This window comes from Adiantum capillus-veneris, chromosome 21 (genome assembly GCF_014529385.1).
Source record: "Adiantum capillus-veneris isolate H3 chromosome 21, ASM1452938v2, whole genome shotgun sequence".
NCBI classification, from domain to species: Eukaryota; Viridiplantae; Streptophyta; class Polypodiopsida; order Polypodiales; family Pteridaceae; genus Adiantum; species Adiantum capillus-veneris.
In genome coordinates this window covers 35,680,367-35,752,455 of record NC_140951.1, presented here as the reverse complement: position 1 = coordinate 35,752,455, position 72,089 = coordinate 35,680,367, and positions in this window count along the sequence as shown.

The following is a 72,089-nucleotide window of genomic DNA, read 5'->3' as shown; positions in this document are numbered from 1 at the left end:
TTCCCATCTTGTGCTTTGTACAGAAGAACGCTTGGAGGATATGTGTAGTAATCTGTAAGTTGATCTTTGTACAACATGTCTATTTCATTGTCGATGTCTTTTCTGTGCCTCATGTATATTGATCCCAGACAGTCTTCCATCAAATCTGGATGTGGGTGGAGTGTATTTTTGGCCATTCCCACCTCCGCATATTGACTTGTCTGAGTTTCTTCCGTATCTTTCTTTGTCTTGATGTACAAATTCCAATTTACATCCTCATAGCATGGCAATCCTCTGTAATGACCAATTAAATAGATCCAAATTTGCTCTCTGGTAACTTCTATGGCTGTACTTGGAGCTTCGTCTCTGCTAGGCTGACTCCTGTTAGATTCCATTGCGTCCGTCTTGACTCCTTGTTGAGTTGGTGTCTCTGTGTCAGTATTTTTCTCTTGATCTCCTCTGCTTTTGTGGATGACTTTAGTTCTTGAGCTTTTTGGATTGGTCTTTGCCTATACTCTTGAATTTCCTGGCTTAATTGCCTGCCAAAGCCGAAATTAACTTGTCTGGATGCTTACCTTGCCTAGAGTTTTGTAGCAGGCCTCAATCTTTCTAGAGCACTGTGATAAGTTATGCCACTTACCACTATACTGCAACGACTGGCCCCTTCGTAGCAATTCTTGGGTTGTACTAACCTCTGTTTCTTTTGCACCCAATCTGCAAAAATCTATTAGCCAGACAACCATTCTCACAATGATTACTCAGTTTTTGATTGACTGTTGATAGCCACACTTGTGCCTTGAGCTCGGAGATGACTCTCAAGTTTACTTTTAACTGAACTAGACTCAAGCTAGCACACAAGAATTTGTGCACTAATTACACTGAATTGCTAGCTAGAACCTTGTTTTAAAGTTCTCCAAAACTTGCGACCGTTGTTGCAAAATCATGGGTTCTTGTGTATGGTCTTACTGCTACCAAATTTCGTCACTGAACTTACAATTTTACACTAGGCCCCGGTTTGATTTTACACCGTTCCACGGGTGACCAATGGTTTTCCCAATCTATAATTTCAATTTGCTAGAATTAGCAGGCCTTACTAATCAATTAGAAGGCCTAAAACCGAATCCGATTCCAATTTTCAGCTTTCCGATGATGAAAAGCTCACATGCACTCGTGTAGCTCTAGGTCAACTTAAGCGGACAAATTCAGTGCCTGGGTTGAGTCTAAGCGGTGGCCTAATTGCCAAATTTCTATCGTGTACCTTGATTTGGCTCTGCTCAGAGGCTTGCAAGAGTGTCCACTTATGAATGCCAATTAGATCTGGACTGAGGGATCTAGAAGTCGAGACCAAGTCTAGAACTAGATAAGGCTATTGATTTCATCAATAATTAACTCACTAGGCCTTCTTGTAGGCACTCAATGTCTTTGGTCTACTGTCGTCAATGTGAATCTCAATACTCAACAATGTGTGACTGTGTGGTCAGCTATAGGAGTTCTCCTACAAGGTCGGTGCTCCTTGCCGTAAACGCGTATAAGGATTGCCGCGAGGTGTATGAAGTGTAGGGCCAACATGCGTAGGCGGTCAATGCAGGGCCATGATCAGCACATAGAATGTGGAGCCACCAGGCGTGTAAAGCCTGGCTCGGTTACAAGTGATAGCGTATAAGGTCTTGCAACAGTCAAGGCATATAAGGTCTTGCAGTGAAGGCGTATAAGTTCTTTGCCGCGATAGCGTATAATGACGGGCACGATCAGTGCATATAAGGACTATTACAGCGAGCGTGTATAAAGACTTGCTCAGTGGCGTATAAAGCTTGCGCTATAGCCGGAGCGTATAAAGAGTTGGCGTGAAGATCTTGCCGTCTGGGCGTAGGGCGTACAAGGAATCTCGCTATCAAGGCGTATAAAGCCTGCCAGTGGTCAACAAGGCGTATAAAGTCCGGTGTCAGCGCGTATAGAGTCTTGCTCAAAGGTGCGTATAATGAGTTGTAGCAGCAGCGTATAACAACGGGTGTGGCAAGGCGTATAAAGCTGCCCTCCAGGCGCGTACAAAGACTTGGTCACTGCTGCAGGTGCGTAAAGTGGCCCGAGTTCAGTGCCGCTGGCGTATAATGACTTGGGCGTTGCTCGCATATAAAGAGCTGCCCTCCAGTGCGTATAAGGATTGCAGCCTCGCAATAAAATCTTGCCCTGCTAGCGCATACAAAGTCTCGCTGCGATGTAGGGCCGGTGATGGCGTGTAGGAAGTGAAGGCGCAGATGGCGGCTATGATTGCGCAACGGCAAAGGGATTAAAGGTGATTTTTTTTACTTTTTTAATTTTTAACTAATTTTAAGCAAATTTTAGGCAAATAACTAGCAAAAATTGCCAAAAAAATTACCGAAAATTAGCCAAAATATTCCTAAAAATTTCCAAAATTACCGAAATTACCGAAAATTACCGAAAATTAGCCAAAATTACCGAAAATTTCCAAAATTACCGAAAATTAGCCAAAATATTCCAACAATTTTTTTCACTTCTTGAGCTGCATAATCATGCAAACACATGCATCAAATCATCAATTCATAATCCGGCATTGCATCAAATAGAATTCACGGACACTTAAAAATAGCGTTTTTTTCCCAGAATCAACCCAAAAATTAGTGCAAAAATTAGAAGCTTCTGCACATCAATGGGATACATTCTAATCAGCATTTTCACATCAACAAATCTTCAATCAATCACAATCGATCAACCGCAAACACACTCTTTGCATCAAATTCTACACATAGTGCATACACATCAAATCTTGCCCAATTTTCGGCAGCATAACATCACTATTTTGGCAATCGAAAATCCATAACCATGAAACACTAAAACCATAACCCAACAATGGTTTTACATCAGCAATTTGGCATCAAAATTTCTACCAATTTTCATCAATTTGTGTGCAACACTAGCACCGCTGTCTACACATAGACGGCCATAAACCTGCACATAAATTTTGCACCAAATGTGTGCACATAATCTTCACAAAAACCTGCAAATTTCAGCGATTAGAATGCTCAAATGCACTCACTTTGCACATCAAAATGCGTCGAATTCCTAGCTCCAATTCACGATTACACCTTTGTGTGTGTGTGTGTGTGTAGGCAACCGCACCACCGTTTTACCTACAAACACAAGTCATAAAAATCAATGTGTAGCATCAATTTGCACAAAATTAAACACACCATTGCAATGGGCATACATCCAATTGATGATTAGAATCAACTCCCATCAAAATACCCAATTATTTTTTTTTGTGGAAATTAGTGAAAATTAGTAACTAATTGGTGAATTTTGGCTACTCCTTGCGATCAATTGAAATGCAATTAGAGTGTGTGCACCACATAAGAGTGTTGTCCACACTTCTAATTAGATTTCCACTTGTGTGTAACACAAAAAACAACAACTAATTTATGAGAAATTAGTGATCGAAATTAGCAAAAATTAGTGATTAGTCAATGATTTCGGCCACTCATTGCGCGCATTTGGAGCGTAATTAGAGTGTGTGGACTGCATTAGAATGTTGTCAACACCCCCAATTAGCTTTCTACTTGTGTGTAGCACAAAAAACAACAACTAATCTATGAGAAATTAACCCCAAAGTTAGTGAAAATTAGCAAAAATTAGTGAATTCGAGAGGTGAAATTAGTGATGAAAATCAATGTGTGGGGATTGTTTTGTGTAATGCAAGCCTCAATCTTCCAAATCTAAGTCACACACTTACTAATTTGCCTCCAATTAACAACACACATAACCCAAAAATCAAGAAATTAGTGAGGAATTAAGAGGGATTAACCTCCTCTGATCACTCCAATGGCACCTCTAGCTTAGGCATTCGTCCCCGGCAAGCGGCGCCAATGTTGGGGTACGCCATAGTATAGTGGATTGCACCAACATAATTTGTCAAACCGAGAAGTGTATGACCCGGCTAGGGCATGGAAACAAACAATAGACGCTTGTGCGTTCCATGTAGAGGATTAGGATGAGAAATCTAACTAATTAGAGAGCTAATGACAAAAAGAACTACGAGCTATCACACTACTTCTCTACCATTCGGTCTAATCTCACACACACAAGAGATTAATCATGCTCATAGCTCACTAATCAATCACTAACCTTTCACTAATCAAGCACATACACGCGCATAAACAAGCATAGCCAAGCCACACACGGACACACACGGACTACACCGATCTACACACACATGAGCATGCTTAACAAGAGAGGGAACTTGATTAAAAGAGAGTAATTAACACACGAAATCAGCCCCTTGAATCATGTAATAATTAAGCACGGATTACATCAATGCGTAGGTGAGAGAGAAGGGGTTAGAGTTTAGCTAGTGCCGACGCCGAATACGCCAAGGCATGCGTGTAGAGAACTTGACTCCATAGCCATCTCCTTCTTCACAACTCCATAGCCCAGAGCTTGCTCTATTCAAAGTAGATCTCTTAGTTGTGACTTTTAAAAAGTGCCCTTCACATTGGTGCATTTGACATATATACTTCCTAGGATTTTTAGAAATGGCCGGGCGCCCAAATGGTCAGACTCACTTATTTGATGTCTACACTGCCTAGGCTTCTATGATTAGCACCAATATTACCAGTTGGAAATCCCGTAGAGCCCAATACATAATTACAATCCGCTCTTGCGGCTTTTTGACGGGAAATGACATAACACAAAAGTGGTCGTCGTTGATGACCGTAACTCCTTCTGTTGCATCCGATCCTTCTCTTCTCCGCATCTTCCAATGATCTTCACTTCATCTACATCTTTAGCATCACATCCACATCCTGACATCACCGTCACTTACTAAAAGCAGTAAATATGGCATAGATCTCTATGGTAAAGTGCCATTAATCATCGTAGGTTAACAGGATGTCCCACTATTGAAATCATGAAAGCCTAACCTCCTTTACCTTTGTATCCCCTAGCCCCAAAACACCCACATATGCAGCCATTTGTAATGCCTCCTTCTCATGCAACCCATTCTTGAGTAGAACTGCAATAACTGCGTGTCTCTTTGCCTAGTCACTCAAACAGCGAGTGACGAGGTCCCCAGTCTATTGACCTCAAGGTGAAAAAAGATCTTATATTCCCCACTGTCAGTAAAGGTAGATCGGGATCTCTTGGTGGCACACCCGATAGTCAAATTGCACACACATGATATGTACAATGCAATAAAGGTAGAAGTCGTGGCCGCAACCCAAGGTGTAGAAACATACGTCATCAAACAAACATTAGGAAGAGAATGGCGTCAAACCTTTAGTATTGAGAAAGTAATTGACGGTCGACTTTTGAATTCAAACAAGAAAAACGGCTAGTTTATTTGAATTCAAAGTTTTCCCCCAAAATGGAGTTTTAAAATCTAGCCGGTAAAACCATATCATGTAGCATATCTATGAAAAGAGCTCGACAAGTAGATTGCAATTCTATAATCTCCGCTCAAATTGGAGATCACATGTGGGAGTTATTGAAGGCCACAGATCATACAATTTTTGACCTCCTTTTTGGGGGGAAAGTGCATTCTTTGACCACTCTTACACATCTCTTACACACCCACCATTCTTGCACACATGTCATAAACCTACTCGTCAAAATGTTAATCACCTCCATAAGCTTATGGAAAATAAAGAGGTCATCCTACCCTCCATCCTCTTGCTAATATCTATGCTAATGCAATAGGGTATAAGCATGTTACCGTGCCATGATTTTTATGCTAGTTAGCATGTGCCAATAAGCACAAATTATTAGCATAAGGACAATATTTAAATTGAGTGGGGCACAATCATGCAAGGTTGAGTGGTGGGACATTCATTAAAACTTTGAATCTTTTACATTCTCGGCAAACAGTTTCAGTGTGGATGTTATACAATTGAACTGTAGTCATGAAGCAAGCAGGGAAAGCGGGGAGTGGGGGCTACATGCAAGAGATGTGGGGGCTCTGTTGAAGCAACCATCAGTCTCTACTCAGTAGATTTCAAGGGAGGTAAAGATCTCGGACTACCAACCCAAGAACTTCGATGACTCATCCAACCATCCACCAACCAAGAAACACAGCACGACCAAATCTACTACTGCTCCTCCACTCGCAAAAGTGTGAAGCTATCTGAATCCTAGGTATCGCCAATGTCATAATTCATGCATGCAGGCAAAGGAAGGAACAAATCTCTCTCTCTCTCTCTCTCTCTCTCTCTCTCTCTCTCTCTCTCTCTCTCTCTCTCTCTCTCTCTCTCTCTCTCTCTCTCTCTCTCTCTCTCTCTCTCTCTCTCTCTCTCTCTCTCTCTCTCTCTCTCTCTTCTACGTCTGTGTGTGTGTGTTTCTCAAATCCACAAATCTGCATATACTTGAAAGACAAACTGTGAGTGAGTGGCACCCTCTTCTACCTAGAGCTCTGAAACAATTGCTAGGTCTGCAAAGTTATATCTATAGGGAAGGAGGATATGTCGGATAGCCTCCTCAATACTCAATCTCTCGACCACTCAATGAGGATGTCCCAGTATTGAAATCATTGAAGCCTAACCTCCTCTGCCTCTGTATCCCTTGGCCCCAGAACACCCACGGACTCAGCGATTTGTAATGCCTCCTTCTCATGCAGCCCATCCTCGAGCAAAACTGCAATAACTGCCTATCATAAAAACTAATATCTAGCCAACCCAAATGATTTTCTCATATTAAACTCATCATTTAATGTGGGAGAATAAATGGGAACAAGGGTTAGAATATAGGTATGTGCTTTAGATGCATCTCAACACGTGATCAAAGTTAATGGGTCCAAACGAGAGATGGTCTATCAAACAACAATGCTAGTGGAGCTTAAAGACCCTAGGGTTAGCTTCATTAAAGACCTCCAAAGGTTAGTGTCAAAAAGTCCTTTGACCTTAGGTAAGCTAGAGTTGAGCTTGAGGTGGGAACCCGGCCCAAGCTTGAGGTGCTTGTCATGCTTGATGACTAAGATGCTTGAGGTGCTTGTTGTGCTTGCCAACCAGGGAGCTTGAGGTTCTTGTGGGAACACTACCCAGGCTTGAGGTGCTTTGACATGCTTGCCGCTAAGGTTCTTGGGGCTAAGGTGTCCAAAACGTCAAGTCACATCCCTACAAGAGAGGGGGTGAGCCCTAAATCTAGGGGGATGAGAAATAACACACACACCCTCACAAAAGGCAAGATTGGTACAAAGAAAGAAAAAGGGACACTTGTCAATCTCCTCCTCGTGTTGCCTTGTGCCTAAAGCCTATTGGTTGGCCTCCCAAGGGGTCCAATGATAAATTAGCTAATGTAATTAATTGTTTTTCCATTTATCAAGTCCTCTCTCTCAAAGGAGAAAGGGGGACATTTGTTCCAAGACTAGCATGCTTGCTTGATATGCCTCTTACTTGTGATTGGCTAGGCGTGGAGGGGTCCAATGAGGTTCAAGCATGAGCTACAAGGGGGGATGACAAAGGAATCTAGGGCCATGCTTGGGGGGTATACTCTCCCACACACACACACTCATTGTGTGAAGTGCAAAGTGCAAGAGCTCCATCTCCTTCACCAAGCAAGTAGAGAAGTTGAGACCCTACACCAACACTCTTGGCTATGGAATGCAAATCCAACCAAGAGTCATGCTTCAATGCTTAATCTTTCCATCTTCTCCATCTTCATTACTATGCTATCATGTATGCTAGCAAGAAGAGTGATGATAAGTGAGGAACTAATTCTTTCTCCTATGAAATGTTTCTTCTTCCTCTTCCCTACCCTCATTCCCCGCTAGCTCTCTCCACCTTCAAAGGTGTTTGAGGCCTTGGGACTGAGGTTTGGGATAGTTAATGTTTTCCACAAAGTTTATGTTATGCTCATGATGCAAAAAGCTTTCCATTTTCATTGCATCACCTAAGTCACAAGGAACACAAAGATTGTATTGTACCAAGTCTCTCTTGATGGGAGAAACTTTAATACAAATGCCTATTGAAGGGGGGACCCCGGCTCCACATAAATCCCGTCCTCAACTGTTGTCATGTTCTCTAAACTCTCTCTCTTCCAAAAGTATTGTTCATGCCGTTAACTAAATGCTATGTTGCTACCATCAATTAAGTTCACCGTCTATGCTGACGAAGTAATTTCACAAAAGTATTATCTCTAATTTCCGCTACTCTCAAAGTTAATAGGTCATTTCCATTACATTGGTATCATAGCGTTTGGTTTCTCTTTTCTTGCTGAAGAAGAGAGGTCCTTAAGTAGCTTGTAAATGGTTCATTTTGTTAATTATATTAGGGTAAGTGGGACTGGGATGTATTATCGGTTTTGTTGAGCCCACTATGTGGCATATGGTGCACACCTCGAGAGCTTTGGACTTAATAATGGGGTGTTTTTAGACTTGATACGGCTTTACCATTATTGAGCCATAAGAAGTCCAAAAGGAGCTAGCCCTCAACAATTCTGCAATATTAGACCCACTCCACTACTCTCTATAATTAACCACTTCAAGCCGTGGGTGTAGATACTTAAGAGCTGATTTTCAAAGGCTAAGAGGAGTAGCAACTAAGTTTTTGAATTGCCAAAGCATACTCTAAGTAAACACATAAGTATAATTAGCATGGCTGAAGACTGTAGAATGAACATTGATAACTTTGATTTTTCACACGAAGGTGCTAATGATGATGCCCCCATGTTTGTCAATTATCTTGTTACTAGGCTTCAACAAGATATGGGCAACCCTAATTTGCAAGCCGAAGTTACTCTCAACAACTTTGCACTTATGGGATTACCCTACCTCTCCAAGAGGAGAGATAGCTTAGGAGGCCTCTTGAGGAGACTCCAAAAGAAGACTCTCTCCCATCATACGAGAGGAGGAATCCCAAGAGCAAGAAATTAATGAAACTTTAAGTTCTTCTAAAAATGTGGCTCCACAAAGACAACAGTCTAGACAGTCACCAACTCCTCCCGAGAGGAAAAGATCAACACATAGTACTTCTCCTCTTCATTACAGAAGGAAAGAGAGGAAACAAAGGAAGAAAAGGGCAAGAAAGAGGTCAACCTATTCTCCTTCTTCTTCACCTTCCTCCTTTTCTGACGAAAGTTATTATGGCTTTGGTGCCACCGACAAAGTATTGGCCTTCATCCGGCAATTTGATGCCGCCTTTGGAGATGAGGGCTTCACGGAGTCCTCCAAGCTACACCATGTAGCTATAGCACTTCACAAAGTTCTCGAAGCTACACCATGTAGGTATGCACTTCCAAAAATCGGCTCGCCAATGGTGTGCTAGCCTTCGTGGCAATGGCAAAGCCCCAAAGACATGGAAAACTCTACAAGTTTCCATCATGAAGCAATTCCTTGCAAGCAATGCAAAGGAAAAAAGTTATTATCAAATGGTGCAGTTTGAAGCTTCTGTCTCATGAGTCCATCCACAAGTATCTAGACAAGTTTTGGGATTTACATCTCAAGACTACTATCTTCCAAAAGATAGACTTTGCAGAGAAAAAGCAACAGTTTTGTGCGGCATTATCTGAAGAGATGGTCGAGTATGTCAACTCTCAACGGCATGGTTCTATCACCGAAGTTATCCACCACACCATGGTTGTTTTGCACATTAACTTCCAACAAGGGGCTAGACGGACTGTCAAGCCCGTGGAAAATAAAGACAAAAGTGATGCCAAGGGGAAAAGGAATGCCCAAAATTCTTCCCAAGGCAATTCCAATAACAACAACAAGTGATGCCAAGGGGAAAAGGAATGCCCAAAATTCTTCCCAAGGCAATTCCAATAACAACAACAACAATCGGTCCAAGGAGAAGGGAGTTTACAAAGGTAAAAACAAACTCTCTCTTGAAGAGCTTGAAGCTTTTTGCAAGGACCATAAGTGTTTTAAGTGTGGGGAGCAAGTACATGTCTATCAGTCTTGCCCCAAGAAAAATGCTCGCAACGAGACTCCTAGGGCTTCCACCATCGAAGCTCCAAAAGAGGATGCTCAAAGGTGCACCTCTCTCCTATGCTTGGGCAAAGGTAAGAGAGCATGTGCCTTCATCTTGTTTGACCCTGTATCTACTCACAACTTCATATCAACAGAGTTGTCCACCAAGTTGGGCATTCAAGCTTTTGAGATGGGAGATGTTGTAACGGCCAACACTTCTTTCAAGGGACAGCGAGCCTCCATTACTCCATTGATTGCGAAGTTGAGGCTCCATGTCCAAAGCTATGTCAACAAAGGAATTTTTCATCTCTCCTCTCCAACATGAGGATGCTATCCTTGGGGCACCATGGTTCAACCGCATGGCTACCAACATGAAGTTCTTTGAAAGGAGAATCTACTTAACCTAGAGGCGAAAGAACATGTATATAGATGCTAGTGAGTTTGTTCATACTATACCACTTGTAAATTCACCTACTTTTGATAAGTCAATGAAGAGCTCAGTTTCTTCGTACATGATTTTTGTCAAAGATTCCCTAAAAGGTCCTAATGTTTCATCAAATGTAAATGGTAGGAATCAAGAAGAGTTAGACTTGTCTAATTTTTTAAAAGTATTCCAAGATGTGTTCATCGATGATATCCCTATGACTTACCTCCAAAATCAGGGGATGATGATCATCGAACTGAGCTCCTACCAAGAAGCTCACCACCTAACAAGCCTCCTTATCGAGTTTCCCAAACTCAACAAGAGGAAATCATGAGGCAAGTGCAAGAATTTGTAGACAAAGGGATGGTGAGGCCTAGCTCCTCTCCCTTTTTTTCTCCACTCCTTTTAGTGCAAAAGAAAGATGGTACATACCGTATGTGTGTGGACTATTGAGCACTAAACCATATCACTATCAAAAACAAATTTCACGTGCCTCAGGTAGAAGATCTGTTTGATAAGCTACAAGGCTCTACCTACTTCAGTAGGATTGACCTTAAAAGTGGCTATCATCAAATAAGGATAGTGGATGAAAATATTCTAAAGACGGGGTTTCGTACAATGTTTGGCTTTTATGAGTATCTAGTCATGCCTTTTGGATTGACTAATGCACCAGCCATGTTCAATCGTTAATAAAGAAAAAATTTAGACCCTACCAAAAATTCACTGGTGTGTTCTTTGATGATATCATCATCTACTCCAAGTCTTTGGAGGTACACAAGCAACATCTCCGAGTGATTTTTCAAGCATTGAGGGAGAACAAGCTTTTTCTCAACCAAAAGAAAAGTGAATTTTTCCTTCAAGAGATTCAACACTTAGGTTATATTATCTGTCAAGATGGTATCCGCATGGATCCATCGAAGCTAGAGGTAATGAAAGCATGGCATAATCCAAGGAATCTATATGAGTTAAGAAGCTTTATTGGTATGAGTGCATACTATAGACGCTTCATAGAAAAATTTTCTCAAATAGCAAGGCCATTACATGACTTAACAAAGAAGAACGTTAAGTATTCATGGACTGCTAAAGAGAAAAATGCTTTTGACAAGCTCAAAGAGAAGCTACCTCCCAACCAGTCCTCATGCTTTCAGATCTCTCAAAGCCATTTGAGGTCCAATGTGATGCTTGTGGTGATTGCCTTGGAGCAGTCTTGATTCAAGAAGGGCATGCCATAGCATATGAGAGCCAAAGGCTCAATATGGATGAACGAGTCTTAGGCATTTATGAGAAAGAGATTTTAGTTGTTCTACATGCCCTAGACACATGGAAGCACTATTTGTTGGGGACTCCATTCATTTTACGAACAAACAATCAAAGTCTAAAGTACTCCATGACACAAACAAAGCTTTCCAACAAACAAATGAGGTGGGAAAATTTTCTTTTGCAATTTAATTTTCATATTGCTCACATTGTTGGTCAGCACTCACATTGTTGGTCAGCACAATCAAGTGGCTGATGCACTTTTGTGACGACGAAAAGTTAATGCGGTATCTATAGCTACTCACACTCATCTATCTTCTATGATAGATGAGTATGCTACTGACCTTGACTTTAGAGACATAATGCCAGCCCTTGCTTTGAGAAAGAAAGAGGAACCATTCACCTTGTAGGATGGTTATCTTCTCCACGAAAATAGGCTATATGCTACCCATTCCCTTCGTGAGAAAGTTATGTATGAATCCCATGCTCCTCCCTATGCCGGGCATAGAGGAATTCAACCTACTCTTTGAGGAGTAGAAATGTACTTCTATTGGCCTACCATGAAACTGTACATACAAGAGTATATTTCAAAATGTGTAGTATGCCAAAAGACTAAGTATGATAGAGGTGTTACGAGACTGGGCACCCTCCTGTTGTAGTGGTTAGCTACAATTGGGATAGCTGGCGTAATGGTTAATTATGTGCTGTCTATTTATTTTTCTAATTGAGTTGATGATGATGATTTTGTAGAGTGGAATGCGGAGAGTTGATGAAGAGGCAGCGGAAATTGCTCTTAGCCATTTTATATTTGCACAGTGTTTTAGAATCTCATTTCAATAAGCCACTATGCTGTGTAAATAATTGTAGTGGGAACTCCCCTTATGGGTCATGCAAGAACTAATGAGCTTCACTCATTTACAAAAGTGAAGTGATTGTAAAAAGAGGGGCCTCAATTTTTGGCACCTTAAACTCACAAATAATATATTAAATACCAACTCCACAAGAGAGGTGCCGTGGAGTTTGGGGCTAGATTTAAGTGTTTCTCTTGCAGATTCCCTTCTCTACTCTCTTATGCTATATTCTATTTGTTGTGTACTCTCTAATCAAGTCTCCATCCCTTACAATTCTCTTACATACTCCTAAAAGCTTGTCTATGTCAATTCTATGTTCTGTGTGTGTGTGTGTGTGTGTGATAGTCTAGGTGTGTGTGTGTGTGTGTGTGCTTGGAAATTGGGAAAAGAAGTAGACAAGTTGATGGTGATGTTTGTGAGCATGGTATCAAATCAAAGGTTTCATTTCATGAGGAGTGATTATGTGAACATGGCGGCTCGATTAACAACCGAGAAGCTCATGTTAAGGAGCTCAAGAGACATGGCAAGCTATTCTCAAAACAAGCGCAAAGACGTGCCAATCAAAGAGAGTAATAGTATTTTTCAAATTGTTGGATTTTTGTGTTATTCTCTTGTTTATTTATTGCTTTTCCTTCCTTCATCATGTGCTGCAATTGACCATGTCACTTGAGATTGAAGTATAGCTGAATTGAGGGTCTCAACCGAATTTAACTTTGGATTTTGCAACAAAAATAGGGTAAACATAGTTAAAATATAGGCTATTTTACAAAAAATTTGTTTAAGAATTGGTTAAAGAGGGGATTAAAGCATGACCTATGAGTTTGCCTTTGTGCAAGTTAAGTGGATAATTCTCCGACAGAGACGACTCATGATGCTCCTCGTAAGTTGAGCATGTATCTGTGAGAAAGAGACAATGAGGGAGAGAGAGGTTTTGATGGCATCATGTGCAAGCTCCCTATACATAAACATAAGTGCAAAAGAGGGAGAATGCTTAAGAAAAAGGAGTGTGGGCACTACGCATATTTAGTTGGATACAGGTTCAACCTCCAGATAAGTATCCAATTTACTATGGTTTACACTCTTTTCAAAAATCCAAATGCCAAGTTATTGACGTGTGATTAAATTGTATCATTAATTTACTAGTTATGTGCTAGCTTAAATTCAAAGATACAAAGATGTCTATATAATGCAATAGAGCAAGTGTTCCATAATGGTATTTAATTATTTTCTTCAAAAAGTGCATATGTTACCAAATCTCTTGAATTGTTTACATCCAGACATTGGGCTTCTTAGGCCTATAAGGTACTAAATTTGTGGTGAAGTTTTCTTTTCAGATATTCAACCTTGTGGCACATAAAGTGGACAGGAGGATTGTTAAAATTCCTTCACCTCATGCTTGGATACTCACTATATTTTGGGTCATGGTGTAATGCTCAAACAGATTTAAACCAGATGTCTAACCTTGAAATGTAATTTAATAGTATAATTTCCCTTCACATTGGCACATTTGCAATGCTTTCCACATTAGTCTTTTAAGACCTTTCAGACGACCCTTACCTACACACCACATTTATGAAGACCCACCTTCACTTGTAGACCAAGAAGAACAACTCATCCTTGACACAATAGTTGATCACGAGGCCACCACTACACGCACTGGCATGGTTTATAACCATTAACTTTTTACTTTCAAGGGCCACCCTAGAGAGGATGACAAATGGATACCGGAAAAGTTTTTTCACAACTTCCCCGACCTTCTTCACAGTTTCCATCCCTCACGGTCCAGTTGATTTCTCTATTGAGCAACTGAGGACAGTTGCTATCCCTAGTGGAAGGGATGTTACTTACGAGACTGGGCACCCTCATGTTGTAGTGGTTAGCTACAATTGGGATAATTGGTGTAATTGTTAATCGTGTGCTATCTATTTATTTTTCTAATTGAGTTGATGATGATGATTTTGTAGAGTGGAATGCGGGGAGTTGATGAAGAGGCGCCAGCAATTACTCTTGGCCATTTTATATTTGCATAGTATTTTAGAATCTCATTTCAATAAGCCATTATGGCTGTGTAAATAATTGTAGTGGGAACTCCCCTTATGGGTCATGCAAGAACTAATGAGCTTCACTCATTTACAAAAGTGAAGTGGTTGTAAAAAGAGGGGCCTCAATTTTTGGCACCTTAAACTCACAAATAATATATTAAATACCAACTCCACAAGAGAGGTGCCATGGAGTTTGGGGCTAGATTTAGGCGTTTCTCTTGCAGATTCCCTTCTCTACTCTCTTCTGTTATGTTCTATTTGCTATGTACTCTCTAATCAAGTCTCCATCCCTTACAATTCTCTTACAAGCTTGTCTATGTCAATTCTATGTTCTGTGTGTGTGTGTGTGTGTGTGTGTGTGTGTGTGTGTGTGTGTGTGTGTGTGTGTGTGTGTGTGTGTGTGTGTGTGTGTCATAGTTTAGGTGTGTGTGTGTGTGTGTGTGTGTGTGTGTGTGTGTGTGTGTGTGTGTGTGTGTGTGTGTGTGTGTGTGTGTGTGTGTGTGTGCGCTTGGAAATTGAGAAAAGAAGTGGACAGGTTGATGGTGATGTTTGTGAGCATGGTTGAATAATTTAAGCAACCGATCTCCCCCTCTTCTCCCAACAAGAGGGGAGCAACCTGGATTACTCTAGCCATTGCCTATCCCAAATTCACCATGGAAGAGTATATCCAAGGATTTCATCTTTGGATTACCCAAGTCTATCCATGGGAATACGGGAATATGGAAAATAGTTAACAGGTTTAGCAAACAACCACACTTCATTCATGTCAAAAAGACTATTAAGGCACACCAAATGGCAACTCTCTTCATATCTCAGATTTTCAAACACCACAGATTACCAACATCCATCGTGTCAAATAGAGACCCTAGAATAACTAGTAATTTATGGAAAGATCTCTTTGAAAATTTAGGAACAAGATTGAATTTCTCTTTGGCCTATCACCAATGAACGGATGTGCCAAAGAGAGATAGCCAATCTTACGATACTCAATCTACTAAAGACTTATGTTACCAAAGTAGATCAACACTCACAATGGGAAAAGTACTTACCTCTTATAGAGTATGCTTACAATAATACTATGCATACTTCTACTGGAAAAGCACCTTTTGAAATAATTGAGGGAAGACCTAAAAGTCCCTTGCTATTTGAAGTACATGGGAAGATCTTCACTGCTGATGAGTATAGCCGTGACCTATAAGAATCTTTTCAAAAGATTAAGGAGGCTATATCCATCTCTCAACAAAGGCAAAAAGCTTCTGCTGACAAGAATGGAAGGGCCTTAACATTCAAAGAAAATGATTGGATCTTACTTAAGTTTCCTAAAGCTCGATTGAGGCAAACGATAGGTAAAAATCCTACGGGCCATCAAAAGTATTATGCTAAGCTAGCAAAAAGATACTATGGTCCCTTCCAAATCTTGAAGCCCATCAATGAGATGGCTTATCAACTCAAGTTGCCCAACCATTGGCTCATACACAATGCTTTTCATGTGAGCCTACTTAAGCCCTAAAATGGAGAACCACCAAGTGAACCAATTATTGAAGACCCTCCCGAAATCAAAGACCAAGAAGAGGTGCTACAACCCAAAGCTATCCTTAGGCATGAAGACAAGGTACTACGACATGGTAAGATTATTCGGGGGTATCTTATTAAGTTCAAAAATTATCCTTTTGAAGATGCTAGATGGATGGAAGGAAAACAACTTAAGGATAGTATGAACCTTGTCAATGCTTACAATGCTACATTAGAGTAAGCAGATGTACATTTTTTTTAAAATGACCCATGTTTTTGTCTTATAAGACTAGTTCTCTTTTTATTGTGCACAAATTTGTTGGAATTAGGGTTGCTGAGAGAAATGCACACAGCTTGGAGAAGACAAAGGAAGCTCAAGGCACACAATAGAGAGTGTGTTACTTAGTGTGCAATGGAAAGATAGACATTCCTAGAGTGATGGGCGTATATATAATGCATGGGGGGGAAAACCTCCTAAAGAGGGAAAAAATGCTCCGGCGGTCCTAGCGTGTTCACACTAGGATGTGGTAGTGATGTGTTCACACACATCACTACCACATGTATATGGTAACAAATCCCCTCTAAAGTGATGTGGTGAATGAGAGCTGGCCCATGAGTAAAGGGAAGTGCCATGCCCTGAGGACATGATCATTCCACAAAGGGGAGTAAGCCCAAAGCTTTGCGGAAAGCTTCAAGATTCTCACGAGACAATGCCTTTGTGAAAAGATCTGCAAGGCTGTCATGTGTTGGCACATAAGCCGAGCTGATCTCTCCTGCTGAGAGCCTCTCCCTGACATAGTGGTAATGCACCTCAATGTGCTTTGTGTGAGCATGAAAAATTGGGTTCCTCGCAATTGCCAATGCGCTCTGACTGTCAATGTAGATAGTGTTGGTAGTGTCCTATCCAACACCCTAATCTGCCATAAGGCGTCTGAGCCATACACACTCAATCGTAGCTATGAAGACTGGCCTGTACTCAACCTCACAAAAAAAGTGGCCACATTAGGTTGCTTCTTGCTCAACCATGATATACATGAACTGCCAAGCATGAAACAAAAACCACTTGTGGACACTCTCGTGTCAAAACAACCAGCCCAATCTGAGTTTGAAAACGCATGTAAGTCTGGCGGCAATGATCCTCCCTTGGGATAAAACAAGCCAAGATGTAAAGTGCCACTAAGGTAGCGGAAAATCCTCTTGACATCCTGCCAAAGCTTAGACCGTGGGCTACGCATAAATTTGCTAACTTGTGCGATTGCAAACTAAATATCCGGCCTCGTGTTGCATACATAAATGAGGCATCCAATAGCAGTTTGGTAAAGAGTGACATCAGCAAGATCGCCAGAATCATGTAGACTCAATTTCAAACCTATTTCCATAGGAGTGGCAATAGATTTGCAATTTTCAAGTCCAAAATTACATAGCACTGACTCTATGTAACATTTCTGACACAAGGCAATACCACCACCACGCGCACTGCTTAAACTCTATACCCAAGTAATGAATGAACAGTCCCAAATCTTTCATCTTGAAAGTAGCATTCAAATTAGTCTTGAATTCAGCAATATGTCTCTCATTTGGTCCATTTATCAGCAAATTGTCTACATAAAGAACCACAATGAGAAGTACATCACCCTCACGTTTTACATACAATATGCTTTATGTTGGACTATTACAAAAGCCTTGTTTGACCAAATGAGTGTCAGCTTTCTCATACCAAGCACGAGGACATTACATCAACCCATACAAAATCTTCTTACATTTGCACACTTCGTCCTCTTGTCCTTTCTTGACAAAACCGCAAGGGTGTGTTACATAAACTTCCTCAAATATGTCACCATTCAAGAAAGCAGTAACAATGTCTGATTGATGTACATCCCAACCAAAATGAGCTGCCAATGCACATAGAAAATACACAGTAGTCATACGACAAGTAGGAGAAAAAGTCTCTTCATAATCTATGCCTTTTTGCTGTGCATAACCCTTTGCAACAAGTCAAGCCTCATGGCAATCAATTGCACCATCCGGCTTGCGTTTCAACCTGTAAACCCACTTCGTACCAATGGCCTTTTTGCTAGGAGGCAAATCACATAAAGTCCATGTGTCATTTTCTACAAGTGCATCATATTTTGATTGCATGGCAGCCATCCAATTTTTTGAATTTTGTGCTTCATCAAAAGACAGAGGTCTCAACATCATGTAAGCTAGACACAGCCAAAGCCTAACAATATAATGCATAAGATGCATGGCAAGAGCTTGAACGAGTATGACTGGACAAAGGTGCATCCAATTTAGTGTCACGCAATGTATGCACCAGCAATTTTGGCATACCTCCAGCCTGCTCATTTTCAGCCCTTTCCTCATCAAGTACATCATGTACATCTGCATCAGTATAATAGGCTGATCTATAACATTTTTTGAAACCCCCATAGGCTGTACATTTTCCTCATTGGAATTTACATTCGTATTTCCACCACTGAAAGAGGAAACAAAGTGTCATAAATGTCCTGTGAGCTTACATTACTCTCTCTAGTACATGACAGCAAGGGCTGAACAGAATCTTCCACAAACACTACATCCCATGAAACCAGAATACGCTTTGTTTGCGGATGATACAACCTGTAACCTTTGCTTTCAGCACTATATCCATCAAAAATACATTTGACAACCTTATCATCATATTTTCTACGCTGTGTTTGTGGCACCAAAGCATATGCCAAAAAGCCAAAAACACGCATGTGCTCAATAGAAGGCTTTCTATCATGCCATGTTTCATATGGAGTAATAGACTGCAAAGCTTTTGTAGGACACCTGTTTAGTACATAAGTGGCACACATGATGGCCTCAAGCCAAAAAGAATGTGGCAAAGCTTGACTTTGGACCATACATCATGCCATTTTCATAAGTGACCTGTTTTTTCTCTCAGCAACACCATTTTGTTGAGGTGTATAAGGCACTGTACATTGGTGTTTTATCCCAGGACTAGCCAGAAATGTATTGAATTCATGAGACACATACTGCCCCCCTCGATCGGAACGGAGGGTGCCCATAGGGGTGCCCATAGTACGTTTCGAGACATTTTGAGCCATAGCCAGAAATTGTTTGAAGCACATAAAAACTTCGGACTTTGCTTTAAGCAGAAATACCCATGCATACCTGGAGTAATCATCAATGAAAGTCATGAAGTAAAGGTAATTGCCCAAGGACGGAGTTTGCATGGGCCCACAAACATCACAATGCACAAGCTGCAACCTGCATGTGGCCCTAATTGAACCATCCCTTGGAAACTTCAAACGCTATATCTTACCCAAAATACAGCCTTCAAAAACATGTTTGATAGGTGCTTCAAGAGGCGGCAAAGAAGCAACCATAACAGATTTCTGCAAACGCAGCAAACTGGCAAAATTCAGATGACCACAACGTGCATGCCAAAGTTTTGCATCTGAAATAGCCCTTGAATCTGCAACTGCATTTGCAAACTTTTTTCCACACTTATCATACAAAGTGAGCTTATACAGCCCACGGCACAAAAGCCCAAATGCAACAATTTCATCACCAAAACTGAGATCATGAACTCTACATCTGTCATCCACAAATTTGACTACAAGTCCAAGTCTAGCAAGTGCAGATACAAACAAAAGATTCTTCTTGATCCCAAGTACATAAAGTGCATCAACAAGTGTGAAAGGACTGCCATTTGCAAGAGTAAGCACAATCTTTTCAACTCCCTGAACCGGATAAGAGGCATTGTTGGCACAAGTGACTAAATTCCCATGAGGGACAAACTTGAGAGAGGTGAATAATTCATGATGTGAGGTAATGTGCTTGTAGCCCCACTATCAAATACCACACATGTGAATCTGTAGCAACTGACATGCATGCATCATGGACATCAAGTGCACTCTGCACTAAAAGCCCATTATGCATCAACATCAGTATCACGGTCTCCTTTCATAGAAGAATCAACAATGGCTGCATTTGTAGTAGTGAAACCAGCATTTGCAGTGGAACCGCCCTCTTTCTTCTTTGCCTCTTTGGCCTTCAACTTAGGACACTTCTTGATCAAGTGATCATTAGCTTTACAATAATTGCAACACATCTGCTTTTTTCTCTTATCACCAGAATTTCCAGACGAATTGAAGTCAGCAGAAGCATTAGGAATAGAAGTTTTTCCACTCGGAGCAGAACCATAAGAAATGTCTACATTGCTGTTACCACCCTTTCTTTGAGAAGCAATAAAAGCCTGTTCAACTGCATGCTACCTAGTCCTGTTTTTCCAGGAAAGTAACTCTTGCAACAGCAATGTGCATAATGCATCAAACTTGACAACTTCAGGATTTCCTTGGGTCATCAGTCTCCAAGTACTAGCAAAAGTACCACCCTTTCTTTTAGAAGCAATAAAAGCTTGTTCAACTGCACGCTGCCTAGTCCTGTTTTTTTTTTTGAAAATGACTCTTGCAACATCAATGTGCATAATGCATCAAACTTGACAAGTTCAGGATTTCCTTGTGTCATCAGTCTCCAAGTACTAGCAAAAGTCTGGTATGAATCTGGTAAAAGTCTGGTATGAATCTGGTAAGGCATCAAGAACAATCTGCATAAGGGAACTGTCTGAAATGACTTCACCTGCTAAAATAAGTTGTTCATTGATATCTTTGACACCAGCAACGAAAGTGTCCATATCATCTTCCTCATACATAATCTTTGACTCCAGCTCTTTACGCAGCAAAGCAATTTTAGCCTCATTAGGACTTGCATAAAGACCAGTCAAAATATCCCAAGCCTGTTTTGAAGATTTTGTTGAACGAATGTGAGGAACAATAGTGCACTTCATAGACAATGCAATCAATGCATGAACCTGCGCATCCTTTACATCCCAACGAGATTGTTCTATCGTAGGCAAAAAAACTCTAATAGCAGCAATCCTTGCAGCAAGACCTGCCACATCCTCAACATCACCTGCATCCTCAGAACCAGGACATACATCAATGTCCTACACAATATTCTAGACGCCCTTTGACACAAGAACTTGTTGCATCATGTAAGCCCACATAGGGTAACTATCCTTGTCCAATTTGTCCTCAGCAGCAAACATCTTGAACACAACTCTGTTGTTGTCAGCCATGGTAAATGCTGCACCTGATGGAAAAACTGCTCGAAAAGAGGGTAAACGTAGCAAGAACAACACTTGCTATATAGCACAAACCATAGAAGACTGTAAGGCACCTGTTATGCAAAAAAATGGCACTGACATAAATTCTACACAAAATGATGAAATTGCATGTGCAGACCTGCCTGTAGTGGAAATGGAGGCCAAAATGAGCCCAAATTAGAAATCTGAGCAAACTTATGACCAGCAAATGCTCACCAAAGCTCACAAAAATTGGAGAAAGTGAGCAGGCATGTGTTGGAGCTGCTGGTGACTAAGCTCGAGAGGACGCAACCTGCTCTGATACCAATTGTTGGAATTAGGGTTGCAGAGGCACACATCTTGGAGAAGACAAAGGAAGCTCAAGGCACACAATAGAAAGTGTGTTACTTAGTGTGCAATGGAAAGATAGATAGTCCTAGAGTGATGGGCATATATACAATGCATGAGGGAAAAAACCTCCTAAAGAGGGAAAAAAAGCCACGGCGGTCCTAGTGTGTTTACACACATCACTACTACATGTATATGGTAAAAAAATTTAAATAGTATGCATGCTTACAGTCATGTTTGGGATGACGACGTCTCTCAAACACCAAGTACAATTTGTCACTCTACTTGGGAGAATGAGATGGACTAAAGAGCAAAGATGCTTGTGGAAGCTATGTCTCCCAAGCACCAAATGGATTAGTCATCCATTTTGGAAAGATATCGTAGGGTAAAAAGGGATCCTCTACCCGCTAAGAAAGGTTGACTAATGACTAAGGCTTTATCTCTTCTACCTCATAGTCAAGGAGGACTATTATTTCAAGATAGAGGTAATGTCATAGAAACTAATATCTAACCAGCCCAAATGATTTTCTCATATTAAATTGATCATTTAATGTGGCAGAATAAACAAGAACAAGGGTTAGAATATAGGTATGTGCTTTAGATGCATCTCAGCACACGACCAAAGGTAATGGGTCCAAACGGGAGATGGTCTATCAAAGAGCAATGCTAATGGAGCTTAAAGATCGTAGGGTTAGCTTCATTAAAGATCTCCAAAGGTTAGTGTTAAAAACTCCTTTCACCTTAGGTAAGATAGGGTTGAGCTTGAGGTGGGAACCTGGCCCAAGCTTGAGGTGCTTGTCGTGCTTGATGACTAAGGTGCTTGAGGTGTTTGTCGTGCTTGATGACTAAGATGTTTGAGGTGCTTGTCGTGCTTGCCGACTTGGGAGCCAAAGGTGCTTGTGGGAACACTACCCAGGCTTGAGGTGTTTTTTCATGCTTGTTGACTAAGGTGCTTGTGGCTAAAGTGTCCAAAAAGTCAAATCACACCCCTACAAGAGAGGGGGCAAGCCCTAAAGCTAGGGGGATGAGAGAGGACACACACACCCTCACACAAGGCAAGCTTGGTACAAAGAAAGCAAAAGGGACACTTGTCAAGCTCCTCCTCATGTTGCCCTCATGGTGTGCCTAGGGACTATTGGTTGGCCTCCCAAGGGGTCCAATAATAAATTAGCTAATCTAATTAATTGTTTTTCCATTTATCAAGTCCTCTCTCTCAAAGGGGAAAGGGGGGTACTTGTCCCAAGACTAGCATGCTTGCTTGATATGCCTCTTGCTTGTGATTGGCTAGGTGTGGAGGGGTCCAATGAGCTTCAAGCATGAGCGACAAAGGGGGGCTGACTAAGGAAGCTAGGGCCATGCTTGGGGGGTATACTCTCCCACACACACACTCATTGTGTGAAGTGCAAAGTGCAAGAGCTCCATCTCCTTCTCCAAGCAAGTAGAGAAGTGGAGAGCCTACACCAACACTCTTGGCTATGGAATGCAAATGCAACCAAGAGTCATGCTTCAACGCTTAAGCTTGCCATCTTCTCCTCTTCATTACTATGCTATCATGTATGCTAGCAAGAAGAGTGATGATAAGTGAGGAGCTAATTCTTTCTCCTACGAAATGTTTCTTCTTCCTCTTCCCTACCCTCATTCCCTGCTAGCTTTCTCCACCTTCGAAGGTGTTTGAGGCCTTGGGACTGAGGCTTGGGATAGTTAATGTTTTCCACAAATATTATGTTATAAGACCATATTAGGTATTTTGGTAAAAATCTCACATTATGGGAATCTCCAAATCGACCGAATTCATGTAATTTGGGAATTTTCCACTTAAAGTGGGAAAAATTGAGGTGTGTGGCTAGTAAATAAAGTGAAAATCTCATAGGATTGTGGTGTTGATAAACACCAAAAGTCAAGAGGATGTACAACACATGGATTTGAATAATAACTATAAATTACATAAAACAAAGGAAGATACAAAAAAGATTTTGTTTACAAATTGACTAGTATAGTCACAATAGAAGCTCCACATAATTCTACTCCACATTTGATACCATATCTGAACTTTGATCCAAGTGTGGCTGATGTGCACGAGTGAGGCCTTCTTTGGCTTTTAGAGCATGTCTTTCTGGAATCTTTATTCTAGAAAATGGTCTTCTTTGTTGGGTCTCCAGGACCAAACAATTGCATCTATAGTTTCCCACACTTGTGGGTCCTTATAGTTGACAGCCCAATAACCCTTCCAACAATTACTGTAAGCTTGAGTATCTGTCATCCCACTTTTTCTCGCGCAAGGTGCCCAATATTGAATCAAGAGTTTTCTGTAGTTTGGTGATGTAGGCTCATTATCAATGTCAGATAAAGCCATTGCAAGCCACACTGGATAGATTTCTGTGTCACTCGGAACAAGCATAAGAAACTCACCTTGGTGCACATCAGACATAGGGTCAAACTCTTCCCTTGGCCTATCTCGTTGAGGCCCACAAAAATGATCGTTCAACTCTTCAAGGCCTAGGAATCTTTCTGCTCCTTGTTGCAAATTCATTGTAGTGCTTTGTAGATGAGAATATTCTTGAGTTTTTGGCCAAAACATTTCATACAAGACTCCCTCTGATATGATTGCTTTTCCAATCTCTTCAATTACCTTACTCCAATAATCTATCACGGGTCTATAATATCGCGGAATACTTGAACCATTCCCTAAATTTTTCCAAAATTTTATATAGTTCTTTAGCCCCAAAATGACTTCTTCGTGGGCCTTGACATACTCCGCCATTTGTACTAGAGGTGGATCTCCATGTGGTAACATTGGCTTGCCTTCTGTGTCTGTTTTCCAAAGGCGAATACTTCCACTCGAACTTGATACACCTACATGTGCCTTATATTGCATCATTGGTGTCTCATCCTGCATAAAGAACCTGAACTGAAGCGGTTTGGAATGTCCAACAAGTATGTCTTGTCCATCACAAAGATAGCCATCACAATATTGCTTGAAATCAGGGATCTTTGTGAGAAAAAATGGAGCTGGAGATGAAGATGAGCTGTTTCGTAATGTATCCATCAAATGTGGCAAAGTATAAGTTTGTGTAACTCTCAACTTCTCTGAAAACCTACTAAACATGGCGTCTATGTCCTCATGTGTATGCCCAACCATTAAAAATCCCAGCTGGATGGTTTTGAAAACACCCCTTGCAACAAGCATTGACAAATAGGCAAATAAGTATCGATTTTTGTTTTCCCCTGCACAATTATCCAATTGTAGCAACAAGTTCTCTGGCAATCTGCGAAATGTTGACCCCAATTCCTCTTCTGCAATTTCTGACAACTGCACAATGGGCTCTTTTCCATCACTCAAGTTATGGTAGTCCAAAGCATCCCTTGAGTTCAAAGCATGTAGTAGTGAAATATTGCTCCTTGGAAGTCCATTTGTTACTAGATCACCAAGAGGATGCTTATCTATCCTCTCGAGGTTATGTAAACAATTAGCAATTGAGCCAATTGTAAGATTTGGATCAGCTGGCCACAAACCATTCAAGACAAAGTGTCCGTAATGACCTTCTCCATGTCCATGAGTGATCATGCCAATCAATGCCACCTGCAGATTATATCCTGAATCCACACCCTTGGGAACAATGCGTAATCTAGGAATGGCAGTCTTCTTTTGATCCATCTTATCATGGATTATGCATACATATTTTTGTGGTTGAGTTTCTGAATACGTGCGCCATGCATAATATAGGCTTCTGCAACTCTTTTGTTGTGCCATGTGAACTTCTCTCTCCCTCAAGAGAAGAGCTCTCTCTTCAAGAGAAGGTTTAGCTTCTAACCTTGCCTTGATTGAGCTACAAATATTGCACTTAGAGAACTCACTCGTCTTTGTTAAAGTGACATGTGGGTACTCTTTGTTCCAAATTCTACCAAAAGAAGATTGGGATAGCTTCTTCTCATAGCCCATTTGGTCAAGTGTCGTGTTGATTTCACATAAAATATCCACTTGTTTGTATGTTGATGGAATCACCAATTGAGTCTCTCTTGAGCCATCTAGCAGTGTTCTACTTCTATGTGGCATCTTCTCAGAGTTATTTTCCATAAACTCGTTTAGTAGTGCTCTTGCTAAACTAGTATGTTGAAGTCCCCTTCTCAATGTACATGTGTTCCCATGTACATATTGGCGCACACCATTTTCAAAGTTCTCCTTGTATCGATAAAATGATGTCTTTGGTATTCCATGTAGCTCATACCATGCTCTACAACAAACAATAGAGCCATTTAGCCTGAATTGGTATCGTGACTTCTCATCTTTCTGATAACATATAGAAAGAACATCATAAACATAATTAGTGCGTGATTTTTGAGACTCTCCCCAAAATTGTTGTCGTAACCTTGTCACCATATCACGATCTGCAAATTGGTAGCATTTTTGTGCACAACAATCAATGCATGATACCCTTTGAATTGATTTGTTTGAAAGGTAAAAAGTCGAAGCTGGTGCTGCTTTTGATTTTTGAGTCCTGTTCATGAAAGTGTATCGTCACTTCCTTGACAACTGGACAACATTACTCCCATCAAGTTTTTTTCCAACATTGCCATCGTTGGATACATCCTCATATGTAGCATGCATGCCATCAACAGGAACAAAGCGTTGTAATGGGCTCCCATTCAACATTGTTGTCTGCTTGATGGGCCACTTTAGCAAAGTGATGCTACCCACTTCAACCACATCATGAATGCTTGCATTTTCTCTTTCAATACCCACACCCACACAATCAGGACCAAGTTCCTGAAAGTTGACATAATCATGTGGAAATACATATAAGATGGTCCCTTCATTCATGGTTTGCATCATTGTGTCATCTTTTAAAAGGACCCTCTGATTTCTCCAAGACTCTCGAATCATTGCTTCAAATTTTGGGCTTGTCATAGGTATTGCATCTGTAACTAGAGGATCAGAATGATCATGTTCTTCATCACCATTGTAGCTTTCGTGTGGATCAATTAAGTTCCCATTTAATACAAAAGATTGCAAAAGAAGCTTTGACCATCGAACAGCACTCCATAATGAGCCTTGGAGAGATGAAGTATCCATTGTAGGAAAAGGTAGGACCACATCCTTCAAGCATTCCTCCACTAGTATGGAGACATTTCCCAGCCCTATCTTTGTACCACCACAAGTGGAATCTGGATCTGTTCTACACACACAACCAATACCAACGATTTCATTGTCAAGTATCATATGTACTTTCTCCCCAGATTCGAAGTCCATCCTGTAAGTAAAAAGATTACATTGTTAAATCCATAGTTATAGAAAAATACTCTTCAAACCAAAAATCATGCTACAACATGAAAAAGGTTTGCATAGGTTGGACAAGTGGTGAACCTTGAGACCAAATCCTCCTTGCTATATTAATGGAAGCAAGGTTGGACAAGTGGTGGACCTTGAAACCAAAGCCTCTTTGCTATATGAGAGCATAGGTTGGACAAGTGGTGGACCTAGTTGTAATACCCACTGCCACCTATCAACTACTATAGGACTATGCTTTCCAATGTCCAAGTATCCCTTGAGTCTTTCAAGGTTGAACACGTGGTGGACCTTGAAACAAAAATCCCCTTTCTATATCAGAGCATAGCTTGGACAAGTGGTGGACCTAGTTATAATGCCCAATATCCAAGGTGAAATACCTTAGGACTTTGCTACCTTGCTTGCCAATGTTTACGTAGCCCCTCATTTCTTTAATGGAAGTAAGGTTGGACAAGTGGTGGACCTTGAAACCAAAGCCTCTTTGCTATATAAGAGCATAGGTTGGACCTAGTTTTAATACCCACTGCCACCTATCAACTACTATAAGACTATGCTTTCCAATGTCCAAGTATCCCTTGAGTCTTTCAAGGTTGAACACGTGGTGGACCTTGAAACAAAAATCCCCTTTCTATATTAGAAAGGTTGAACACATGGTGGACCTTGAAACAAAAATCCCCTTTCTTTATCAGAGCATAGCTTGGACAAGTGGTGGACCTAGTTATAATGCCCAATATCCAAGGTGAAATACCTTAGGACTTTGCTACCTTGCTTGCCAATGTTTACGTAGCCCCTCATTTCTTTAATGGAAGTAAGGTTGGACAAGTGGTGGACCTTGAAACCAAAGCCTCTTTGCTATATAAGAGCATAGGTTGGACCTAGTTTTAATACCCACTGCCACCTATCAACTACTATAAGACTATGCTTTCCAATGTCCAAGTATCCCTTGAGTCTTTCAAGGTTGAACACGTGGTGGACCTTGAAACAAAAATCCCCTTTCTATATTAGAAAGGTTGAACACATGGTGGACCTTTAAACGAAAATCCCCTTTCTTTATCAGAGCATAGCTTGGACAAGTGGTGGACCTAGTTATAATGCCCAATATCCAAGGTGAAACACCTTAGAACCTTGCTACCTTGCTTGCCAATGTTTACGTAGCCCCTCATTTCTTTAATGGAAGCAAGGTTGGACAAGTGGTGGACCTTGAAAGCAAAGCCTCTTTGCTATATGAGAGCATAGGTTGGACCTAGTTGTAATACCCACTGCCACCTATCAACTACTATAGGACTATGCTTTCCAATGTCCAAGTATCCCTTGAGTCTTGCAAGGTTGAACACGTGGTGGACCTTGAAACCAAAATCCCCTTTCCATATCAGAGCATAGCTTGGACAAGTGGTGGACCTAGTTATAAAGCCCCTCCTTTCTTTAATGGAAGAAAGGTTGGAAAAGTGGTGAATCTTGAAACCCAAACCCTTTGGCTATATATAGAGGATATCTTGGACAAGTGGTGGGCTTAGTTGTAGTATCCAATGTCCAAGGTCCAAGGTGAACTATGTAAAGACCTTACTTCCAAAAACAGAGTCGTACAAGTGGTTCTCCTTGAAACCAAAACCTCCTTAGTGTATTAGAACATAGCTTGGAGAAGTGGTGGACTTAGTTGTAATGGTGAATGTCCAAAGCAAACTATTATAGGACCTTGCTTCCCAAATCAAGTTTGGACAAGTGGTGGATCTTGAAACCAAAACCCCCTTACTCTATTAGAGCATAGCTTAGATAAGTGGTGGACCTAGCTGCCATGGAAAATGTTCAATCTGAACTGCTGCAAGACCTTGCTATTAAATGTCTAAGTAGAGCTAGCTTCTTTAATGGAATCAAGGTTGGGAAAGTGGTGCATCTGGAAACCAAAAGCCCTTTATTGTATTAGAGCATAGCTTGGACAAGTGAGGGACCTAGTTTTAATGTGTGATGTCCAAAGAAAAGTATTACAAGACCTTGCTTTCCAATATTTGAATTGGTCAAGTGGTTAAAACTAAGTATAAAACTTTGACCATTTTCTTCTCGAATTGCCAAAAAGCTAGTTTTAGACACCCCTAAATGAAAATGGTTTAGGGTGGCCTTAAACAATGTTTTTTCAAAGACTTGAACAAAAGGGTTGTCGAAGAGTAATGACAATTTATTGTGGCTTGAAGTGCCTGAGTATGTGAAAACAAGCCTAGGTTTTCCACGAGGCAAAAGGTGACACAATAAGAACATTGGAAAGTTAGGATTGACCATGTGGCCTAAACTTTGGCAAGTGAAGTGGTGGCCAAGTTTTGTGGCACAGTGTGCACTTGGTCCTATATGTGTTGACCACTTGGCTAAATCTAGGACCATAAGGCCAAACCTTTGGCACCTTAAATATAGTATGGGACGTAATCTAGAACTGCTATAGTAAATTAGTAGTATAGCTAATATGTTAATATTTGTATTATATTTAAGTATATGCTAATATAATTTATGTTCAAAATTTCACTAATGAAGAATGTTCCCATTTAGCACTCCAGATGCGGGGTCTTAGGGCAATGCCACAATGGGGTGACAAGGCAGCGCTTCCACGTGAGGTTTGGGGGTAGCGCTCTTGATGGGGATGTGGAATATAGCGCTCTCGATGGCGGGGCTTGGGAGGTTGATTTTGGGATATTGTTCTGGGCGGGGTCAAGGGGCAGCGCCCAAAGATTTTATTTTTTTTAAGTGAATTCCTAGTATAGAGTTATGCATGTTTTTCATATTTTCAACCATGATTTCTTTAATTTTGGCCGTGTGAATTGGTTAATTTTTTATATTGCTTTTGTTTTTTTTAATCCTATGATAAAACATGGACTTGTAGCATACGTGGCATTCTAATAAACCCTATCAAGATTAGGCACACAGAGAGCGCACGAGAAACGCACACAGAGAAAGCAGGCGAGCAGCAAAAACACAGAAAGCGCACACGGATCGCACACAGTTGGAGTATACGCGCGCGTAGAGGAGCAAGCTCGGCATCGTACACAACACACAGGTGGAGTGCACAGGATTGAAAGTTCGCGCACAAGACAAAGAAACAGCAGCGTACACAACGCTTTCCAGAAGGGCAGGATCGGGCAGTCTTCTCAGGAGACATTGCACACCTCACGAATAGAGAAAAAACAGGTATTTCTCTCTCTCTCACTCTCTGTCTTTCTCCATATAGACAAGATGGTTCTCTGTAACTCTTCTTGCACACACACTCTCTCGTCAAAAGACAGAGATACATAGTTTAAAAGTATCCCCGCACACATACACATATTCCCACACATCGTCTTCCTCTCTTCCACATACATAACCACAGTGAAATCTGTTATCTTGCTGTCTCTCTCTTGAAAATACATGCACATATTCCCACACATCGTCTTCCTCACTTCCACATACATAACCACAATGAAATCTGTTATCTTGTTGTCTCTCTCTTGAAAATACGTGCACATATTCCCATACATCGTCTTCCTCTCTTCCACATACATAAACACAGTGAAATCTGTTATCTTTCTCTCTCCTCTCTCTAAAAAACAGTTATTTATCTCTCTCTCTCTCTCTCTCTCTCTCTCTCTCTCTCTATCTATCTATCTCTGTATTTGCTATCTCTCTCTTGAAAATACATGCTCATGTATGTGTGCGTCTGTGTTATCTATGTGTATGTATGTATATTTGTGTTATTTCATTGTAATACTCATACATAATGCAGATACACAATTACACTTAATTACGATATGCACACATAGTATATATACATACATAAATATCACAAATAACTAACACATTGTAATACTAGTAAAATTGAATGGAAGACTTACTTGCGTGATCTGTTAAAGTCGATTCTTGTAGCGAGTTCTGGATGTATGCTGAGCTGATTTTCCTCTAATCCATTTGTAGATATGATTGTAACTTCTGTTTCTCAAAAATAGTAGTGTTGTTTAGTGATACACCTAATGGACATAAATGGTTTAAACTAGGACATGTAGACCAAAAATACGTGTATTTCTTTGGATGAATATATACACTTTTTGGTGACCCTTACCACAAGTGGTGGACCTTGAGACCAATGGACTATAAGGACCTCCAAACAATACCTTGTACACTCAATCCTTCTTGGTATCTAGGTTGGACAAGTGGTGGACCTTGTTCAAATTCTCTAACCACTCTCTCTAACATGGTGACATAATTTAGGTGTGATAAATTCATATCTATGCAAACTAATATCAGTTTAGGCTTGTTAATTTGAATTTGTTTGAATTTATGTACAATATAATGATTTGAGGTTTGCATATTTGAATTTAGGTGGTATAATGATATCTTTTTGTGGTAAACTTGAATTTAAAATCAATTTTGCGTGGAATATTTTAAATTTAAGTAGTAAAATTTAAATTTTATAAAAAAGTTTGAATTTTAAAATTTGGGCGGGATAGTTTAAAATTTAGGCGGGATATTTAAGATTTGGGAGGGATATTTTAAATTTAGGCGGGAAGGTTTTGAATTTATAGCGAGATCTCCCTTACATAAGAGAGTATAGGTTGGACAAGTGGTGGACCTTCAAGCTAGAGCATCCATGCTACTGGACATGATAGGTAGGGAATCTAGTTGAATATTGTATGTATAATATATATGTAATAGATCTAGCTTGGACAAGTGGTGGACCTTGGAATAAAACCCCATGTAAAACATATCATGCACATTCCAAGTGGTCAAAAAAAATATCATTTAGAATATAGCCTTATAGGTTGGACATGTGGTGGACCTTAACACCCAGATATTCTTCATATAATGACATAGAGTGGAAAACTGGTGAATCTTGAGACCAAACCATGCTACTAGCGATAATAGCTTGGACAAGTGGTGGACCTTGAAAGTAAACCCCCCATCTACGAAATATCGTGGGTTTAAGGTATTTCGATGGAGCCTAGCATCTTGGAGACATCGTGCATCTTGTTTCTCTTCATGTTTCAATGGAGCCTATCTTGGACAAATGGTGGAGCATCCTTCTCTCCATGTTTCAATGGACCCTAGCTTGGACAAGTGGTGGACCTTTACTTCTCTCTATTATTCAATAGAGTTAGCTTGGACAAGTGGTGGACCTTGGAACCAAACCCCCATTTAAAACCTATCATGGTCACTCCAAGTGGTGGATAAGAATAACCTTTAAGATATAGCCTTATAGGTTGGACAAGTGGTGGACCTTAACACCCTAATATTCTTAATATAATGACATAGAGTGAAAAAGTGGTGAATCTTGAGACAAAACCACTCATGCTACTAGCACTAATAGCTTGGACAAGTGGTGGACCTTGAATGTAAACCCCCCATGTTTCAATAGAGTTAGCTTCGACAAATGGTGGAGCATCCTTCTCTCCATGTTTCAATGGACCCTAGCTTGGACAAGTGGTGGACCTTTGTTTCTCTCTATGTTTCAATAGAGTTAGCTTGGACAAGTGGTGGACCTTGGAAGCAAACCCCCATGTAAAACCTATCATGGTCACTCTAAGTGGTAATAAAGAATAACCTTTAAGATGTAGCCTTATAGGTTGGACAAGTGGTGGACCTTAACACGCGCATATTCTTAATTTAATGACATAGAGTGGAAAAGTGGTGAATCTTGAGACCAAACCACTCAGGCTACTAGCAATAATAGCTTGGACAAGTGGTGGACCTTGACTGTAAACCCCTCATCTACGACATATCGTGGGTTTAATGTTTTTCGATGGAGCCTAGCATCTTGGAGACATGGTGCACCTTGATTCTCCTCATGTTTCAATGGAGCCTACCTTGCACAAATGGTGGAGCATCCTTCTCTCCATGTTTCAATGGACCCTAGCTTAGACAAGGGGTGGACCTTTGCTTCTCTCTATGTTTCAATAGAGTTAGCTTGGACAAGTGGTGGACCTTGGAACCAAACCCCATGTAAAACCTATCATGGTCACTCCAAGTAGTAAGAAAGAATAACCTTTAAGATGTAGCCTTATAGGTTGGACAAGTGGTGGACCTTAACACCCACATATTCTTAATAAAAGTGGTGAATCTTGAGACCAAACCACTCAGGCTACTAGCAATAATAGCTTGGACAAGTGGTGGACCTTGAATGTAAACCCCTCATCTACGAAATATCGTGGGTTTAATGTATTTCGATGGAGCCTAGCATCTTGGAGACATGGTGCAGCTTGCTTCTCGTCATGTTCAATGGAGCCTATCTTGGACAAATGGTGGAGCATCCTTCTCTCCATGTTTCAATGGACCCTAGCTTGGACAAGTGGTGGACCTTTGTTTCTCTCTATGTTTCAATAGAGTTAGCTTGGACAAGTGGTGGACCTTGGAACCAAACCCCCATGTAAAACCTATCATGGTCACTCCAAGTGGTAATAAAGAATAACCTTTAAGATGTAGCCTTATAGGTTGGACAAGTGGTGGACCTTAACACGCCATATTCTTAATATAATGACATAGAGTGGAAAAGTGGTGAATCTTGAGACCAAACCACTCAGGCTACTAGCAATAATAGCTTGGACAAGTGGTGGACCTTGATGTAAACCCCTCATCTACGACATATCGTGGTTTAATGTTTTTCGATGGAGCCTAGCATCTTGGAGACATGGTGCACCTTGATTCTCCTCATGTTTCAATGGAGCCTACCTTGCACAAATGGTGGAGCATCCTTCTCTCCATGTTTCAATGGACCCTAGCTTAGACAAGGGTGGACCTTTGCTTCTCTCTATGTTTCAATAGAGTTAGCTTGGACAAGTGGTGGACCTTGGAACCAAACCCCCATGTAAAACCTATCATGGTCACTCCAAGTAGTAAGAAAGAATAACCTTTAAGATGTAGCCTTATAGGTTGGACAAGTGGTGGACCTTAACACCCACATATTCTTAATAAAAGTGGTGAATCTTGAGACCAAACCACTCAGGCTACTAGCAATAATAGCTTGGACAAGTGGTGGACCTTGAATGTAAACCCCCATCTACGAAATATCGTGGGTTTAATGTATTTCGATGGAGCCTAGCATCTTGGAGACATGGTGCAGCTTGCTTCTCATCATGTTTCAATGGAGCCTATCTTGGACAAATGGTGGAGCATCCTTCTCTCCATGTTTCAATGGACCCTAGCTTGGACAAGTGGTGGACCTTGTTTCTCTCTATGTTTCAATAGAGTTAGCTTGGACAAGTGGTGGACCTTGGAACAAACCCCCATGTAAAACCTATCATGGTCACTCCAAGTGGTAATAAAGAATAACCTTTAAGATGTAGCCTTATAGGTTGGACAAGTGGTGGACCTTAACACGCCATATTCTTAATTTAATGACATAGAGTGAAAAAGTGGTGAATCTTGAGACCAAACCACTCAGGCTACTAGCAATAATAGCTTGGACAAGTGGTGGACCTTGAATGTAAACCCCTCATCTACGACATATCGTGGGTTTAATGTTTTTCGATGGAGCCTAGCATCTTGGAGACATGGTGCACCTTGATTCTCGTCATGTTTCAATGGAGCCTACCTTGCACAAATGGTGGAGCATCTTTCTCTCCATGTTTCAATGGACCCTAGCTTAGACAAGGGGTGGACCTTTGCTTCTCTCTATGTTTCAATAGAGTTAGCTTGGACAAGTGGTGGACCTTGGAACCAAACCCCCATGTAAAACCTATCATGGTCACTCCAAGTAGTAAGAAAGAATAACCTTTAAGATGTAGCCTTATAGGTTGGACAAGTGGTGGACCTTAACACCGACATATTCTTAATAAAAGTGGTGAATCTTGAGACCAAACCACTCAGGCTACTAGCAATAATAGCTTGGACAAGTGGTGGACCTTGAATGTAAACCCCTCATCTACGAAATATCGTGGGTTTAATGTATTTCGATGGAGCCTAGCATCTTGGAGACATGGTGCAGCTTGCTTCTCGTCATGTTTCAATGGAGCCTATCTTGGACAAATGGTGGAGCATCCTTCTCTTCATGTTTCAATGGACCCTAGCTTGGACAAGTGGTGGACCTTTGTTTCTCTCTATGTTTCAATAGAGTTAGCTTGGACAAGTGGTGGACCTTGGAACCAAACCCCCATGTAAAACCTATCATGGTCACTCCAAGTGGTAATAAAGAATAACCTTTAAGATGTAGCCTTATAGGTTGGACAAGTGGTGGACCTTAACACGCGCATATTCTTAATATAATGACATAGAGTGGAAAAGTGGTGAATCTTGAGACCAAACCACTCAGGCTACTACCAATAATAGCTTGGACAAGTGTTGGACCTTGAATGTAAACCCCTCATCTACGACATATCATGGGTTTAATGTTTTTCGATGGAGCCTAGCATCTTGGAGTCATGGTGCACCTTGATTCTCCTCATGTTTCAATGGAGCCTACCTTGGACAAATGGTGGAGCATCCTTCTCTCCATGTTTCAATGGACCCTAGCTTAGACAAGGGTGGACCTTTGCTTCTCTCTATGTTTCAATAGAGTTAGCTTGGACAAGTGGTGGACCTTGGAACCAAACCCCCATGTAAAACCTATCATGGTCACTCCAAGTAGTAAGAAAGAATAACCTTTAAGATGTAGCCTTATAGGTTGGACAAGTGGTGGACCTTAACACCCACATATTCTTAATAAAAGTGGTGAATCTTGAGACCAAACCACTCACGCTACTAGCAATAATAGCTAGGGATAACCATTAAGATATAGTCTTTCAAGGGTGAGAAAGAATAACCATTAAGATATAGTCTTATAGGTTGGACAAGTGGTGGACCTTAACACCCAAATATTCTTAATATAATGATAGAGAGTGGAAAAGTGGTGAATCTTGAGAGCAAACCACTCATGCTACTAGCGATAATAGGTTGGACAAATTGTTGATCTTGAATGTAAACTCCCCATGTACAAAATAACGTGGGTTTAAGGTATTTCGATGGAGTCTAGAATCTTGGAGATATGGTGCAGCTTGCTTCTCTTCATGTTTCAATGGAGTCTATCTTGGACAAATGGTGGAGCATCCTTCTCTCCATGTTTCAATAGACCCTAGCTTAGACAAGTGGTGGACCTTTGCTTCTCTCTATGTTTGAATAGAGTTAGCTTGGACAAGTGGTGGACCTTGGAACCAAACCCCCATGTAAAACCTTTCATGGTCACTCCAAGTGGTCAGAAAGAATAACCATTAAGATATAGTCTTATAGGTTGGACAAGTGGTGGACCTTAATACCCAAATATTCTTAATATAATAACACAGAGTGAAAAAGTGGTGAATCTTGAGACCAAACCCCTCATGCTACTAGCGTTAATAGGTTGGACAACTGGTGGACCTTGAATGTAAACCTCCATGTTTCAATAGAGTTAGCTTCGACAAATGGTGGAGCATCCTTCTCTCCATGTTTCAATGGAGCCTAGCTTGGACAAGTGGTGGACCTTTTGCTTCTCTCTATGAGAAGAATAAAGTTAGCTTGGATAAGTGGTGGACCTTGGAACCAAACCCCTATGTAAAACATATCATGGACATTTCAAGTGGTGAGAAAGAATACCCTTTAAGATATACGCTTATAGGTTGGACAAGTGGTCGACCTTAACACCTAGATCTTCTTTATATAATGACATAGAGTGGAAAAGTGGTGAATCTTGAGACCAAACCACTCATGCTACTAGGGATAATAGCTTGGAAAAGTGACTGACCTTGACGTTAAACCCCACATGTAAACAATATCGTGGGTTTAAGGTATTTCAATGGATCCTAGAATCTTGGAGACATGGTGCAACTTGCTTCTTTTCATGTTTCAATGAAGCCTATCTTCCACCAATGGGGGATCATCCTTCTCTAAATGTCTCAGTGGAGCCTAGCTTGGACAAGTGGTGGACCTTTGCTTCTCTCTATGTTTCCATAGAGTTAGCTTGGACAAGTGGTGGACCTTGAAACCAAACCCCCATGTAAAACATATCATGGTCATTCCAAGTGGTGAGAAATAATACCCTTTAAGATCTAGCCTTATAGGTTGGACAAGTGGTCGACCTTAGAACCTAGATCTTCATAATATAACGACATAGAGTGGAAAAGTGGTAAATCTTGAGACCCAACCACTCATGCTACTAGGGATAATAGCTTGGAAAAGTGACTGACCTTGACGTTAAACCCCACATGTAAACAATATCGTGGGTTTAAGGTATTTCAATGGATCCTAGAATCTTGGAGACATGGTGCAGATTGCTTCCCTTCATGTTTCAATGGAGCCTATCTTGGACAAATGGTGGAGCATCCTTCTCTCCATGTTTCAATGGAGCCTAGCTTGGACAAGTGGTGGACCTTTGCTTCTCTCTATGTTTCAATAGAGTTAGCTTGGACAAGTGGTGGGCCTTGGAACCAAACTCCCATGTAAAACCTATCTTGGTAACTCCAAGTGGTGAGAAAGAATAAAGTTTAAGATATGGCCTTATAGGTTGGACAAGTGGTGGACCTTAGCACCCATATATTCTTAATAGAATGACATAGAGTGGAAAAATGGTGAATCTTGAGACCAAACCACTCATGCTACTAGAGATAATAGGTTGGACAAGTGGTGGACCTTGAATGTAAACCCCCCATGTACAAAATATCATGGGTTTGAGGTATTTCAATGGAGCCTAGCATCTTGGAGACATGGTGTAGCTTGCTTCTCTTCATGTTTCAATGGAGCGTATCTTGGACAAATGGTGGAGCATCCTTCTCTCCATGTTTCAATGGACCCTAGCTTGGACAAGTGGTGGACCTTTGATTCTCTCTATGTTTCAATAGAGTTAGCTTGGACAAGTGGTGGACCTTGAAACAAAACCCCCATGTAAAACCTATGCTGGTCACTCCAAGTGGTGAGAAAGAATAACCCTTAAGATATAGCCTTATAGGTTGGACAAGTGGTGGACCTTAACACCCAAATATTCTTAATATAATGACATAGAGTGAAAAAGTGGTGAATCTTGAGACCAAACCACTCATGCTACTAGCGTTAATAGGTTGGACAAGTGGTGGACCTTGAATGTAAACCCCCCATGTTTCAATAGAGTTAGCTTCGACAAATGGTAGAGGATCCTTCTCTCCATGTTTCAATGAGCCTAGCTTGGACAAGTGGTGGACCTTTGTTTCTCTCTATGTTTCAATAGAGTTAGCTTGGACAAGTGGTGGACCTTGGAGCCAAACCCCCATGTAAAACATATCATGGACATTTCAAGTGGTGAGAAAGAATACCCTTTAAGATATACCCTTATAGGTTGGACAAGTGGTCGACCTTAACACCCAGATCTTCTTAACGTAATGACATAGAGTGGAAAAGTGGTGAATCTTCAGACCAAACCACTCATGCTACTAGAGATAATAGGTTGGACAAGTGGTGGACCTTGAATGTAAACTCCCCATGTACAAAATATCATGGGTTTAAGGTATTTCAATGGATCTTAGCATCTTGGAGACATGGTGCAGCTTGCTTCTCTTCATGTTTCAATGGAGCCTATCTTGGACAAATGGTGGAGCATCCTTCTCTCCATGTTTCAATGGACCCTAGCTTAGACAAGTGGTGGACCTTTGCTTCTCTCTATGTTTCAATAGAGTTAGCTTGGACAAGTGGTGGAACTTGGAACCAAACCCCCATGTAAAACCTATCATGGTCATTCCAAGTGGTGAGAAAGAATACCCTTTAAGATATAGCCTTATAGGTTGGACAAGTGGTGGACCTTAACACCCAGATCTTCTTAATATAATGACATAGAGTAGAAAAGTGGTGAATCTTGACATCAAACCACTCATGCTACTAGTGATAATAGGTTGGACAAGTGGTGGACCTTGAATGTAAACCCCCCATGTACGAAATATCATGGGTTTAAGATATTTCAATGGAGCCTAGCATTTTGGAGACATGGTGCAGCTTGCTTCTCTTCATGTTTCAATCAAACCTGGCTTGGACAAATGGTGGAGCATCCTTCTCTCCATGTTTCAATGGAGCCTAGCTTGGACAAGTGGTGGACCTTGATTCTCTCTATGTTTCAATAGAGTTAGCTTGGACAAGTGGTGGACCTTGGAACCGACCCCTATGTAAAACCCATCATGTGCATTCCAAGTGGTGGTAAATAATACCATTTAAGATATAGCCTTATAGGTTGGACAAGTGGTGGACCTTAACACCCAGATCTTCTTAATATAATGACATAGAGTGGAAAAGTGGTGAATCTTGAGACCAAACCACTCATGCTACTAGGGATAATAGGTTGGACAAGTGGTGGACCTTGAATTTAAACCCCACATATACAAAATATCATGGGTTTAAGGTATTTCAATGGAGCCTAGCATCTCAAAGACATGGTGCATCTTGCTTCTCTTCATGTTTCAATGGAGCCTATTTTGGACAAATGGTGGAGCATCCTTCTCTCCATGTTTCAATGGACCCTAGATTGGACAAGTGGTGGACCTTTGCTTCTCTCTATGTTTCAATATAGTTAGCCTATATTAGACAATTAGTAGACCTCCAATCTCTCCATGTTGTCTAGAGCTAAGCTTGGACAAGTGGTGGACCTTACTTCTCCTCCCTTCCCTTAGTTTACTAGCTTAAATGATCACTATGTATACTTGCTTAGATCTAGCTTGAACAAGTGGTGGAACTTGTATTCACACAAACTTAATCCATTACAAAAAAGTATATGTTAAAATAACATTTGGTTTTTTTTGTTTCAGGAAAGATGGCTCCAAAAAAACAGGTTGCAAGGGTTGCTGTCTCAGTTGACTATACTTGCAATGATCTTAGGAAATGGTATTTGGACATACATGGTATAGAGGGTGCACAATTTCATAAGGTGCATCTATTTATTGCCAAAAAGGATAATGACAGCTTGTTTGAAGATGTTGGACAAGTTGTGGAAGCATCTGTCTCTGTAGTTGATAGTCATCCAGAGGTGGAATGCATTGACATTCTAGTTCCAATGAATCTAGAATTTCAACTATCTCCAGGAGCATATGCATTGGAGCGCATGTCTAGAAACAAAGAAGAGACAATGTTTTCTCGAGGATGGAAGTTTGCAGAATCAAATCCAAATATCACAGCAGATCAACTTCAAAGCTCCATCATTGCCACACTACAACGAAAAAAGGTGAAAGCTTCACGACCACCATCCACAAAGAAGCAAGCAAAAGTGCAGAAAGTAGAAGCTAAGCGAACTAGCTCCATTTTGGATGTAGACAAGGCATCTTTGGCATCCTCATCAACAGAGGGTTCAATGTCAAAGATGAGAATTGTGGATCCAGATGTTTTAGAAGCTGAGGCCATGAAAGGACAAGAAAAAGATACAGGTGGAATGAATAAGTACATAAATTATTTTCCTTTCCAATATAGGGAATTTGATATCCCTATTCAAAATTGTTGGCTTGCTCCTGATCACTATAATGCACGTATTATGGATAAAAAACACGCTGAAAGTGTGTTATTTGGATTTTCACGGAGTACGACCAAGCCTGCAGCATGTGCATATTTGATGCCTGTTCGAAATGCAAAATCAAAGAAGGGGACTCCTTTGGCAGTAGAAGAGGTAGAGGAGCAAAAAATTAAAGATTATCATTATTGGATTCTTGATGGGCAGCATTCAATCTATGCTGCAAAAGTTTTGCTTCACAATGAACAAAACAACAAAGAGATCTTTGAAAGACTGATTAGCGTGTATAAATTTAGAAAGGCTCGCATTGTTTTGAATGCTCCTCCATTTGTTGCAACTGCTATATCTGCCATTGCAAATGAGGAGGCTCAGGCATTGTATGTCAAGCAACCTTACAGCCAAATATTGAGACATTTACGGAGTCAATGGATCTTCTCAGGACGACCACCAAAGGCAGCAAGTGGAATTGCAGAGGGACATGCATCTCGTGCCGGATGGGATGTAAGTTATTTTCTTTGTCTTTTTGATAGTGTTTAATTAACAAATCTTGCTCAATAGTTTAATTATTTCTCTATTTCTTTTCAGGGTTTTCTTCGATTGGCAAGAATGAGTGCAGCAGCAAGTGGATTGCTAAACAGGCACACATGGTCCACCTACTCTGATTTAGTTTTATGATTGCTGGATAGAAATCATTGAAAATCTAGAAGAGGAGAATAAGAAACCCCCAACAACTGTATTTAGATATCTTTGTGGCCTTGAGGAATCAGAGGTAAAGACTATTCAAGAAGAGATTAGAGATGATAAATTTTACTGTCAAAGAGTGCAAGGATGGTGATGCAACTGACAATGTATGATCGAATCAAGCAGTTGAAGCAAGACAAATTGATTCAAGATGCACTTCTTGAGGTTTCAACCAATTGAATGAGTCTTCACCATGTAAAGACTGGGAGGAGGTGGTCAAAATGTATAACATCAATGATGTTGTTTATAAAACAATTTTAATGCTATGCGAGGAATGGATCAGATCTAGTTTGACGCGTGGAACAAAGAAAATGGCTTTTCCAGATGGAGCAATAAAATACATGCAATGGGCAATTCACCTTCAAAAGGAGAAAACTGAGCCTAGAGATTTGCCATGGTCAATCTATGTGGTGAGCCTACAAATGGAAGGCAATCTCTACTTGATGCGCCACTTCAATAATAAAGTGCCTATTGGCTTATGTGTTTTAGATATGACAAAAAACGTTGGAGGCAATTTGAAGTGGAGTGAGGAGACATTTAACAATGCTTTGGATGGGATCTTGGCTATTGCTGGAGGGTCAACAGATCCTGGATTTGTCTTTCTTGCATTTGTGGATTTCACTAACTTCACAAAATTGCAATGTGCCTTTCACGCCATGGGAGATAATCTGAGCTACCATTGTTGTGGTGCATTGCATCACTTTCCATCAGCTCCTTGCAAAGGAGCAATTCAATTCCTAACAGTTATTGCCTTCTTGGGACAAGGCAATGCATTTGAAGACCTGAGAAGAAGATCAGAGGAACATCCCATGCCAATTGATTGTTCTCTTCTTCAAGTAGCAGATAACGATATGTCAGATTTGCAATATTTGGAGGCCAAAAAAAGAGCTTTGGTCAAGCACTACATTCGTACATATTGTTTTGAAGACCGCAAGCTTGTTGATGTTTTTGGTGATGGCTCCTTGGTTGCACAAGAAGGAATACAACAGAAAAAAGAAGTCATCTGCTTAATTGATAGTGTGGAGGAGGCAAAAAGCGTGGAGACCATGCTGCTAGACTTTGTTAAGTCTCATGAAGATATAGAAAAATGGGCTGGACTTCAACAATCCACTTCGCAATCAGGCGACATTGTGCCTGTTACAGAGGAGTGCTCTCCACAAAGAGAAGAAACAACAACAACAACACCATCCTCTGTCAATGGAGGACTTTTGGAAATGGAGACACGTATGTTTTGAGTTTCTTGTGCATGTTAGTGTTTCTTGTTACTGATTTGATACTCTTAATGTTAGATTTTGCTTTATATAGTATTGATTGAGCTTGTATTTTTTATCTCAAGCATTCAAGGTTTGAATGTAAATAGTAAATTACTTGAGTTTTTGAATGGTGGATCTGTAGACTAAACTAAAACATTTAATACTCACAAAGACTTAATTACTTAAGAGCTTGAACTCAATAAGTTTTGGACCTTTTATCAATACCCCCTTGATATGATACATTAGATCATAGCATGGTTAAATGGTGATGCTTCATAAATTGAACCTAGCTTAGACAGGTGCTGGAGCCTAAATTAAACTAACCTTGCTAGAAGGGAGCTTATGTTTGGACTTTGAGAGAAATAGCATAAGTAATCAATTAGAGCATAGATTAGACATGTGGTGGTGGCCGGCCTTAGAGACCAAAATCTTAATGAGCTTGGAAAGGTATTTAAGTACTGCAATTTACTTAGTTTTAGTACTCATTAAATGCATAGCTTGACAAAAGGTGGACCTTACATGGATCCTAATTTCAAGAGGTGTGGTAGACCTTCAAAACAAGCTCATATAGCTTGGACATGTGGTAGACCTTGCATGAAGACTAGTTTAGACAAGTGTGGTACACCTTGTAACCAACACCCATTTGTTATATTAGCTTGGACAAGTGGTGGACCTTGCTTTTATGTTCAATGGAGCATAATTTGGACAGGTGGTAGACCTTGTTTCTCTCCATGCTTTCAATGGAGAGAAACTTTAGCTTGGACAAGTGGTGGACCTTGTTTTTATGTTTTAAAGGAGCATATTTCGGACAAGTGGTAGACATAGTTTCTCTCCATGGTTCATGGAACCCACCTCAGACAAGTGAAGTACCTTGAAACCAAACCCCCATAATACAACCTACTAAATAGGTTGGAAAATTGGTGGGATATGAAACCATCCATGATAGAGCATAGTATAGGTGAAAACGTAGTGGTCCTTATATCAATTACCCATGCATAGCTTGGACAAGTGGTGGACCTTGATTCTCTCTATGTTTCAATGGATCCTATCTTGGACTAGAGATATATCTTACTTAGTTCCATGCTTCAATGGATTGTAGCTTGGATAAGGAGTGGAACTTCAAACAAAACTCCACAGCATAGCATATATTAACAATTCATGGGTTTTATAGAGATTGTCCTGCCTATTTTGGAGAGTTGGTACACCTTTATTCTCCATTCTTCAATGGATCTGAGGTTGGACAAGCGGAGCTGGAGAAGTGGTCAACCTTAAAATGAAACCTCCCATGCTACAACCCATCATAGATCGTATATGTAGTGGACCTTGAAACTCTTTTATGTCCCTAGCTTAGAGAAGCATTGCACTCTTGATTATCTCCATACATGAAGGCAAGGTTGGACAAGTGGTGGACCTTCAAACCAGAATCTCTATGCAATAATAGGCAAGTGGTGGAGCTTGTTTTCTCCTTGTTCCAATGGAGCCTAGCTTAGACAAACAATGGAGCTTGCTTCTCTCCATGTTTCAATGGATCCTAGCTTAGAAAAGTGGTGGAGCTTTGCTTCTCTCCATGTTCCAATGGACCATAGCTTAGACAAGTGGTAGACCTTGAAAAACACCCCTCGTATACAACATATTATGGGGTTTTCATGTTTCAATGGCTCCTAGCTTGGACAAATGGTAGAGCTTGCTTCTCTTTATGTTTCAATGGATCCAATCTTAGCCAAGGGGTGGACCTTGAAACAAGAATCCCCCCCCCCATGTACAACGTATTATGGGTTTTGAAAGCACTGGGAGAAAATAATAGCTTTGATAAGTGGTGGACCTTGCTTCTCTCCATGCTTCAATGGAGCCGAGGTTGGACACATGTTGGAGAGAAGATGGTTGCCCATGAAATAAGACCATGCATGCTATAATCAATCATATGTTGTACACATGGTGGACCTTGCAATTGTTTTATATGCCTAACTTGGACAAGTGGAGGACCCTTGATTACCTCCAGATATCAACAACAAGCCAAGTTTGGACAAGTGTAGTACCACCAAACCAGAATCTATATGCTACAATAGAGTATAGGTAGGACACGCGATGAACCTTGATATCAAACCATCCATGCTACTAGAGATGATAGGTTTCACATGTGGTGGAACCTTGTATCAATGTTCTATGTGTAGTTTTTGACTAGTGATAGACCTTGAAACTAATCCCTCTAGGCTACAAGAAAAAAGAGATGGATGAGGAGGCTAGACTACTTTTGTTGCATCAATGCATCCCATGTTACCACATATACTATAGGGTTCTTGGATAAGTGTTGGATCTTGTGTCAATGCTCCATGTCTAGCTTGGACAAGTGGTGGACCTTGGTTCTCTCTATGCTTCAAATGGGCAATAGATTGGAGACACAGTGGCCTTTTTTTTCCAATGATTTTATTTTTTGGAAACCTTGGAGGCACCATGTAAGAGGCACTCTAAGTCTTCCATACAATGGACCTATTGGACTATAAAATAATGATATCTTTCTTTGATATTGTCATTATTTTATGCATAATATTTTCTTCTTTTTGCAGACACAAAGGAGTTAAGTGATATAAAATCTAGATGTATTTCACACTATGATTGGCATGAAGATCCTTTTGGGACACCAACTTTTCCTATTCCCAAAGATGTAATTTTCCATATTAACGGTGTGGATTTTGAAGTGCGACTTTCATGTATTGAAGGAGCTGGTTATGGGCTATTTGTGCATACTACCCTGGAAAGTGGTTTGACTATTCTAAACTATGGAGGGCATAAGTATAGATTTCAAGACTGGAAAAAGATATGCAAAATATTTCCAAGAGCTTATAAATATTCTCTTCTAGAGGATCCAAACATAGAAGAAGAGGAAGATCAATCATACATTATTGGTTGTGTAGAAGAAGGAAACGTGTCGGGCTATATAAATAGTTCTCACAGTACAAATGTCTGTCCCAACGTACGCTATACATTTGATCCAAATTTTCCACCTTGGCATAAATGCACCTCTTCACACATCAAGTCAGAAGAATATGGCCATGTATGCATTGAGACTATTTGTCAAGTTGAAGCAGGAGAAGAGTTGTTTGCTGACTATAACTTTACTTGACATTGTAAAGTATTGTACATGGATGGAAATCTCAAGTACATGCATCATTTTCATTTTTCATGGATGAAATCTCAAGTGAATATAACATTTGATTATTGTTTAGTTTATGCTCAACGAGAATCTAGAGTGCTCTTATGCTTTGTGTGTTGTCTAACATATTTGACTACCTTGGCCATAGAATCTTGATTCTACTCTAGATTTGTGATAAATCTTACCAAAATTTAATCAATGTCTAGGTTGGACAAGTGGTGGGGCTTCAAACATTACTGTCTTAAACAAGTGGAGTTATCTTACTTGAATAAGTGGTGGCCTTTGAATCCAAATCTAAGCCAAATCTCTAATTATTTTCTTGTAGTCTAGGTTGGACATTTGGTGGACCTTGTATCCATGTTTCCTCAACAAGGGTGGCTTTTAGTTTTCACTTTAAGTACTCATCTTTAATAAAGTGTAGGATGGAAAATGTTGAGTTAGTAGATTGTATTTTAGACAAGTGGTGTTTGGTGTACGAATGCTGAAAATGGTTGCAAGGATTCTAACAACGACTTTACCTTAAATAAATTTCTTACTAGGAGTTCTACATATAAATATGGTGAATAAAATTCTAGTGGTTTTGAGATACCATTTGTGTGTGTGTTTTCTTAGATTCACAAACTGGGATGGATAACGCTCCTATGGTTCAGTCAACAACTATAGAATCCATAGATTCTATGGTTTCTAAAGTGCCCAAGATGGATGATATTTCTATACTAGAGTCTAGTGTTGTGCAACTTGAGCAAGCTTCCAATAATGAGAACCAAGAAATCGATGCTTCAAAAATGCAACATACATCAAAAGAGACTGAAAAGTCCACTCACGAGCTATTGCCAATTGGTACTACGTCATGTAGCGTAGATGTTGAGAAATCCATGCTTACAATTATATTGGATTTAAATGGTCTATTGTTGAAACGTTCCCCTCAACCATCCTCACACCACAACTCAGTGCAAATGGATTCAAAAAGATATATTATACTCAGGCCAGGTTGCATCCAATTCTTGAAGACTATTTTACAAAGGTTTAATGTTGCAATTTGGTCGACAGCTACTAGGAATAATGTGTATCAAATCCTTGCAGCACTAAACAACTTAGCTGAGGATACATTGCCTTTCTTTGCAATTTGGTCGCAAGATGTTTGCTACACCGCTCAAACTCAAAAATTGTTTAGACCCGACAATCCAAACGTTGAGGCAATGTTCAAGCCTCTAGCCAAAATTGCCATGGGGTTTGAATGTGATCCACAAAGAACAGTGCTTATTGATGACTCTCCTTACAAGGGATGTATTTCACCAGCAAACAATTGCATTTTTCCACCACAATTTGATGCTGAGAAGATGGTTGACAATATGCTCTTGGAGGAGCTACTGCCATACTTGATTCAGCTTGATGAGAGAAGGGATGTGCGTGATTTAATTGCTTCTAATCGTTATGGACAACCTATAGTGACAAATGATAGTGAATACAAACAAATCATGGAGTATTGGAAGCAGAAAAATGATGTTTGGTCAGCTAAGGTGTTCTTTACAAGAAGAATACCACCTGCAAAAGGTGACAGAGATGAAACTATCATTGAAGATGCAAGTGACACAAGCCACCGCAATGAAATGAGAAGAGCCCAAATACAAGAGATCTTGGCAAAGGAGCGTACACCCATTGAAAGCATGAAGGCGTCACAATTGACCACTTTAGCTAGGCAATTGGGTTGTAACACAAAAGGAGTTTTGAAGGCAACCACAGCAAAGGCTTATATAAATAAGGTGAAAGCTGAGAACAATCTTCTAAGGCTGGATAGAAAGCAACCCTAAGGTACTAGTGACATGTCATATATTCTTGATACACATGCTTGAACACTCATGTGCATGGTATCTAACAAATCTTTCTTTTTATTCCTTCTTGCAGGATCTTACAAAGGATACTACTAGATGGAGCTCAATCAATAGAGATTTTGATATTTTTGCTCAAAATAATGAAGCAGTCACCTACATTTTTTGTTTATCAATTTCTTGAGAGACTTTATTTTAGTTTGTAATCATCAAATGAAATGAAAAGTATCCTTCTTATTAAGATTGTTGATCTTTTTCTTGTTCAAACCTTTCAATTGTGATTTATAGTTTTGTTAGCATGAGATTGTGCTTTTTTAGTTTGAAAAAAACTGTCAAAGATCCAAGTCTTTTTGGCTTTACTTAAGTTATTAATTGTGAAAGATCCAAGTTTTTTTTCTTTACTTAAGTTATTGATTGCCTATGTAATAGTCCTTAAAACAATATCGGATGGCTTTCTTGCTCCCATGTCTCACATTGGTCTTTAGGTAAGACAAGTGGTGACCTTGAAAGTATGGTCTCATATCTCGATCAAGTGAAGAGACATGAAGCTTAAATATCACTACTATGTATCTAGTGTTAAACTCCATCGAGACAAAGACTAGATAGCCAAATTGCAGTCGAGTTTAAGTGAAAAATCCATTTGAGCTAAGGTAAAACTTATAGTGCCTCATTTTTCTAGGATTCTACCCCATCAAGGAAGTTATAATCTAGCACAAACCAATTAAGACTCTTTTGGAGCCTAGATAGGACAATTCGTGGAACTTATGAAACTTATTATTGAGTTAGAGTCTAGTTTAGATAAGCAAAAGATCTTCAAACCAGCACTTGGTCTTACTATTCAATATTCAAAGTCCCTTGAGGCTAACAAATTACATACCCACTTGTAACCTAACTAATGAGTAATTATATAGATCTAAGCAAGTATATATAATGAGTCTTCAAACTAATAATCCAAGGGAAGAGAGTAGCAAGGTCCACTACTTGTCCAAGCTCAGCTCTAGACAACATAGAAAGATGCTAGTTCTACTAATTGTCTAATTATAGGCATGGAGAAATGATAGAAGGTTGACCACTTGTCCAACCTATCATCTCTAGTAAGATGGGAGGTTTGGCCTTAAGATTCACCATGTAACCAACCTATACATCATTGTATTATGAAGAGTAAAAAAGCAAAGCTCCACCACTTGTCCAAGCTAGTTCTAAAATCCACATGGAGATAAGCAAGCTCCACCATTTGTCGAATCTCTCTTCCATTAAAACATGAAAAAACTCATCTATGTTGTACAGGGGGACTTTTTTCCAAGGTCCACCACTTGTCCAAGCTAGGATCCCTAGTAGCACGAGTGGTTTGGTCTCAAGATACACCACTTGTACACTCTATGTCATTATATTAAGAAGAACTATGTATTAAGGTCCACCACTTGTCCAACCTATAAGGTTATATCTTAAATGGTATCCTTTCTCACCACTTGAAATGCCCATGATATGTTTTACACGGGGGTTTCATTCCAAGGTCCACCACTTGTCCAAGCTAACTCTATTCAAACATAGAGAGAAGCAAAGGTCCACCACTTGTCCAAGCTAACTCTATTCAAACATAGAGAGAAGCAAAGGTCACCACTTGTCAAAGCTAGGCTCCGTTGAAGTATGGAGAGAAGTAACCTCCATCATTTTTCCAAGATAGGTGCCATTCAAACATGGAAAGAATCAAGATCTACCATGTCTCCGAGATTCTAGGCTCCATTGAAACACCCTAAAACCATGATATTTTGTACATGGGGTGTTTGCATTCAAGGTCTACCACTTCTCTAACGTATTATACCTAGTAGCATGAGTGATTTGGTCTTAAGATTCACCACTTATCCACTCTATGTCATTATATTAAGAATAACTGGGTGTTAAGGTCCACCACTTGTCCAACCTATAAGGGTATATCTTAAATGGTATCCTTCACCACTTATCAAGGTCCATCACCACTTTTCCAACCTATAAGGTTATATCTTGAATGATATTTTTCCTCATCACTTGTAATGTCCATGCTATGTTTTACAAAGGGGTTTTGTTCCAAGACCCACCACTTGTCCAAGCTAACTCCATCCACCACTTGTCCAAGATAGGCTCCATTGAAACATGGAGAGAAGGATGATCCACCATTTCTCCAAGATAGGTTCCATTGAAACATTGAGAGAAGCAATCTCCACCATGTCTCCAAGCTAGGCTCCATTGAAATACCCTAAACCCATAATTTTGTACATGAGGGGTTTACATTCAAGGTCCACCACTTGTCCAACCTATTATCCCTAGTAGCAAGAGTGGTTTGGTCTCAAGATTCACCACTTGTACACTCTATGTCATTATATTAAGAAGAAATATGTGTTAAAGTCCACCACTTGTCCAGCCTATAAGGTTATATTTTAAATAGTATCCTTTCTCACCACTTGAAATGCCCATGATATGTTTTACATGGGGGTTTCATTCCAAGGTCCACCACTTGTCCAAGCTAACTCTATTAAAACATATAGAGAAAGAAAGGTCCACCACTTGTCCAAGCTAGGCTCATTGAAACATGGAGAGAAGGAACCTCCACTGTTTCTCCTAGATAGGCTCCATTGAAACATGGAGAGAAATAAGCTCCACCATGTCTCCAAGTTGCTAGGCTCCATTGAAATACCCAATACCCATAATTTTTTGTACATGGGGGGTTTACATTCAAGGTTCACCACTTGTCCAACCTATTATCCCTAGTAGGTTTGGTCTCATGATTCACCACTTGTCCACTCTATGTCATTATATTAAGAGGAATTAGGTGTTAAGGTCCACCACTTGTCCAACCTATAATGTTATAGCTTGAATGGTATTTTTTCTCACCACTTGTAATGCCCATGACATGATTTACATGGGGGTTTTGTTCCAAGGTACACCACTTATCCAAGATAAATCTATTGAAACATAGAGAGAAACAAAGGTCCACCACTTTTCCAAGCTAGGCTGCATTGAAACATGGACCTTAATACCAAATTATTTCTAGTAGCATGAGTGATATTTTGTACATGGGGCGTTTACATTCAAGGTCCACCACTTGTCCAACCTATTTCCCTAGTAGGTTTGGTCCCAATTTCACCACTTATCCACTCTATGTCATTATTTAAGAATAATTGGGTGTTAAGGTCCACCACTTGTCCAACCTATAAGGTTATATATTGAATGGTATTTTTTCTCACCACTTGTAATGCCCATGATATGTTTTACATGGGGTTTTTGTTCCAAGGTCCACCACTTTTCCAAGATAACTCTATTTAAACATAGAGAGAAACAAAGGTCCACCACTTGTCCAAGCTAGGCTCCATTGAAACATGGAGAGAATGATGCTGCACCATTTATCCAAGATAGGCTGCATTGAAACATGGAGAGAAGCAAGCTTTACCATGTTTCCAAGCTAGGATCCATTGAAACACTCTAGGGGGTTTTATTTCAAGGCCCACCACTTGTTTAACCTATTATCCCTAGTAGCATGAGTGGTTTGGTTTCAAGATTCACCACTTGTACACTCTATGTCATTATATTGTGTTAAAGTCCACCACTTGTCCAACCTATAAGGTTATATCTTAAATGGTATCCTTTCTCGCCACTTGAAATGCCCATGATATGTTTTACATGGGAGTTTCATTCCAAGATCCACCACTTGTCCAAGCTAACCATATTCAAACATAGAGAGAAACAAAGGTCTACGACTTGTCCAAGCTAGGCTCCATTGAAACATGGAGAGAAGGAACCTCCACCATTTCTCCTAGATAGGCTCTATTAAAACATGGAGAGAAGTAAGTTCCACCATGTCTCCAAGATGCTAGGCTCCATTGAAATACGCAAAACCCATGATATTTTGTACATGGGTGATTTACATTCAAGGTCAACCATTTCTCCAACCTATTATCCCTAGTAGGTTTGGTCTCACAATTCACCACTTTTCCACTATATGTCATTATAATAAGAGGAATTGGGTGCTAAGGTCCACCACTTGTCCAGCCTATAAGGTTATACCTTGAATGGTATTTTTTCTCACCACTTGTAATGCCCATGACATGCTTTACATGGGGGTTTTGTTCCAAGGTTCACCACTTGTCCAAGAAAATTCTATTGAAACATAGAGAGAAACAAAGGTCCACCACTTTTCCAAGCTAGGCTCCATTGAAACATGGACCTTAATACCAAATTATTCCTAGTAGCATGAGTAATATTTTGTACATGGGGGGTTTGCATTCAAGTCCACCACTTGTCCAACGTACTTTTCCTAGTAGGTTTGGTCGCAAGATTCACCACTTGTCCACTCTATGTCATTATATTAATAATAATTGGGTGTTAAGGTCCACCACTTTTCCAACCTATAAGGTTATATATTGAATGGTATTTTTTCTCACCACTTGTAATGTCCATGATATGTTTTACATGGGGATTTTGTTCCAAGGTCCACCACTTGTCCAAGCTAGATCTGTTCAAACATAGAGAGAAACAAACATGCACCACTTGTCCAAGGTAGGCTCCATTGAAACATGGAGAGAATGATGCTCCACCATTTATCCAAGATAGACTCCATTGAAACATGGAGAGAAGTAAGCTCCACCATGTTTCCAAGATGCTAGAGTCCATTGAAATACCCAAAACCCCTGATACTTTGTACATGGGGGGTTTACATTCAAGGTCCACCACTTGTCCAACCTATTATCCCTAGTAGCATGAGTGGCTTGGTCTCAGGATTCACCACTTGTCCACTCTATATCATTATATTAAGAAAAATTGGGTTTCCATATCTAAATGGATCTTTGCTTGGATAAGTGGTAGACCTTGAGACCTAAATACCCATTCTACACTAGAGCATTGGTTAAGCCTTATACACTTCAATCATACCTTTAACAACAAGTAGTAGTTATTAGTTGACTTAAGTCTAGTTGAACTCCATGGTATTGAGACTAAGAGAGAGTGTAGCATAAAAAAGAGTCAGGATTTTAATTTGACTTTCTTTCTATTAATGAGTAGATCATAGATGGATTTTGTATCTAATAAAACCTTAGGGTAGACAATGTAAAAATCATGTCTATTGTTGTGTTTGCATTAAGTGTTCTTGTTCTTTAATTTCAGAACCATTACAGAAAAATGGATTGGCTATATGCTGGCATAAATTGAAGAAAACTATTGAATTACCCATCCAACCTCCTCCAAGACCTTGTCCAAGGAATGAATCACCTCCTTATCACCTACCACTTGCTTTCAAGGACATCAAAAGAGTACTTATCTTGGATCTAGAGGGGTTACTTCTCAAGACAGTTGAAATGAAACATGGAGATTCTATGCCATCTTGGGCTCAACACATGCGACTTGTGGAGGACAAAGATGAAGTTTATCATGTGGTGCGACCAGACGCACAAAGTTTTTTGGATTTTTGTGCTGAATACTTTGAGCTATGGATATGGAGTTGCTATAACTTAACAAGGGTGCAACGCATCACACAAAAGTGTTTTCCTGAGCAGTATACCAAGTTCAAGGTGTTTATGAGTAACAAAAATTGCCAAAATCCAAATATCATGTTAGGATTTACAAGGGTTTATCACAAAAATCTGAGTGATATTTGGAAGATATTTGAGGATTTGGATGCAAACAATACCTTAATTTTTGATGACACTCCATATAGGGTGATGTGGAACATGCCAGGGACATATCTTATATTTCCAAAGATGTGGAGGCAAACTTCCGAGCAACTTCAAAACTTCTTGCAGAGAACCATAATTCCATGGTTGGTAGGATGGTTGTATGCAAGAGATAAGAGAGTCTATACATATAACACAATTGTAAATCAGTATAGTGATTCTGAGACAAATTATGTCCTTGGTGTGTACTTGTCAACACGAAAGCATTGAATAAATATGGCTATAAGATGCTTTTTTTATTCTAGTGTGTATCTTTCAACATTTGTATAATTTGATATAGTCTTTTTTTTTTTTATAAAAGGTGTGTCAATTTTATGAACACTTGAATGGAGTGCACCCTACTCTAAGGGGACTTCAATGTACTATTGGAGTGCATCCTATTGTAAGGGGACTCTGATGTATTGCTAGAGTGCACCCAAATTTTTGGGGACTCATTTTTTATTTGATTGGGGCCTATGTTGGGTCATATAGTAAAAGAAATTCATTTTTTGTCAATTCATATCGAGGTTGCATTTATTTGGAACTATGAAAGAATTGATGTTTGATGTCAAAATAAAACTTGTAAGTGTGGATCAGAGAATTCATGGACTTTAAATATGTGAGAGGGATCTTTTTCTTGGGCACAAATGTTTGCTTCAAGAATTTTGTCATTACATACTTTATGTGAAAGAGTTTTAGAACCTAAAAGACTTTGAAAACAAAACTATGGAATCTAAGTGCATGTATTCTTGAATGGCTTGAAAGTTGATGTATACATGCATGTCGCCTTGATGAAGATTTAGATCTGACAAGATGGAAAGATATAATTCTTGGACGTTACCTTTGTCAATTTGGTAATAACATATTTAACTTTCTTTTAATATGGGTGGAAAATATATTATTATGTGCATTTGGAAAATATATTATTATGTGCATATTTAACTTTCTTTTAATATGGGTGGAAAATATATTATTATGTGCATTTGGAACCTAATTGCTTGACCTTCAAACCAAGATTCCTATGTTATTTTTTCATATACTTTTTTATACTGAATTAAGATTGTGGATGCAAGGTCCACCACTTGTTCAAGCTAGATCTAAGAAAGTATATATACTGAGTCTTCAAACTAGTAAACCAAGGGGAGAGAGAAGCAGGGTCCATCACTTGTCCAAGCTCATCTCTAGACAACATAGAGAGATGTTATGTCTACTAATTGTCCAATATAGTCATGGAGAAATGATAGAAGATTGATCCACTTGTCCAACCTATCATCTCTAGTAAAATGGGAGGTTTGGCCTTAAGATTCACCATGTAACCAACATATACTTCATTGTATTATGAAGAGTAGAAAAGAAAAGCTCCACCACTTGTCTAAGGTAGTTCCAAAATCAACATGGAGAGAAGAAAGCTTCACCATTTGTCCAAGATAGGTTCCATTAAAACATGGAAAACCTCATATATGTTGTACATGGAAGCTTTTTTCCAAGGTCCACCACTTGTCCAAGCTAGGATCCATTAAAACATGGATAGAAACAAGGCTCCACAACTCGTCCAACCTTTATAGCTGCGAAGTGTACCGGTTGTCTAAACTAGGCATGGGAAAATAATAGAAGGTCCACCACTTATCCAATATATTATCTCTAATAGCATGGGAGGTTTGGTCTCAAGATTTAGGAATTGGCTGACCTGTATTTCATTGTATTATGATGAATTTGGTTTTAAAGTCAACTACTTATCCAAGCTATAAGTTTATATCTTGAATGGTATTCCTTCCCATCACTTAGAAAACCAATGATATGTTGTACATGGGAGGGTTTGTTACAAGGTCCACCACTTGTCCAAGCTAGTTTCATTGAAACATGGATGAAGACAAGCTCCACCATTTGTTAAAGCTAGACTCCATTGAAATCTAGAAAATCCATTCTATGTTGTACATGGGGTTTTTGTTTTAAGGTCCAACACTTGTCCAAGCTAAGATCCATTGAAACATGGAGTAGAGAAACACTCCACCACTTGTCCAAGCTAGGCAACATTGATAGTAGTTGGTTTATTTTGAAGATCCACCACGTGTCTAAGCTAACTCTATTGAAACATAGAGAGAAGCAAAGGTCCACCAACTGTTCAAGCTAGGCTCCATTGAAACATGGACAGAAGCAAGCTCCACCATTTCTCCAAGATAGACTCCATTGAAACATGGAGAGAATCAAAGGTCCACCATTTCTCCAAGCCAAGATCTAGTTGTCCAACCTATAAGGTTATATCTTAAATGGTAATCTTTCTAATCACTTGGAATACCCATGATATGTTTTACATGGGGGTTTTGTTCCAAGATCACCACTTGTCCAAGCTAACTCTATTGAAACATAGAGAGAAGCAAAGGTCCACCACTTGTCCAAGCTAGTCTCCATTGAAACAAGGAGAGAAGCAAGCTCCATCATTTCTCCAAGATAGGCTAGCATGGATAAGTGCACCTTGAAACCAACCTTCCTATGAGGCAATAGAGCATATGCTACATATTTTATGTATGCCCCATGCCTCAAATTAAGAAGTTATAGATTAGAAGTGGACCTTGCTTAAATGTCACATGCAATAAATTAAGGAAAAATAGCCAAGTGGATTGTATTCCTCAATGGATCCTTGCTTTCACAAGTTGTGAACCTTGAGTCACTTTTACATTAACTTGGACAAGTGGTGGACATAGAAACCAAGCTCTCCATGTTGAGATAAGTTGTAGGTAGGACATTAGAACATAGACAACGATAATGGATGCAATATACTCCTCTCCTAATAATCCAATTGATTGAAACCATGATATTTTAGTTGTTTTCATTGTGTATTGTATGTGCATAAAGTGGAATGAGACCTTAAGAAAACTCAAATTTTTGACAAAATCTCTATATTTTATACATGATATATTGAAAGTTGTCCAACCTGGGAATTGGGATTTTCCCACTTTACCTAATATGGTCTTTTATGCTCTTGATGCATAAAGCTTTCCATCTCCATTGCATCACCTAGGTCATAACAAACACAAAGATTGTATTGTACCAAGTCCCTCTTGATGGGAGAAACTATAATACAAATAACTATTGGAGGGGGAACCGGATCCACATAATTCTAGTCATCAACTATTGTCATGTTCTCTAAACTCTCTCTCTTGCAAAAGTATTGTTCATGCTAAGTTAACTAAATGCTATGTTTATTTTTCTACCATCAATTCAGTTCACCCTCTATGCTCACGAAGTAATTTCACAAAAGTACTATCTCTAATTTTTGGTACTCTCAAAATTAATAGGCCATTTTCCTTACACTGCCTGTCTCAATTGAAAGATGTTAATGACAAAAAAAAAAATCGATCAAAAGATGTATTGATCGGAAAAAAAGTATATATACCGGCAATGCGTCTTGTTGAGACTAGTGTTCCTCACAAAAGGTATTCCATGTCAATAGGAGATCAAAAAAAAAAAATTGTTTATAATTTAAAAAATGAAAAATCAAAATTGTTTAAATTTTTTATTAAATCAAATTTAATGTTATGCTACAATATTATTTATTATTTATTTTAAAATTAAATTATGTAATTTTTGTATGTTGTGTAGAGCTCAAACTCTCACTCATACAAGGTGTTTATTTTTTAGGAATCACTTAAGTGCTCAATTTACTGACACGTGGAAGTGAATTAGTGATATAATTTAGAGATTACCGTTGTGTGCAGAGTATACTCTCACATGAGGTTATCTGTCAGCAAAATATAATAGAATAGAGGTCAGTTTTATTTAGGTAAGTTCGATTTTAATTTGACGTGTAGATACTTTCTCACCTCAAAGTGAACATAGATAGAAATTTTGTTGTCCTATGTAGAGCCATCACACTATGCTCTCTCTAGAATCAAATGCAGATAGATATGATCTGATTGACATGAGTTTATTGAAGAATTGCAGGGGGAATCAAATGCAGATAGATAAGCTTTCAAAGATCTACCGTGGAGTGTGAGAACTTCATGCTCGCACTTCAAATAGATATAGAAATCGTCAAAGATTGCAATCCTCATTTCCAATGAGAATCAATTGCAAGATTTGATCAATATTATTGATTATCGTAATGTGTGAAAGCTTTAATCTTGCACTTTAGATAAATTGATATAGTGGAATGGATTAAAAATATCCATTATCGTAATGTGTAAAAGCCAAAAGCTTGCACTTCAGATGAATCGATATAGTGCAATGTGATTGAAATGTTTTGTTTGAAGTGATGAAGTTATTTAGTGCATCAAAATATGATTTGATTTACATGAATTTATTGAAGAATGCATTTGACTATTATTGTCTATTGTTAAATTGATAATGTAGTGTGACATTAACTAATAATGTGGACAGATTTTGTCACTATATTGATCAATAGAGCATTGCTTGTGTAGTTTACTGCTTTGAAGTAATTTTTCCCTCAAAATTAACAAGTGGATTTGTTGATCTGGCAGCTTAAATTTATATGTCAGCATCGTGAAAGGACGTGAGTGTGAATGTGAACAACCCAGCCTCTCTCTCAAATTACTTTTACAATAAGAGTCATAATTACAGCTACATACAATACAATACAATTTGTTTGATCGAGAATAAACAAATGGCCAGCTAAGGGGATAATTGATGAAATGTGATTACAAAAACTATAGCCCTTTGACAAAATAGATAGGGGTAAAGTGAGCAAAGTGCTCAACCCAAAGATTGAGTCAACTCATTGAGTAGTTTGTATATGTCAAACTCAACACTTTCAGGAGTAGGAGATGGGCCTAGAGGTCCTTGCTACAAAGGACCAGCCTGATTTGGCAATGGTTCGTAGAGTGTTGCATACTATTGCAGCTTGGCCTGGGCCTCTGATAGCTCTATCTCAAGCTCAAGGATTCTTCCGCCCAGAATATCAAGTGTCTCTCCTTGGCTTGCAAGATCTTGCCCTTGGCTTGCCAATGAAACGAGTGTCTCTGATTTTTTGGGAAGTAGAACTATGGGCCGTTTGCGTGGAACATTGGATTATTGGCGTGACTTGCAGTCACTTTCTCTGCAATCCGACCATGCCCAATGCTAGAGTTCTTGGGGCAGTCTCACCAATCCACGCATCTCCTAAGGATGTCGTGAACATAGCATTGTTGTATAAACTAGATTGCCATTTGGTTATTGTTTGGCATAACTCTCTCTCAACATATGAATCTTCGTAGTAGCAACACTCGTGCGAGTCCTTTTTTCTGCAAATATGATAGCTTTATAGGAGCTGATTCCTTGGCATTGCCACTGATTTGAAATAAATGTTCATGCACAAAGTGGCTTGGACACAACTTCCTGCACTCCTTAAGGCTGAGAGGCTCGCCTTGCAACCCGAACTCGTCCTCTTTGATCCGTGCAATAGCTACGAGATCTTTCTCATGGCCATAACGCTCTCTTTTCTTTGTAGATGGCATGTGCTTCAGCAAGGTTAAGTTCTTCTTCCATATCTATCAATCAAGCAAACATGTCATCATGAGAGAGATTTATTGTAAAGTTAACAGGTTATCACTTTCAAATCTTCAAAGAAATAGACATGATAACTTAATCTTGCAGCAATAAAGAGACATAATATTTATCACCATGTCATTTGAAAAGAGACAAGATAACTTGATCAATTATATAATTTACAAGCGCAGCTAACAAGGATAATAAATAATTCATCACTTCAATCATCAATTGGTCGTAGACTAGAAATCATTACAATGTCATAGCCCACAATATGGGCATTGTTTAGACATAGGGAAAAATCAAAAGCGTTAGGTTGGGGTAAGGGATTGTTTCGCTTGCCACTCTCAAGGTGGGTAAGTACATTGCCTAAAAAATCCCTTTTATTTTGCTCTTGTGGCACTTCCATGCACTTTAAGAGTCGTTTACAAGCATGACACATGGAGTAGATATCCATGGCTTTATTCCGGGGAGGGAGATTAGTAGAAATGCATTATGGGGTAGCACATGGAAAATCTCTCTCGCTCTTCTTTCTAGTTTCTATTTGCAAGTTACGGAGAGGAGGAAAGCATGTCATTGTTTTGATCTTTGTACATGAGCCCCAATCCACAATGCCTGCATAAACCCCCTTCTGTCCAAAGTGAAGCATCATGTTGCGGGAGTGAAGATCATTATGGAGATAGTCGTGCACATGTAGATAATTCAGGGTCTGAAGAAGAGCGTTTATTATCTGCAAAATGTTATTTTGAAATAACTCTACTGTTAGATCCTGAAAAATCTTCGCAATTTGTCCAATAGACTACTTGACCATGTTCAATAATGAACCTGATGTCATTAAAGCTATGTCAAAAGCAGCGGGCATAAATGCGTGCTAAAGCTGCTCAAAGACAAACTTCGCTAAGGCCTTTGTGAACTGGTTATACTATTTTGGAGCAGAGGGATTTTGGCAACCACGAAGCTCAAGCTCTGACATGTGATGAAAGTGGCATACGATCACTTTTTAAGGCAAATTTTTGTTGATGTTTTGCCAGCTTCATATCCACATATCTACAAGATATAATTTTATAACATCAAATATTGTCAGAGAAGAGGGGAAACTATCAAATTCATGTCATGTTTGTTAATTTTAATTTAGAATCCATACACAATTTGACTTAATTCATAGCAAACGACGATATATTATGATTGCAATACATTGTACAATAGAGAGGAGAATACACAAAGAGAGATATTGAGAGAGGTGAACAGGCAAGGAGTGTGAGGTACGCTCATCACAAGAATTGGACCCTATTATGTGCGTTACAAAGTACATGTAAACAATCAGTGTGAATGTGAACAACCTAGCTTGTGCGAGGTACACTCAACACAAGTCCTGGACATTGTTGTAATGTTGATTGATAGTTTAATCAATCAAATCCCTGATGAAGATGAAGAGGGCATAGGTATGCATCTCTCCACTCTTAGGTAGACAAACGTATCCCTCATATTTCTATGTAGTAAGATGATGATGTGTATTAATCCAATCCCTGATGAAGTGTGTGGAACTCACAATACAAACATCACCGAACAACTTAACAATCTCAGATGCAGGCCAAATATCGTATGTATCTACATCCAAGACAACACCAAGTTATCTAGTGATGAACAACGACGTGTCTTTGGAGTTTGAAACACAAGAGTAACCAGTGCACCACACAAAGATGAAGAGGGCATAAACTATGCATCTCTCCACTCTCTATTTGACAAACAGAACTCTTGTGTATCTATGTGAAACAAACTATAGTTTGAGTTGATCTAAAATTGAGCAACCTATAGGTCACTCTGGATTGACAGGTGTAGCATCATGCCTAGTGCACTCCACGAGTCGACCACTAAACCCTAAACGCAGCCCTGTGGTGAGAGATAGACAATTGCACCACACGAGTGAGAATCTAAGTCTACCCTAAAACCCTTCTCTGCACAGTGAGCTAAGTGGCTGCACAACACAAGAAAAGTGACTAGTTTCTACACACTTCTGGAGTGAGCCGGATAGCTACACACGACGAAGTGGCCTATAACCTGCAAGCCAACTCTATGGTGAGAGTAAAACAATTGCACTACACGAGTCTGTCACAACACACAAAAACAAGTTAGAAAAGAAGAGGACAAGTTTTCAAATTTTACCTCAAGCTCTGCCTGTCCCAAAATCTTTCTCAAGCTCTGGCACTGCTTTCGATCAAAACCGGTGACGGTTCTTATAAAAAATATAATTCAATCAAAAACAAATAAAACAGCTATACGATGATTATACGGGATTTTGGCATATAATGGTGTTCTATATGTATACTTTTATCGATACGGACATATTAATGCTAGTTAGCATGTGCCAATAAGCACAAATTATTAGCATAGGGAAAATATTTAAATTGAGTGCAGCACAATCATGCAAGGTTGAGTGGTGGGACATTCATTGAAACTTTGAATCTTTTACATTCTCAGCGAAGAGTTTCAGTGTGGATGTTATACAATTGAGCGGTAGTCATGAAGCAAGCAAGGAAGCGTGGAGTGGGGGGGCCACATGCAAGAGATGTGGGGGCTCTATCAAGCAACCATCAGTCTCTGCTCAGCAATTTCAAGGGAGGTAGAGAGCTCGGACTACCAACCATAGACCTTTGATGACTTGTCCGACCATCCACCAACCAAGAAACACAGCACGGCCAAATCTACTATTGCTCCTCCACCTCGTAAAAGAGTGAAGCTGTCTGAATTTGAGGGATCGCCAATGTCATAATTCATGCATGCATGCAAAGGAAGGAACAAATCACATACTCTCTCTCTCTCTCTCTCTCTCTCTCTCTCTCTCTCTCTCTCTCTCTCTCTCTCTCTCTCTCTCTCTCTCTCTCTCTCTCTCTCTCTCTCTCTCTCTCTCTCTCCTGTTCTGTGTGTGTGTGTGTGTGTGTGTGTGTGTGTGTGTGTGTGTGTGTGTGTGTGTGTGTGTGTGTGTGTGTGTGTTCCTCTCTTCAGTGTCACCTACACTATAAGAGGAAAAATTGAGAGCTGCTCCTATAATCGCAAAATAACATATGGAAAAGGAGAGAGAAAAAATTGTGATGGTGGTAATATCAGCAGCAATCGGTGCAGCAATGGTTTGTCAACAATATGTGGGATAATAATTGCGGATAGATATCTGTGACTATTACCACGTATATTGTTGTGCCTGCTAGCGTGGATATTATCGCCATGCGCTTATTCAATAATAAACGTGCTCTTTGGGGCCACCCAATTCTGTGTGGCCCAAATGAGCACCTTTATTTTTTACCTGCATAAAATAATTGAAACATCAATTGCATTTTGGAAAAATATACATTAAAAATAAAGAGTAGAGTTTGAATATACCTTACCTTGACAATTTAAAGTGAAAAGACCAATAATTTAAAAAAATACAAATAAGATGGAAATTTTAGATTAGTTGCACATATATATATATATATATATGCTCATAGAGTTTTTCTTGTGCCATACTGGGACTTTAAGGGAGGACTTCAAATACCTTTCTATCTATCCAAGTCCTCCTCCTTCTTGCCATCATCCATAGGTTCATACGTTGGATCTCCTTGACTCTATATTAACCAAAACCAAATTAAACAAATTAACAATTCAAAAAAACTAGTACAATATAATTTGTTACTTATGGCCTGTAGAGATCGAGTATTGAGTTGAATTGCTCGCGAGAGATGTAATGGTTCTCTAACAACCATCACCAAGTATCGAATTATGTGTACTGCTCTTGATACTTGACCATCTCTATGGTCGAGAGACTCAGAGTGATATTTTTCCTAAGTTAGCAATAAAAAAAGCAATTCATAAACTAAGATTTTTTTTGAACAATTTAGGCTCCAATTTTTAAAAATTACATATTTCTCCTTCCAAGCTGCTTTCCCTTCCGGACCATAGTGTGTGGGAATTTGTATGGCCCGAGCTTCGTGTTGTTGTGTATGGGATGAGCCTGTTGCAGCTTGTTCGCCCTTTTCCTACATGTCCCACTCCCACTTCGCATCTGCCATGTTGCCTCCTCAATAGCTTCTCTTTGGATTTGCGACCTGGTTGGCTGCTACGCACCGTAAACTTCATTGCTTGTTTTTAAAAAATATTTCAATATAGCCTTCTAACCATTGTGCTAAAAAATGCTCATTGGGTGCATTTGGGAATCAAGCATGCAACACTTCCTTGATGTAGCATGCTAGCTTTTGAACTTTGCAAAAAAAAATTTATATGTTGAGTGTATAAGAATCTAAAGATGGCGGCAAAACGCCCTACCTCCCTGTGTTATACCAAAGTCCACTTCACCGCCATACTTTACTCTATAGTAGCTCCCATGAGTGTCTGACACGGGTACGTCATTATTCTCATCCTCTGTGTCTGGGGTGACATGCTCTGAAATAGAGGACTCCGTCCCCCCTCCCACTAGCAAAACAAGCAAAGCCACAAGATACCCCTCCACTTTGCCTCTTTTGGTGTTTGCTTCCTTAGACGAACGTCGTTGCGTGCTTGCAGAAGAAGTGCGCCGACGATGTTCTGGTGAAGTAGGAGTAGAATGGAGTGGCGTGGGGGCCTGTGATGGAAGGAAAGTAGGACCCTTCAATGGAAGGAGAGTAGGTTGGTAAGAAGGGATAGTAGAAGGAGGTGTCGTCGATGCAAGGCTCTAGATGTAGGGAGTCCCTTGTTGGATCCCCCATGGCGTGGTCTACTGAGAAAGACCATATGCTACAAGATGGTATTGATTGTAGTGGCCAAAAAATCCCTCCATCAAACGGAGGTACTCGTCTCGTAAAGAGAGTTCTCATTGGAGGTCTGGATGTACCACCAATGGAGGAACTTGGATAGATGGACCAGCACCTCCATAGGTGTAGGAGGGCCATCCCTACAAATAACAAAGAGAAACCTACACTCATGCTCACAAAAAGCTAGCTATAGACTCGCCTAATTTCAATGCTTGGACTTATCGCCTCAAGACTTGGGTTCACTAGAGGCGATGTGCACCCTGGATGGGAGCCCAAAAGAAGAATGTGATGGCTGCTCCCCATCAGATGGTCTCTCGTCTGACATCCACATTAAAGATTGACAAGTACCAGGCCTAGCCTAGCGCTATATCTAATCCGCATACCTCTACATGTCTACTTCCAATTCTCTCCACGGATTGTATAATCACGTGATCACAACTTTTTTTTGTTAATAACGCTTGTGAACATGTTAATAACATGTTAACATATTTTCATGTTCGCAAAAATGATGGTTTAGGGTGATTTGGGAACCGGTCAAAACCCGGCGAGGTTTTAGAGAAGCCCATCGGGCATCTATGATTCTTGGAAGTCTCTGCCGGGGTCATCTTAGTAAGCTTGACTGGGTACTATAGGTGGTCCCAATTGAACCCTTGGGTCATTGTTCTTAATCATCTATTCACCCACGGGTACTAAAATCTATATGTGTGAGTGTGAGTGTGAGTGTGAGTGTGAGTGGGTGTGTGTGTGTACTTGTGCGAGCTTTTACACACAATCACAGTGCACAGCTAAATGTGGGTAGTTCACTACACGGGGGGTGCATACGTGTGTAAGGCCATTCTTTGGAATGGTACTTATCATGGGGCACTTGGTCGGAACGTGGCTGAGTAGTGTCCTATGATCAATATGGCATGTCGTAGTGGTACTAGTCGATAACATGGCAATAATAGTATCTTTGGGACGATGTCACCTTCCCTTCCCTTCCCTTTATTAAATGCAGGCATATGGTTAGTAACGCGGCTAAGTTAGGTCTATATACAATTCCTATTCCCTTCGATTTGGGTGGCACCTTGTTGGTAACGCATCAAAATGGATTCGTTTGCTAGTGCATTTTGTATTTTTTGGATATTGCAGCATTTGGTCGGTAACACGGCCAAAAAATGTTGTAAAATTGTTTGGTTTGCCAGTTACGTGGCTTGTATTGTTTTTTATGTGCATGATTCATGCGATACTTGGTCAATAACACGGCTTGAGTATTTCTTGGATCATAGTTTACTTCTTATTATCTTCCTCTTCAATTTGATGAACCTCCAAAATTTATGATATATCATCTAATATCTCTCGACGTCTATCTTCAAGAAAATAAAAATTCACACCATGCAATCTCTCTCTCTCTCTCTCTCTCTCTCTCTCTCTCTCTCTCTCTCTCTCTCTCTCTCTCTGTTATTACGAACCTGTAAGACAATTGAAAATCCTACATATAATCCACTCTATTTCTCTTTATGACTCTCAAAATATAAAATAATCCTTAAAAAAATACTCTTTATTTATTTAACATTAAGCAATTATAAAAATAATTTAAAATACTACCTAGATCTCACTCTCTATCTCTATCTCTCTCTCTAAAAATCCCCAAAAAGATACTCTTTGTTTCAAGATTTCCAAATGATATGTAGTGCAACTCTCTGATATGAAGGCACGCATCATCATCATTGATTGGGGACTTCTGCTAAGAGCATCCAAAAAGAAATTTCTGCTTAATTTTGTGTATGAGGTAGACAAAAACCCAAAAAAGGTGGCAAAGGCCCAATCCACTGCTGAGCGAGAGCGACATAAATGAGGATGGTTGTCTCCCAGGTTATATGATCCCTTTAGGCTTTCTTGAAGATGCCTATACTCCGGCAAGTGATGTTTTTGCTCTGGGATATTTACTACAAGTGCTATATGACTTTGGAAGACAGTGCAGGAAATGTGGACTGATGACACTACCCACAAAAATGCTACGTAACCATGGAAGTTGATGTCCCTGCCAAATTGCAAAGCGAGAAAATCTATGATGCAAGTGGTAGAGTTCTTTTTCAATAAGCATGTAGTTCTTTTTCAATAAGCCATCGCATCCACACCAAACTCTGATAGGGAATGAAGTTATGAATCGAGTCGCGTCTTGGTCGTTATGACGCAATTGAGCCGTTCCTCATGTAGCCATTTGCATTGGGATAGCGACCTAGTGCATTGCCTATGTCGAGATGTTTTCTTATCGAGTCCAATCGAGTCGAGTCGAGTCCTCTCAGAACCTAACCCTAACAAGTTGTAAGATCACTCCCCCCGGATGAGGTGTTGGAGTTGATGCAGTCCCTTCAGTCATGTCGAGTCCCTTCTCTGTTCAATCTTGTAAAAAGATGTCCATCTTTTTCTCCCTAAGGGAGGAGGTGTGGTGTGTGGGTCTTGTAGGTGTGTCCGACCACCTAGTGTGGGAGGACACTAGTAGGTTCTTGGCATATGTAACCAACCTCTCTTGCTATAAGAGAGATGACGGATTAATGAATAGGGGGTCTAGTTTTGGTCTGGTCTCTCTCTTGTAGCAGTACGTTACAATATATAAGCAAGTTTATCTACTCGATCTACAAGACGTCGATTGCGAGTAGTGTTGTGAATATACTTGTACATGCTCCAATTTCTTTATGAGCTTGAATTCAAAGAACACTGGCTTAAAACCTTCATTGTAAGTTTACACAACAAAGCATAGTGTTCTCCACCATTCATCATCCACCATTTCCATGTAGGTTGCTCTTTTGCCATTTGTTGAACAAGGGAGTTTGAAAAAATACCTTCTTTCAATCGAAAGGATGACATTTCTTTTATGCATCTTACATGCAACATTGGCAGAGAAAGTGTTTACCATTGTGTAAAATCATGAACCACTTCAACATTGGACATCAAGTCCATGTTCCAATATTCAAGATCTAGCATGTCAATAGCAGTGTGTAATGGTGCATGAGCTCCAATCCATCTAGCATGAAATTACTTCAAGAGGACTTTTCTTTGTCGACAAGAGAATGAAAAACACAAATGCTTTTCCACCACCAAATGCTCTAATTTTTTAGGACACTTCAAACTCCTTTGGACAGTCCACCATTGCATCCATACTATTTTGAAACGGAGCACCCTGGTCAAGATTGCATATAGCATACGTTATAGGCATCATTACATGATACGCATCCATCATACTACTCCATCAAGTTCTTTTTGTAATGGTTTTCCTCAAGAATTTGATTTTCTCTAAGTTCACTTTTCCATTCTAAGTGCTCTCCCAGTCATGAAATCCCATACATGTAAATGTAGTTATGTGCGCTCCTTGCCGCACTGTCGAAGCAAGGGACTTGCCAATACACCGTATGCGAGCCACAAACGGCTCCAAGCACACAACAAGACTAAACTAGCAAGCTCAAGAAAACAAAGGGTGTGTCACTCACCGCTCTACGCTCGCCTTCGTGGTGGATTCCTCGCCGCGATGAAGAAGAAGCTGCAGTCGTGCCGCGCTCAACCGCTTCGCTGCCGTCGTGCCTTCGTAATGCTCGATTGCACACACACTCTCCCTCTCTCTCTCTCTCACTCACACACACACACAAGGAGGTGAAGAAGAAGAAGATGGAGATGGAGCAAGAGCACTCTTCAATTGTACAAATGAGAGAATGAGTAAAAATTAGGTTTAGTTGGCTTTTATAGGAGCTCACCCTATTCACACTTGGGCGCGAATGCTTAACCAACTAATCCCTTGAATGTCCAAGTTAAAGTGCGCCTCTCATCGGCGATCACTCTACCTTTCCCTATTGGTCCGACAAGCCCGGTACCTGACTCTACCAAATACATAATACGCGTCCATCGTAGGTGATGGGTGTCCGTGAGCCGTGAGGGTTAACATGCCCCCCTTCCTGATGTAGATTCCGTCCTCGGAAGCTATTGAGTTGAAGCTGGTTCGTCGAGGTGGAAGAGCATTTGAGATGAATGTCCTTAGCCTTCTTCAGTCACTGCAAAATCAAACAACATTGGCATAGTAATTGCATTCTCTTAAAAAGCATATGCAGTTTTAGGTAGACAAATTGATTGGTCAAAGAATTTCAAACAATTTGCTAGCAATGAACATTAAATTTCAATGTAATCAAATGCATAAACAGATGTAAAGGTAGAAAATTAAACAAGTCTGGGGTCGCTAATTTGACGGTCGAAAAGTACTAGAGATCGAATATTAATACCATGGGTAAGCTTCTTAATTTTCAGTGGTCAATTAAGTTGTTTAATCGCGAGAGCCAAGTATTCATGTTCGAGGGCTGACTAGAGGCTATATCTAGAAAACCTTGTAGTTAAGCTACCATAAAAGGAATTTCTCATGAAATCATCGCCTGACTGATTACTTTTTCTTTGACCCCCCAAAGTCTTTTCACATTGATTCAATTATGATGTGTGTGCTTATTTTGTATGCCTTGGGTTTTTTGCTTTTCAAGGAAAAGCGCCCACACTGGGAACCTCTAGGGCTCTAGTACCATAGGCGATACATGTGAGTGAAGTACCAAATCAAGCTGAGATTTCTCTTCCAGCTTAAAATTTTACATTGTGGCACTTTGATTTTTTGTTTGTTCATTTTCAGCATTTACATTTTGTAACTTTGGGGGGTCATATAACACTGTTACCCTCCCCAGGCTCATCACATTAGTAAACTCCCTTTATAATACTTAAGCTAAAGGTCAATAGGGTTAAGCCCACTAGAAAGCCCTAGTACATTTCATACAATGCTGCCTAAATCGGATTAAGAACCTAAGTAACCATTGCTTATTAGGAAGGCATTCCCCATGGTATTAAGAGAAGATTTCTAATACCTAGCTTGGTCAAACTAGCTTAGTCGGACTGCTTGATTTTTAAACCTTGACAAGTGATTATGACAAAACATTACATTGAATTAAATGTTTGATACTAAGCAAATGCGCTGAATATTATGCTACCAATCACAATCAAAGCAGACAATCATAGATGCAAAAAGATAAGGGCAATGCTAATGGACAAGAAACACCTGTTTGTGTTGATGGTCACGCTTGATTTGAAGGTTCTATGAAGGTCCAAATCCTATCAATAGCAACACGCTCCTGTACACACTAGGAAACAAAAGGAATACCTCCAGGAGGCACATCAGTGGGAAAAATTAAAACTCCTAAAAAACAAACTCAAAACACAATCTAGACCCCTAACCTACCTATCTGTTACCCCTTTTAGAATCAAGGAAAGAGGATATTATATAAACCGGGTGGCCACCCTAAGGCTAGGCCTCTATCCTCATCATCTAGATAAATAAAATCGTTGTCCGTGAGGCCATATTCTTCCTCGGTCTCTATTAGTTCCTCTTCATCATCCTCTTGTGCAAGCATGCTAATCAAGAACCTCGTGATGCGTGGATACTCATCTTGTGCAAAAGAATAAGCATGTGCCATTGGAGACACATTCGCTACTGGGTAGGGATCACTAGTTAGCCATAGACGTATCAGCCATTCTAACTCCTCAAAATTTCTCTCACATGCAAGGCTCTCTATCAAATCCCATTCGCAAGAAAGTATAGGGTAGCATACGTAGAACACTTGTTGAAAAGACAAGGGGTACCTTTCATCAAAAATAGAAGTGCATGCCTCTGGTGAAGTAGCCATTTCTGACAAGACAGATAGATTTGGTTAGGCCTTTAAAACATAAGAGTTGTTTTTGTGTGTTGCTTGAATTGACACGGTGAATTTGGACTTATATGTAAGATCTGATAGGGTGCTCTCTCATTGCTAGGCGCTCTTGCTCTTTACTATTTTTGTTTTTTTGTGAGTATAAGGCTATATATATACATTCCCTAAGATCGGAGATTAAGAGGTCAGGGAAAAAGGTTGAGAGGGAAACAAATGAATGATGACTGTCAGCAAACACTCCCCCCTTCCTTGGGTAGATCATACCGTTTGAAATGAGCTTGTCACCCTTTGAAACCAATTGTTCCAGTTGGTAATAGGTGAGGATTTTTGCCAGTAGTTTTCTATTACCCTAGGTGCCTTGTCAAGCTGCAAGGGTGGTAAGGTACTCTCCCAGGATCGAACTTGAAGTGGTTCATCAGGTGATTCTTGAACACTGGGAGGTGTGGATTCTTTTGTAGCCTCATGGAGGTCCACTACTATAGATGGAGGCTGTGTAGAAGCTTTTACCTCTATGGATGTATTACATGATGAGCTAGAAGCGTCATGGGACTCCCCCCTTCCTGAGCTAGGTGGAACAAATCGTTCTTTCTTTGGTACCCAAACTAGCTCGGGAGCGGGTGTGTAGCATTCTCTGATTTTTTTCTTTCCACGATCATTGATTCGTTTTGGAGCTACGGGATTGGGTTTACATGGGCCAGGTGACAGGTAAGAGTACAATCTACGTTTTGGCACCCAGATTTGATCATTTCCTTGATAGTAGCCTTGGGCTTCCAATAGTCGTTTAGGGATCCATCGCAACATTTTCTTACTTTTCTTGGAGCGAGTGGTACGTTTCTTACAAGTCTTCTGTTTTTTAGCACTAGCTATGGTCACTAAAGAAGCTTTAGGGACCCACTCGTATGTTTTCTTCGTTACATTAGGATGAGTCTTGTCGGAAGCGATATGCATTGCTTGTAGCATATTTAAGGGTATAGGCAATTCATCCCCCTCAGGTGTTACCCAGGTCGTCCCCCTATTTCCCAAGTGTCTATGGTTGATGCTAGGTGGACCCAATCCACATTGTCTGATTCCGTCATACCCGGTAACACATCCATGTAAGGAGAATCTTGGCCAATGTCTGTATCCTTCTTACAAGTGTAACAATATTGTAGTGGGGCCGAGTGAACCGTGGTGTCAGAGCGATGATCAATAATGGTTTTACTCCCTAAGGGGTGTACCTTACCAGTCAGCAAATCCACTCTAAGGACAGAGTCTTGGAATTGCAAATAGACATGATTTTTAGACCAATCGTGAACCATTTGTGCTTCCCTCATGAATGGTCGTCCTAAAATCATTTCATATGACATAAGGTGTTTAGAGAAATCCATTACAATGAACGTATGTCGTACCTTGTGTCCTAGAACTTTGATCTTAAGATCCTTGAGCATCCCCATAGGTTTGGCTATGGTACCATTTGCCATCTTTACCACAATGTTAGTAACGCTGAGGCGGGGTTTTCCCATGGATTCCCAACAATCTTTTGTAACGATGCTAACTCCCGCACCACCATCAATAATTCCCTTTATAGTTAATCCCTTGGTAGTGATGGGTAGGGTCGCATTAGACTCGTCGCCTTCAAAATACTGCCCTAATTCGTTAATGGGTACCTCAATCACAGACTCGTGTCCATCTAAGTCAAGTGATTGCACATGATTTTCCTCATCAATCATAATCGAGTCAGGCCTATTTGGTTGCGCAAACTGCGGTAATCCCGTTCGTAGCTCTCCGTTAAGGAATGCTCGAAGTGCAAGGAATAACTCAGGATCTCCATACAGCTTTGCTATGATCGTGGTTCGGACCTCAGAAGACATGAAGTCCACTAGTTTGGCAACATTCATTGGCGTTTTGCAGGGTGTAGGTCCTTGACTAGGAACTGGTGAGGATGGAATCTCATATTCCTCAATGGGATCAGGTATACCTTCGTTAAACATCCTTTCCAACAAGAAGGATGTATGCTCACTTTCTGATGTCCCGTCCTCACTCCCTTCTTGGATGATACTAGATATGGCTAACGGTCTATGGTTCATGTGGGGTGGATGAACTTGTGTGGGAAACACTGTGTCATGAATTTTGACCTGCATGGGTTCTGGTTCTAGTTTCCTTTGAGTCTCCTCCACTAAACCTCTTAGAAGTTTCACCTGCTTAATCTCGTCTACAGGGTTTGGGTACGTCCCAATCTTCTTTTTACGATTTTTCCCTTTTTGCCCCTGCGGTTTATCTTGGGGGTCTTGGATTGGATTTGGAAACACTTGTGGTGTTTTCATAGGCTCTTTATGGTTTTCTCTTATTCGGTTTTCATTTGGTTCCATGTTACGGTTTTCTTTGTCGGTCTTTCCCTTTGTGGTATTGGTTCTAGTCTCCATTGTCTCGACTGAATCTGAATCATCCTCGAGGTCATTCATATACACGGGGTCATCTCCTGTTCCTATGTTTGTTTTGGAACTTGGCTTTGAATTTTCCGTATTCTGCGACTTCTTCCTTCGTGTCTTCTTTTTCTTTGCTTGGATAACTGACGCGGTATCTCTCTCTTCGAGGATCTGGCCTGGACCTTGAAGCATGGACCGTGTAATCGCATAAGCGGGTGCAACGGGTGGTATTGGCGATGTCACACTAGCAATTTCGACCAAGTTCAGGGGTGTGATTTTAGGCGCATTTGGGTTATAGGGGCATTGGGCAATCAAGTGATCTATGCCACAACGATTACATGTGAGTATTGGCATTACAGACGTGCTCCCTTGATTCACTTGCATCTGTGCAGCATTCTTTTGCAGCCTAATAGGGCACTCCGCTACTCGATGTGGTCCACCACACTCGTAGCATTGAAGAGGTGGCCTCCTAGCCTGGGTGTTGATATTTTGACCTCTGGATGCGAGAGCAGCAGCTTGATAAACCGGCTTGACTTGTCCCCAACAATCTTCCATGTAGTATATAGGACATTCTTCCAATGTATCAAGTCCGTAGGCAATACTAGTGTCTATTTCCTCCTCACAGCCATCTGCATAAGCATTTGATGGCTCGCAACCCACTTGGTTCATAGGGGCGACTCTTGGATGCGGGGGCTGCGGTCCTAGCACAGGAGGTGGTAGCGGTGTAGCTTGTACAACATTTTGAGATCTAGGGACCATGTGTTGCGGTAGTTGCTCAACAGGTGGAGTAGGCATCAATACTGGAGGTCGAGGCGCATCCGTCCAGGCTACAGGTGGTCTATTTGCCATCATACGTTTGATCATTAAACAATCCTTAGCTTGGTGACCATACCTACCACATGCGTTGCAAGTTCCATTAAATTTTACTCTAAACGTA